The sequence below is a fragment of the Varanus komodoensis genome, unplaced genomic scaffold (genome assembly GCF_004798865.1).
Source record: "Varanus komodoensis strain SLA01 unplaced genomic scaffold, ASM479886v1 scaffold20_1, whole genome shotgun sequence".
NCBI classification, from domain to species: domain Eukaryota; kingdom Metazoa; phylum Chordata; class Lepidosauria; order Squamata; family Varanidae; genus Varanus; species Varanus komodoensis.
In genome coordinates this window covers 9,996,448-10,068,536 of record NW_025335587.1, presented here as the reverse complement: position 1 = coordinate 10,068,536, position 72,089 = coordinate 9,996,448, and the positions used below count along the sequence as shown (strand labels likewise).

At 43.6% G+C, this 72,089-nt stretch overlaps 1 protein-coding gene across 1 annotated transcript; it reads right to left on the bottom strand.

Annotated features, from left to right (window-relative positions):
• Positions 1 to 19,859: 19,859 nt before the first annotated feature.
• PGM1 (phosphoglucomutase 1) lies at positions 19,860 to 62,150 on the bottom strand. The gene is made up of 11 exons (XM_044430259.1): positions 61,838 to 62,150; positions 36,878 to 37,040; positions 35,843 to 35,989; positions 33,426 to 33,551; positions 32,712 to 32,902; positions 30,666 to 30,820; positions 26,750 to 26,865; positions 25,880 to 26,015; positions 23,321 to 23,504; positions 21,135 to 21,269; positions 19,860 to 20,516 (listed from the first exon to the last, which is right to left on the bottom strand). Exons 1-11 carry the CDS (start codon positions 62,081 to 62,083, stop codon positions 20,427 to 20,429), a joined length of 1,689 nt encoding a protein of 562 aa, XP_044286194.1. The 5' UTR covers positions 62,084 to 62,150; the 3' UTR covers positions 19,860 to 20,426.
• Positions 62,151 to 72,089: the final 9,939 nt, after the last annotated feature.

Sequence of the window (72,089 nt, the reverse complement as noted above, 5' to 3'; positions counted from 1 at the left end):
TTGACCTTTCTGGCTGCACTCTCATCACAATTCAGGCCATATTCCTCACTTGAAAAAAATGTAGGATAAATATCCCTGCTCCATTTAGTTTCCCACCAGTTACATTTGTGGCAAAAAAGAAACTCATCAGGAAAAGTTTGCTGATACATACATTTTGCCTCCTGAAAAAGGCACCAGAAACACCCGTGTAAATGCAAGCATCAAGCACTTGGATCATTTTTTAAAGCTATCTAAAAGTTTTGATTTTTTGACCTGTGCAAGTGATATCCTACCTGTGGAAAAGCCAGGGCCAGCCCAAGATGTTTTGCGGCCTGAGCTGAAAGGCAGGTGGCAACCTTCTTGTTTTATCTACAGCTGAATCTTGCTCTGACATTTGTGATAGGATATGGTGTACAGCACTCACCATCCAGGCAACCAGCAGGCTCCTGGAGCACACTGCTCATCTTGGGGAGCAAAAGGAGGCACTGACCTGCCTCATTGTCTCAAAAGGTTTGAAACCTTTTGCTCAAGGATTCAACATGAGTGGCTAGAGAGAAGCAGCCCTAGTTTTTCATTCATTCATTCATTCATTCATTCATTCATTCATACACACCATTTAAAAAGGAAGGGAAAGTTTATTCATAAAAAAGTAGGCACAAGCTTTTGCCTCAAAGTTGCCTAGACAGCAAGAATTCCTATTGCATCCCAAATGTACTCTATATTTTTAAAGACTTTGTACTTCCTTCTTAACAAAGAGAGAGGCTAAAAGAGAGAGCAGGGCACAGGGTCCATTACCTGTCCTGCAGCATAGATTCTCATCAGCAATATTCTGTATGGGCAGAAAAGAAGCAAGGCATTCACAGGCTGGGTGGAGCAGGCTGGGGGCAGGCCCATGTTCAGAGCATACCTTTGCTTGAGTTCAGAGCTTGCATGTTCAGAGCTAATATACTGAGTGCTTAAGTGTGTCTCTTTTCTATTTATCTCTGTACATGTGAGAGAAAGCGAGAAAGAGCTTCCTACCTAACAAACAGAAAGACTAACAGAAATGGGGTTGGTCCATTACCAGTCTCGCAGCAGTAGAGCTTGTGTGTCCAGAACTCTTGGAGGGGAGAGAGGAAGCCCTTTCTAATGCCCTGATACCTATGCCATTTCTCTCTGCACATGTGAGTTGTCTGGATTAAGTTTCAATTTATTAGCCCTCATCCAATCCATGATAAAGGTCAGACCTTGATTCAGAACATCTACTACCACACCTGAGTCAGATGAAAAATAAAGGTAGAGCTAACAACATATGGTCGTTACAACAATAGGGGCTTAACGTGTCCACGTAGAAGAAGGATGGACAGATGGCTGACACCTGTCCCTCCTTCTGGTCCTGCCCCCAACCAGAGGGCGCCAGGTAGCCTTGTCAACCATCCCTCGGGTCTGATGGTACTGCTGCTCAATGCCAGGTCGGTCAATAATAAATCTTCCCTCATCCATGACTTGATTGTGGATGAGGGGGCCGACCTGGCTTGCGTAACGGAGACCTGGGCGGGAGAGGGAGGGGATGTTGCCCTCTCCCAATTGTGCCCACCCGGGTATCTGGTTCAACACTGTTCACGCCCAGAAGGGAGGGGAGGGGGAGTCGCGTTGGTTAACAGAGCCTCCATCTCTCTCACGGGTCTTCCGGTCCCTTTGAGACCAGGGCTGGAGTGCCTCTACTTGGTGTTGGGCGAACGAGACAGATTGGGGATTCTATTGGTGTACCGTGCACCTTTCTGCCCAGCAGTCTCCCTATCTGAGCTGACAGAGACCGTCTCGGACCTGGTGTTGAGGACCCCCAGGATGTTGGTCCTGGGGGACTTCAATCTCCATGCCGAGTCTGGACTGACCGGGGCGGCTCAGGACTTCATGGCCTCTATGACGGCCATGGGCCTGTCTCAACACGTCATCGGCCCGACCCATGAACGTGGACACACTCTGGACCTGGTATTCACGACGGGGCAGGAAGAGGATGACCTGAGGGTGAGGAACTTATGTTTGACTCCCCTGTCATGGTCAGATCACCTCCTGGTGAGGTTTGTGCTTGAGAGTGGCCTCTCCCTCTATAAGAGTGCAGACCCGATTGTATGGGCCCACCCCCGGAGCCGGATGGATCTGGTTGGATTCCTGAAGGCCCTGGGGGAGTTTCCGGCTGACAAGACTGGTGCTCCTGTCGAGGCTCTGGTAGAACTGTGGAACGGAGAGATGACCAGGGCTGTGGACACGAACGCTCCCAAGCGTCCTCTCCCACCGGGCAGAGTCCGCTCTTCCCCTTGGTATACACCTGAATTGTGGGCGATGAAGCGAGTTGGGAGACGGCTAGAGCGTAGGTGGAGGAAGTCACGGAATGAATCTGACCAAACACACTTGAGAGCCCACTATCGGGCCTATGCTGTGGCGGTGAAGGCGGCGAAAAAGAAGGTTTTTTCCGCTTCCATTGCCTCCTCACAATGCCGTCCGGCGGAGCTTTTTCGAGTGGTGCAAGGCCTGGTTCGCCCGGGTCCTAAGGAAGATCCGATGCCACCCTCAAAGGCCCGCTGTGACGACTTTGCCAGGCATTTCAGGGAGAAAATCGCTCAGATTCGTCACGAGCTGGGCTCCACTAATGAATCGGAGGTCTCTGAGGAGTCACCAATGCTACCGTCTGGTCCAAAATTATTGGAAGAATTTCAATTATTGCGGCCCGATGATGTGGACAAGGTGCTTGGACGAGTACGTCCCACCACTTGCCTATTGGATCCTTGCCCGTCTTGGTTAATAAATAACTCCAAGCACGGGATTGGGACCTGGATCTTGGAAGTGGTTAACACTTCTCTGAGGGAGGGTCGAGTGCCTGCCCCTTTAAAGGAGGCGGTAATACGACCGGTCCTGAAGAAAGCGTCACTGGATCCAGAGATGGCCACTAACTATAGACCTGTGGCCAACATCCCGTTTCTGGGCAAGGTGTTGGAGCGAGTGGTGGCGGGACAACTCCAAGCACTCTTGGATGAAACTAATTATCTGGATCCTTTTCAGTCCGGCTTCAGACCCGGGTACAGTACTGAATCTGCCTTGGTCGCCCTGTACGACGACCTGTGCAGGGAGAAGGACAGGGGGAGTACATCCCTGTTGGTTCTTCTGGACCTCTCGGCGGCTTTCGATACCATCGACCATGGTATCCTTCTGGATAGACTTGCGGGATTGGGGGTTGGAGGCACTGCTTTGCAGTGGTTCCGCTCCTATCTCGACGGTCGATTCCAGAAGGTAGTGCTGGGGGACCATGTCTCTACGTCATGGCAGCTATGCCATGGGGTACCACAGGGCTCCATTCTATCCCCTCTGCTATTTAACATCTATATGAAACCGCTGGGAGAGGTCATCAGGAGGTGTGGGCTGCGGAATCATCAATACGCTGATGATACCCAGCTTTACCTCTCGTTCTCCACTAATCCAGGTGAGGCAGTGGCTGTGCTGAACCGGTGCTTGGCCGAGGTAATGGAATGGATGAGGGCCAATAAACTGAAACTCAACCCAGACAAGACGGAGGTCCTGTTGGTTGGCGGATCAGGCTTCGGAGAGGGTGGATTTGACCTGGTCCTGAATGGTGCAACACTCCCTCTTAGGGACAAGGTCCGCAGCTTAGGAGTACTCCTCGACCCGGAGCTTTCTTTGGAAGCTCAGGTGACAGCGGTGGCGAGGAACGCCTTCCTTCAGCTTCGGCTGATTAATCAGCTGCGCCCCTACCTGGAGTACGACTGCCTGGTGACGGTGACACACGCGCTGGTGACTTCCCGCCTAGACTTCTGTAACGCGCTTTACGTGGGGCTTCCCCTGAAGACAGTCCGAACACTTCAATTGGTGCAAAATAGAGCTGCCAGGTTGCTGACGGGGACGGGGCGTTATGCTCACATAACTCCAGTCCTCTGTTAGCTTCACTGGCTTCCCATTGAAGCCCGGGCCCAATTCAAGGTGTTGATTATGACCTATAAAGCCCTAAACGGCTTGGGTCCTGGCTACCTGAACGAGCGCTTACGTCCGTATATGCCCGACCGCCCTTTGAGATCTGCGGGAGAGTCCCTTCTCCGGGAACCCTCCATGAAAGAAATTAGGAGAGTAAGTACTCGGAGGAGGGCTTTCTCTGTGGTGGCACCCAACCTATGGAATTCACTCCCCAAAGAGGTCCGCCTGGCACCGTCGTTACTGGTTTTTCGGCGCCAGGTAAAGACCTTTTTATTTAAACATCATCTGAATTGTTAAAACATATGATCTGGCCAGGGCAACTTCTTCTTCCTTCTCTTTCTCCTCCTATATTTTTATTTACTTAAGTTATACTGATAATTTTAATCTTATATTTGTAAACCAATGTATTTTTTGTATTTTGTATTTAATGGTAATTTATTATGTGCTATTGTATTTCATTGTATTTTATCGTGTTGTAAGCCGCCCCGAGGTTTCGGCAAGGGGCGGCATAGAAATGTTATAATAATAACAACAACAACAACAACAACAATAACAACAACTAAGAAGGGCAAGGGTTAAGCATACAGGTTATAGGCTGAACCAATCCAAGCACCTTGTCCATATCCTTAGGCCTCAACAACTGAAATTCATTCAGTAAACTCAGACCAGAGGGTGCATTGGACACCTCAGCCAAAGGAACCGCATCAACCATGGAGTCCAAATCTTGATGGATCCAAGCAATCTCACCCTCAAAGTGCTGTGCAAATTCCTCACAGCAGGCCACTGAGGGTTCCAACATTTCTTTCACCTGGGCCAGTTTGTAAAAGCCCCTGAACCAATCGGCACAGCTCTGCTGGATGGCACTTAGAGGTTTTGTGAATCATCAAGAACTTTGGCTATTATAATATGGACAGGTCTGCATGTGCACACACTTGCAGAGGTGGCTGCTCTAATAGTGTCCTATAATCAGATTTGGTGTAATGCCCATTCTGTAATGCAGTTCTGCCCCATAGGCTAGCCCCAGCTGTTCCAGTCATTCCCCTCCACCTCTTGCACTTGGTGACACATTGTTGCTGGTGGCTGTGCCCAATAATCAACAGTACAATCCTACTCGTGTTATTTTGAAGTAAGTTCCATTAGGTTCAGTGGATCTTACTTCCTAGGAAGAGAGTATTGGATCCATCCTAAATTGCCTGTTCTGTCAGCCACCAAAAGATTAAATACATGGGACCAAAGGCCATTCAACTATTGTAGGGACTACAGCGGCCTCTACAGGCCATGGGCCACATCTGCAGGCTACACTAAAAATGTTTTTTCTCACAGAAATATATAGGGGAAAGACGGGAATAAGAATCTTTTCATAAGAGCTGGAGTAATGGGAATGGTTCTTAAGTGAAATCTTACTGCCCTGACTTTGAAGCACTTCAGTCATGTGAAATGCATTTTGAATTTGAGATTCTGGACCCTAAAACAAATCTCTATCACCTACTGAAGACATGATGGCTTAACTGAATTCTATCTAGGTTTAAGTATGACATAAGATCTTAAATAAAGGCAATTTAGGGAAGCAAGGGATGTATTTGATAGATTGATAAGCTACCATATTTTGCTCTCATTAGAAAATGCTTAATGTCATCCAAATGTAATCAAAGAGAACCTGGGACTACAATCTAAGCCTGTTGACCCAGGAGTAAGTCTCACTAAACATTTGTGGGACCCCTTCCCCAAAGAACATACACAGATTGTCCTGCAAAATTTTGAAAAGATAGAACCCTGAGCATAGATGTTGGGAAGTGAGTCTTATTGAGTAATGTAGAACCTATCCGTATAGTAGTTCAGTTGAAGAGTTACAATCAAGCATTCAGACTGACATACTTCAATCAAGATCAGGCTTAACATGCTCATTAAAAAGGCATTCTTATGCTATACTGCATACTAGTTCTGGGCTTTAAAATGCTGTTCAGGTTAAAATGAACTATTTTTATCATTCACTATTGAAGTTTGAACCTGCGTGACTGAGTAAAAGTGAGTAACTACTTCTCCCCCTCAAGGACTCAATGTTTAGAATCTGTCATGTACAATTATGTTTTCAGCTTTCACGCTAAGATTAAGATCCTGGAAAGAAGACACCCACGAGGAATTTAAGAGGCTTCATTGTGACTTTCATCTTGATAATGGTGGGCATGTTGTGAGCGAACTGGCTGGAGCCGGGGGTCAGACTAGATGGCCGAGGAGACCCCTTCTGACTCACTCTGTTTCTATGTTTCTATAATGAGGTCTCTACTTATACCATGACTGGTGTGGCAAAAGTCACAGCAATGGCTTATACTGATGCCTCTTAACCCTTGTAGAAAAATAGTGCAGTGCAGTTGTTTGGTCTTCTGTTACTGGCAAACTGCAAGCTATTTGACCATACAGGCATTACAAGTCTTGAAAGGACTCAATCCAGTACCAGTATTCAGTAATTTCACTGACACACTGTTGATAAAGAAAAGGGGGGCAAGTAGCCCAGCTATAGCATAATGACCAGACACCCTCTAAACAAACCTAATTTAGTGACACTACTTCTTATGCCTGTAAATCAATAAATTCTGACACTTCTGTGTGTTTTGCACTTGTGTTCATCAAGAGCCTCAGTATAATTCATGCAAGGGACTGATAAAGATCTTTATTTAGTGAAGATATGTTGTCAAGGTAAGAATTATAAGGTCTAGTCTACAATCCTGTGTGTGGGCAGGTCCTGTACACACAAAGAGCCTAACAGGTAAAGTTTGGTGCTCTTAGTATAGTATGGTGCTGGCAGGAACAAGGCAAAGGAGGAGGGTAGCTGGTCAGATCAGCCCAAATTTTGTCCCAGGCTTTTGATAAAGGCAGGTTGCTCACCTGTAACTGTTGTTCTTTGAGTGGCCATCTGTGCATTCACACATATGGGTGCTGTGCCTGCGCAGTGCCTATGGCCGGAAAGATTCAAAGCTTAACGGTTTTGGTGGGAACTCCGCACCCCTCCCTCCCCCACGGTATAAAAAGGGCGGAGTGCCCGCCATTTCCTCAGTCTACTGAAGACCGATTGTTCACCCCCTCACAGGAGCGAGATATATTGCAGGGAACTGCCGAACCCAAGACAAAAATCACCAACGAAACTGTTATCGAGGAGAAACGGTATGTATAAACCCAATCACAGACACTGAATGAGGCCAGCGAGTGGGTTGTGTGAATGCACAGATGGCCACTCAAAGAACGACTGTTACAGGTGAGCAACCTGCCTTTCTTCATCATGGCTTCTGTGCATCACACATATGGGTGATTAGCAAGCTTACCAAACCCGGAGGCGGGCAGTGTCATCATTGAAGAACAGAAGAAAGGATTGCCCAGCCAAAGGAGCAATCGTGTCTGGCACGCACATCAAGGTGGTAATGCCTGGCAAAGGTGAAAGGAGTAGTCCAAGTGGCAGCCTTGCAAATATCCTGGATCGGAATGCCAGCGACAAAAGCCAAGGAAGCAGCAACCGCCCTCGTGGAATGCCCTCTGGGCGTGACAGGTAAGTCAAGCTTGGCGAGTTGATACACTAGCTCTATGGTCAGCACGTTCCATTTTGAAAGTCTCTGCGAACCAACAGGGCAAGTCTCTTGCCCTTATCATAGTCCATAATCTTATGGAAGGACTCCGTGCAAGACCTATAAAAGGCAAGACAGCAACAAACGTTCTATTGGTGTAAAGGGCATAGGGAAAAAGGCTGGTAACACAATGTCCTGGTTAATATGAAAAGGAGATACAACCTTGGGCAAGAACGCCAGATCAGTACGGAGAATGACTTTCTCCTTATGAAAGTTAAGGTAAGGAGGATCTATCCGAAGTGCAGAGTTCACTAGCCCTTCTGGCAGATGTGATTGCGACGAGAAAGGCAGTCTTCCAAGACAGGAGGCATAAATCAGTAGTTGCCAGGGGCTCAAAGGGATCTCGGGTGAGCGGCCTGAAGAACAACCGAAAGACTCCAAGTAGGGATAACTGGATGAAGTGGTGGTTGGAGGTTCTGTAAACCCTTGAGGAATCAACGTATGAGGGTATGAGAAAAAACCGAAGAACCCTGCACTTGTCTGTGGTAGTGGGAAATTGCAGCTATATAAACTTTAATGGATGATGGCTTAAGTTCTGATTGATGAAGCAACAAGAGGAATGGAAGGATATTTTCAACAGAGGCTGAAGAAGCGGAAAAATTATTGGATTCAGCAAAGGATGCAAAGCGCTTCCATTTGGCCGTATAAGATCGGTGAGTTGCAAGTCTTAGGGCAGACTGAAGAATGAATTGAATATGGAGAACACTTGGATCCGATGAGGAGTCTACCAGTATCGGGGAAGAAGAAACTGTATCGGGACGGTGGCGGACAAGTGTAGGAGTCCCCGAATCTGTCGGTACCAAAGGGGCCCCGTGGTTCATCGAATGAGCCAGGCTGTGAGGTTGAGTGAGGGAAGATCCGGGTGGCGAACAGCTCCGCACTGTTATTAGATGAAGTATGAAAGGCAGGTGGAGAAAGGTGCTGCCAGATAGACGGAGAAGAGTAGGGAACCATGGTTGATGGGGCCACCAGGGGGTGATCAGGATCCCTGAGGTGCCGTCGTAGACGATCTTGGCTAGGACCCTTGTTATGAGCGGGATCGGGGGAAACGCATATAAGAATGTGTTGGACCAAGGGATCATGAGCGCGTCCCCTGTCAATCCCGGGCCGATGCCGGCACGAGAGCAGAACACCTCGCACACCTTGTTCGAGTGAGTGGCGAACAGGTGTATGTCCGGAGAGCCCCAAGTCAGGAAGAGGCAATGGCAGGTCGTACGATCCAGTTCCCATTCGTGGCTTGTTGACATCTGCCTGCTGAGGGAGTTGGCCTCCTCGTTGTTGGTACTGGCTAGGTGAACCACGAGGAGGGTGATCTCCCTGGGGATGCACCAGTCCCACAGTTGCATTGCCAGGCAGGACAGGGGGGCGGACTTTGTCCCACCCTGTTTGTTTATATAGAATACAGCGACAATGTTGTCGGAGGCAATTTGCACAATGTGTCGCTGGAGAGTGTCCTCGAATGATCGAAGGGCGTTGAAGATCACCAGGAGTTTGAGGTAATTGATGTGTCTGGTGGTCTCCTGGTGATCCCAGGTGACCGGCACATAGGGCTCCCCACCCGTTCAGGGAGGCATCAGTAAACAGAGTCAAGGTCAGGTGGGGCGGACAAAATGGGAATGACCACGGACAGATTGTGCTGCATAGTCCACCACGATAGAGTCTGGAGGACGGAGGACGGAGGAGACAGTGAGGTATGGGGAACTGTGGAGACTGTAGAGGCCATGTGGCTGAGAAGTTTCTGTACCGATTGTGCTGGAACAGCTCTGTCCATGTGGATTCGACGGATCAATGAACACAGATTGTCTTGTTGACTTTGTGGAAGAAAGGCTCTCGTCAGTATGGAATCAAGACGGGCTCCAATGAAGTCGATGACCTGTGAAGAAGTAAGGCACAATTTCTCATGATTAATGCATAGTCCCAAATTGCCCAAGAAGGTACAAATAGTTTGAATTGATGACCGAAAGCCTTCCTTAGATTAAGTCACCCAGGTAGAGGTACACTTGAATGCCTTGGAGCCGAAGATGTGCACACCCCAGGGCCGTACATTTCGTAAAAAGCCGGGGGGCAGTAGCCAGTCCAAATGGAAGGACATTAAACTCAAACAGGTCGGAACCAACAGTGAATCGGAGAAGACGCTTGTGGGACGGGTGAATGGAAATGTGAAAATAGGCATCTTTCAAGTCCAGAGAAGTGAACCAATCCTCTCTCCTAAGCAATGGAAGGATATTTTGAAGGGTGGTCATCCGAAATTTTTTGGATTTGATGAACCTATTGATCCCATGTAGGTCCAGTATCGGAGAAAGATCGCCATCACGCTTAGGGACCATGAAATATCTTGAGTAGAAGCTGTGGAGCCCCTTGGAGCATGCAGGCTGTCGAATCGCTCCTTTACGAAGCTGCTGAACTTCGTCAATGAGAACTGATGAATGAGGTGTAAATCGGATCAGTCCCGGTGGGGGCACAGTATCGAACTCAATTCTGTATCCATGCTGTATGATGGATAAAACCCACTGATCAGATGTGATGGACTCCCAAATGGAGAGTCGACTTTGCAGTCGATCCCCAAAAGGAAGAGGGAAAGGTGGGTTGAGGAGGGGAGAGGTTTGCTCATCCCGTCAACGCTGACGTTTGTCGGAGTGACACAGGTTTTGCTGGAAGCGTTGTTGTTGTTGCTTCCAACGCTGTTGGCGGGGTTGGAACTGCTGAAGGGCATGTCTTCAATCTGGTGCTTTGTCTCATCCAGGAAGTTGCAATTCTGGAGCCAGGCATGGCGACGGAGGGCTATGGTGCTGACAAGAGCTCTGGAGTTGGAGTTGACATGGTGTCTTGCCATGGAAAGCTGCTGGACTGCTGAAAGCTGCATAGCTTCTTTAAAGAAGATTCTAGCCAGGTCTTTCTGCTGTTCTGGAAGTGAGACCGTAATATTTTCTAACTTTTGCATTAGAAAATATTGGTATCAAGCCAGCGTGGCCTCATAATTAGAAATACGGAGGCCAAGTCCTGTAGCGGCATAGATCCGGTGAGCCAACATGTCGATCTTACAGCCCTCTTTGTCACGGGGAGTAGTGTGTCCCCTTGACTCATGTCCTTGAGAGGACTCCACAACGATTGAGTTTGGTCTCGGGTGATGCAGGAGGAATGGAATATCCTGCTCATGGACTCAATACATGGACTTGTATTGCCGCGAAGTAGGCTGAGGCTGATTACGGTAGTTCCACGGTTCCATCATTGCCTGGCGAAGGGTAGTAATCAGCGGCAAAATGATGGCGGCAGACTGTTCACCCTTGACAATGTTGTAGAACTTGTCGGTATTCAGATCGAAGCAGTGCTGGGCCTCGATTTCAAGTGACCTTGTGAGCCTTGTCATTAGTTCCCCAAAGGTTACATAGGGTTCCTCCGGTGAGCTGGGACCCTGTGTAGAGATCACCGCGTCTGGTGAAGTAGATGCCACTTCGGAGTCCTCCGAGTCTGAATCGTAGTGAGACGGGGGACTAGAAGAAGAGTCAATAGGCGAAGTGGGACGCCTGGACTGAGCCGCTCTCAAAGTTGAAGGAGCATCTCTCGGTACCGGAGAGAGGGAACAATCATGCACCGATGAGTAGCAACCATAGGGCGGATAGTTATCCCATGGCTTGCGATGAGACGGCCTATGGGGCAGTTGCACCCATTCTTCTGAGGGGCAGACGGAGGTGCGCTGTTGATATCACACTTGCTGAGACGCAGCCCTTGGGGAAGGCTTGAGTGATGGTTGGGGAGTAGGTGAATGAGCCATTGGAGGAGAGTCCCGAATCTCTCCGTCGGAGATTGATCCCAGCAAGGGAACGTCCCAATGCTCAGGGGAGGACTGGACGGAAGGTACAACCCATCTTGGAGACCCAGGCGGGGTCACTTGCATGGCCAACTGGAGGGCTGGTCCAGTCGGTGTCAGTACCGAAGCAGCCATCGGAATCGACGGAGCAGACGAACCCGAGTCACAGTGCCTGGAGTGGTCGGGTTTCTTAGGCTTGCGAGCTGACTTATCCATCTTGTCCTTCTTATGGCCTGAGGACTTGTCCAATCCACTATGCTTCCTCTTCTCCTTTTGTTTATGCAGAGATGTAGAGGAGTGTTGGCCCTTCGGCAAAGGGGCACCATCAGTCGACAGATTGGGCGGAGGCGTGGTGAAAGAGGAAGACAGAGGAGCAGATTTGCCTGCCAGTTGGTCCGACTGGAGTAGGAGTTGGTCACACAAGTTTGCGCAGGTGGTTCTCCCGATTTTTCCTCGCCTGCTTAGTAAAGGCCTGACAACGGCCGCATTTATCAGTCCTGTGCCCTTCTCCAAGACAGAGAAGGCACAGATTGTGCGGATCAGTAGGTGACATTTTGGACCTGCACTGGGAGCATTTGCAGAAAGCCGCACGCTGTGCCATCGAGGAAGAAAGAGAAGATAGCAAGTAAGGAGAAAGAGGAACAATATTTTTTTGTTTGTTTTTGTTGTTTTTTTTAACAGGGAAAAGGGGGGGAAAGAGAAGAAAACTTCTAACAGGGAGAGAAAAACTTGGAATTGTAACATCTAAGAGAGATAATAGCAACTGGATAAACATGTACAAACTGAGAGATGAAAGGCTCGAGGCACAGCAAACGGCAGTCGCAAGAAGACTGAGGAAATGGCGGGCACTCCACCCTTTTTATACTGTGGGGGGGGAGGGGTATGAAGTTCCCGCCAACACTGTTAAGCTTTGAATCTTTCCGGCCATAGGCACTGCGCAGGCACAGCACCCATGTGTGTGATGCACAGAGGCCACGATGAAGAACAAAAGGAGCAACACTCACACATAGGAAGCAGCAGCTTCAGCTTTGAAAAGGAAAATGTCTGCAGATAAGCAGGTTGCTTACCTGTAACTGATGTTCTTCGAGTGGCCATCTGTGCATTCACACATATGGGTTGCTGCGCCTATGCAGTACCCAGGCCGGAAGATTAGAAAACTAACGGTTTTTGGCGGGAAAACTCCCCTCCCCTCCCCCTTCGTGGTATAAATAGAGTGGAGTGTCCGCCATTTTACTCAGTCTTGAAGACCGCAAGTTCGCCCTCTAGAGGTTAAGAATAATAGTAATGAGAAAACACAATTATATCCGAACAGTACTGATGTGAATTATAGTACGGTACCGAGAAAAACGAGATCCACTCACCAACACCGAGTGGGGCCGGAGGGTGGGTTGTGTGAATGCACAGATGGCCACTCGAAGAACATCAGTTACAGGTAAGCAACCTGCTTTTCTTCATCATGGCCTCTGTGCATCACACATATGGGTGATTCGCAAGCTTACCACAGTTGGAGGAGGGAGGTGTCATCAGCAAAAACGGATGAGAGAACAGCTCTACCAAAAGAGCAGTCTTGTCTGGCACGTACATCAAGCCGACAGTGCTTGGTGAAAGTACATGGACCAGCCCAGATCGCAGCTCTGCAGATGTCTTGCACTGAAACCCCTGCGGCAAAAGCGGACGAGGTCGCTACTGCTCATGTAGAGTGGCCACTTGGAAAGACAGATAAGTCTATTTTCGATAGCTGATAAGCCAGGACAATAGTCTGGACGATCCAATTAGAGAGTCTCTGAGATGATATTGGTGATCCCTTTTTACGCTTGGAGTATTTAACAAAAAGTCTATTAGTAGTACGAAAAGATTCAGTGCGGGATCTGTAAAAGGTCAAGCAATGGCGAACATCAAGTGTGTGTAGAGCACGTTCTTATCGGGGTCAACGGCGATGGAAAGAATGCCGGCAGAACGATGTCCTGATTCAGGTGGAACGGTGTGGCCACCTTGGGTAAAAATGAGAAATCCATCCGAAGGACGACTTTTTCCTTATGGAAGTTCAGAAATGGTGGGTCTATGTGGAGAGCACAAATTTCGCTAGCTCTCCGTGCTGATGTAGCTGCTACGAGAAAGGCAGTTTTCCATGACACCAGGCGTAAGTACACAGTTGCTAAAGGCTCGAACGGTGGTTTGGTAAGTGCTTGGAGCTCTACGGAAAGACTCCACGTTGGCATGGCAGGGCAAATAGACAGATGTAAATTTTGTAGTCCCTTACTGAAACGCCGAACCAGCGGTTGAGAGAAGACTGATAATCCGTGGATAGTGCCATGATAATGGGATATAGCGGCTGCATAAACTTTGATGGATGATGGTTTAAGTCCCTCATGAGGCAAATGCAAGAGAAATTGTAAAATATTGGTGACTGAAGCCGTTCCAGGGGAAAAGGAATGGCACTCTGCAAAAGAGGAGAATCTTCTCCATTTAGCCGTATAAGAACGACGAGTGGACGGTCTCAATGCAGATTTGAGAATCGCCTGAATTTCTCTGTCTGTAGGTATCGGTACCGTGGCAGTTGCTGTCGAATTCGAAGTCGGGGCCGCATATACCGTCTGTTGAGTAAGGTCACCCATAGGGTGAGGTGTCCCCGGTACCGACTCAGTGGCGTGAATCAGGTGATCTGCCATGCCGTCAGCTTCAGAGAGAGTATATCCGGATGACGGATTGCTCCTCCTTGTGTTAACACATGCGGAAGAGTTGGTAGATGAAGGAACGTTCTTCTGGACAGCAGCAAAAGAGTGGCAAACCATGGTTGTCTCGGCCACCACGGAGTCACTAGTATCCCCGTGGCATTGTCCTGGGCTATTTTCGCAACCACTCTTGTCAGGAGTGGGTTCAGGGGAAACACATAAAAAGTCATGTTGCTCCACAGGACCATAAGAGCATCCCCCATCGATCCCGGCCCAACGCCCACTCTGGAACAGTATAGGGTACACAGGCTGTTCTCTCGAGTGGTGAACAGGTCCACGTCCAGATAACCCCACAAGTGGAAGAGTTTCTCACAAATTTGTTTGTCCAACTCCCATTTGTGGATTGTTGACATCTGTCTGCTTAATGTATCTGCTTCGACATTGTCGGTTCCAGCCAGATGAACTGCCATAAGCACGATGTTCCTCGGTATGCACCAGTCCCAAATGTCCATCGATAGGCGTGCTAAGGCTGAGGATTTTGTGCCCCCCTGCTTGTTGATGAAGAAAACTGCCGCTATGTTGTCTGATGCAATTTGGACAACTTGACGGCATAACACAGTCTCAAAAGCCTTGAGGGCGTTGAAAATCGCCAGAAGTTGCGGAAAGTTGATGTTTCCTCGCCTCTCGTCGGTTCCAAGTACCTTGGACCCGAAGTCCCAAACATGCCGCACCCCATCCAAGGAGGGATGTGTTGGTGTACAGAGTTGTCGTTGGCCGAGGTGGTCGAAACAGAGCGCCGATCGACAGGTTGTCTGTGATAGTCCACCACGTTAAAGTGTGAAGGATTGCAGATGGAATCCGAATCAGCTTGGTGGCAGGATCTTGTTGCGGTTGAAAAGCAGCATTGAAAAACAGTTGTATGGGTCGCATACGTAGTCTGGCATACGGGACAATGGCAATTGCAGCAGCCATATGCCCCAGTAGTCTCTGAACGGATAAGGCTGGGACTGTTCCGTGTAGCCGAATCCCATGAATATGGCTACATAAGGCATTCTGACATTCCAGTGGGAGGAAGGCTTTTTCCTGCGTCGAATCGAGTCGTGCCCCGATGAAATCGATGACCTGCGTGGGAATAAGGGACCATTTGTCGCGGTTAATGCAGAGACCAAGAGCATCGAGTAGAGTGCAGGTCATTTGTATATCAGACAGGAGAGCTTGCTTGGATTGCGAGATGATTAGCCAGTCATCTAAGTATGGGTATATCTATATTCCCCATGTCCTCAAGTGTGCGCATACCGGCGCCATACACTTCGTAAAGACTCGAGGGGCTGTGGCCAAGCCAAAAGGTAGGACGTTAAACTCGAACAGGTCGGATCCAACAGTAAAATGTAGAAAGCGTCTGTGTGAAGGATGGATGGAAATATGAAAATAAGCATCCTTTAAATCCAGTGAGGTGAACCAATCCTCTCTTTTCAATAATGGAAGGTGGTCATCTGGAACTTCCTTGGTTTAATGTACTTATTAAGAGTTCGTAAGTCCAGGATCGGACGAAGACCACCGTCCCTTTTCGGGACCGTAATATATCTGGAATAGAATCCATGCAATCCTTCCGAGCAGGACAATTGTCGAATCGTTCCCTTGAGAAGTAGCTGGGAGACCTCATCATGTAGCACCAATGAAGAAGGTGTGAAGCAGATCGGGCTCGAAGGAGGGATAACATCGAATTCTATCCTATATCCAAACTGGATGATAGATAACACCCACCTATCAGATGTAATGGACTCCCAAATGGGGAGTTGGCCCTGGAGCCGGTTCCCAAAAGGGAGAAGGGAAGGTGGTGTTGGGAAAGATAAAAATGTTTTAATAAATAAATAAATAGAGGATGGTTCTCCCAAGCCATCAACGTGGGCATTTATCGGTATTGAACTGCCGACGGCCTTGGGAAAAACGCTGTTGTGTTTGCTGTCTCCAATGCTGCCATTTTTGATATTGCTGGCAAGGGTAGTTTTGCTGGCACGGATAGTATGGTTGGTTCCGGTAGGAAGACCGAGGCCACTGCCACTTACGTTTTTGCGGGAGCTCCATGTGGCGTGCAGTTAGGCGTGATTTGTGAATCACCTTTAATTTGCAGTCGGTCTTCTGGTGGAACAGACCGGTACCGTCAAATGGCATTTCCTCAATTCTGCGCTTCATCTCATTGGGGAAATTACAATTGCGCAGCCACGCATGTCGGTGTAATGAGATGGCATTGACGAGGGCCCTTGAATCGGTGTCTACATGATGACGAGCAGTAGACAACTGTTGCACCGCCACCTGCATCGCCTCCTTAATGAAAGCCCTGGCAAGGTCCGCTTGGTGGTCTGGAAGGGAGGAAGCAATGTTATCCAGCTTCTGCATGATAAAGTACTGGTAATGTGCCAGTGTCACTTCGTAGTTCGATATGCGCATGCCGAGTCCAGAGGCCGCATAGACTCGGCACGCAAGCATATCGATTTTCCTCCCTTCCTTGTCCCGAGGAGCAATATGTCCCCTGGACTCCCTGCCCTGGGAGGATTCAACCACAAGAGAGTTCGGTTTCGGGTGACGGAGCAGGAAGGGAATGTCATCGTCACGAACTCTATACATGGCCTCATATCTGCGGGAGATAGCTTGTGGTTGGGCCGGTTGGTCCCAGGGCTGGACCATAGCCTGACGGAGTGTAGTTATAAGCGGCAGAGCTATGGATGCGGACTGCTCTCCCCGAACGACATCATAAAACCGATCTGTGGAGGGGCCTGGCTGTTGATGAGCTTCGATTTCAAGCGAACGAACTAAGCGGGACATGAGCTCTGTGAAAGAGACATGCGGTTTGTTGGGTGAAGCAGGCCCTTGGTATGCGACAGCCACATCAGGGGATGTGGAGTCGACCTCTGAATCCTTGGAGTCTTCCACGTAACGTGGCCGGTTTTCGCTTGAGGAGGAGGTTTCAGGGGAGGTTGGGCGCCTTGTCTCCGTACGCCTGGAGGTGGATGGTATGCCCCTCGGGACCGATGGTGATCTATGATCCCGAGGAAAATAGGGATATGGTTGGTAACCACCCCAGCCGGGGGGAGCACCATATCCCGGGATCAACCAACTCTCATCTCGATGTTCGGATGAAAGGCTGCGACATCTGGGAGGTAATGGTGAGGCCACATGAGGTTCAGTCGGTGGCATAGGTGTTAGCGAGCAGTCCCTCAGCAGGGAGTCTCTGATCTCACCATCAGAGATGGACTCCCGAAGCGGCTCCTCCTGTTGCTGGGGATGCACGCTCTCAGGCCAAGTGGTTGGCCTGGGGGATCCTGGTGGAATCACCTGCATAACAAGTTGCAGGGCCGGTCCCAAGGGGGTCGGTACCATGGCGGCCGTCGGTACCAAAAAGCCCGATGAACCCGAGCCCCGGTGTTTTGGGCGATCAGGTTTCTTGCTCTTGCGAGTGGGCTTATCCACCTTTTCCTTCCTCAACTTCTTATGGGTGGTTTATCCAGACCGGTATGCTTGTGCTTCTCCCGTTTCTTAGCTGGGGGAGAAGGCAGTGACTGAGCCTCCATAGAAGCGGCACCTTCATCCGAAGGACGCTGTGGAGGATCGGCAGAGGTCGAGGAAGGACGCTTCGCCGGAGCACTCATGGTGGAGGAAGAGCGCTGAGGAGGCGTGGACGAAGAGGAACCAGGCCGTAGGAGCTGTTGGTCAGACTGCATTAATGCCTGATCCCATAGGAGCTTCCTGAGATTATTCTCCGTTTTTCCGCGCCTGCTTGGTAAACGCCAAGCAATGACCGCATTTGTCGGTCCTATGCCCCTCGCCGAGGCAGAGGAGGCATAGATCATGTGGATCAACTGGTGACATTTTAGATCCACATTCAATACATTTGCGGAATGCCGCCCGCTGCGCCATCGTGGAAAAATGAAGAAAAGAGGACAGTATAGAGTGTAAGATAATATTTTTGTTTGGGTTTTTTTTTTTTTTTGCTTTTTTATATAGAGAATTTAAGAAGAAAATGGACAGAATCGGGAAGAACAAACTTGGAGCAAGAGGAGTTTAAGGTTTTTGAGAAAAAAACAACGAAGAGGCACAGATCTATAGCGAGAGACGAATAGGCATGAGGCACAGTGAATGGCGGTCGCAAAGACTAAGTAAAATGGCGGACACTCCACTCTATTTATACCACGAAGGGGGAGGGGAGCGGAGTTTTCCCGCCAAAAACCGTTAGCTTTCTAATCTTCCAGCCCAGGCACTGCGCAGGCGCAGCAACCCATACATGTGATGCACAGAGGCCACGACGAAGAACAATTTTTGTTGCTCCTGTCTGACAAAATGGGAAACCTTGATAAAAGCTTTTCCACAATTTAGGTGAGGTATGCTGTATGGTGCAATGCATTCTAGTCTAAGTAAAACAGGAATATTCATAGGAAAGCTATTGCTATTGTTAAATGTTGCAAACCTGAATGCTTTAAAAATGTTGGCTATTTTTCTAAGAGGAAGAACTGTTTGAGCATGAGGTGGAGTATTTTGAATGAAGGCCACATTATACTCAGTCTGGTTCACTCTCACTTACACTGGGCTTCTTGTTTGCAGATAATAAAGTTTGCATGCAGCCTGATTTGATCAAGTTGCCTTAAGTCAGTAAGACTTATATCCCAAAGGATACAACTGTTCACATGCTAAAAGATGCTCCTTCCCTTCATGTTCTCTCTCAGTGCCTACATTCTTTACTCATTATCAGTCTTTTAATCCAGCTTCACAAGTTCTCTATTTTCATGTGACTTCAACTGCAGAACTATGAAGTTCCATCTTGACATTTTGAACAGCAGCAGGAGGAAGGGTCCAAGCAAGCAAATCATTTGTAAGTAGAGAGGGGAATGACCAGTAAAATTGTTCCCAACTCTGGAAACAGCAGTCCTATTTAAGGAAACTTGCAGGTAGTGCCATTTGAACAGTATGTTTTGCCTACAACTGTACCATAGTCATGCCCCAGGATTCCTCTTAGCTTGAGCAGGACAAAATCAGGTGACAAACAAGGACACATCTGTGAGAATCATGACATCTAGCAAACCACAGGGCCAAGATTTGTGCATGTTTCCCATCTAATGTTTGCACAGCACATGCAAACATGGGAACAGCCACTCCCAACATGGTGCTTCCAGTATTTTGACTACAATTTTCAACATTCGTGACTGTTGGCCATGCTTGCTGGAACGTATGGGAGCTATAGTAAAAAATAAATAAATTGCACATGGGTGATTAAGGTATATTAGAAGTATTATAAAAAGCCCCATCACCCCCATGCTCCCCATTTTGGATCCAAGCAATGGCACAGGCATCATTGTGGTGAGCTCTCCTGTCCTGCTCTTCCTGAAGCTCAAGTTGGGCTGGTGGTCTCCTGAGAGTTCACCCCAGCATGCTCTGCAACAGAAGAGATTCAGTTGGCTCAAGTACAAGAGGCTCAGTGCACTAATTCCAAGGACGAGGGGCTGAGTCACATGAGATGGTTTCTGGGTGGCAGAAAGAGGAGAGTAAGAGATGGGCTACCACCAAGAGTAGTGGCCATTGTGCTTGGGCTGTGGTCGGAGAAGAAGCTGTTCTTTTTCATTCAATTAATCCTAAAATCAACTATGGGACCTCATAATGGTTTACTCACTTGTTGAATGGTTAATTAAATATATTAATTGTAAATATAGTGTGAACACTTTAATTTATGAAATGGAAATATAATTTATTGGGCAGACCCTTGAAGCACAAGAAGTTGGACTGCCCTCCTTTATATGTAATTCATTAATTACAAACGAAGCCATTCTACAGTAATAGTGTTTCACTGCATTTTAATATCTTATAATGCTCATTCTTATGGTGAATTCTGAGAGGGAGTAGCTGTGTCTTCTACAAGAGATAATGGCACAAAATTCAGTTGACAGATTTTTTTGTATGCAAGAGCCCATGGGACTAGGGAAAGATGGTAATTCACAGTGATTGTACATTTAATGAGGAAAAGCTTAAAAGGAAGTCTACACATTGCCAAAACCTCTGAAACACCTTTTGTGCAGAGGCAACACAAAGGAACTCCAGAGAATAGTAGTAGTAGACCAGGATTTACTCCTTTTGCTTTGATATGGCCATCTGCTAAACCAAAAGGCAGCATTCTGCTTTGATATTATGCACAAATTAGAAAGGTAACAGATGACATTAAAAAGGCAATGCATATCAGTATACACATAGTGTAAACTTTTAAAATCACATCTATGCTTTTATCACTTCATAGTGCTTTTGAATACAGTGTTAGCATTTTTAAGAATAAATCTGACAACAGGAAGAAGGACCAGTTGATTCCAACTGATAGCAGCCAATCACTCTGCATGGCTTCAAGTTTTATGTTTATGTGATAACAGTGGGACCAGTGCGGCCAGTTCTCTCATGAAGCTGGGAAAGTTTCAGTGCAATGGAGATCAGAGGAGCCAACATGACCTGCAAAAAAGGGAAAGAGAAAAAGGAAAATGAAGAGAAAATCCTGGAAGAACAGAGTGTTTATTCCTACAACAGGTTCAGGGCTTGGTCATACAATCAGGGTTGTACCCAACTAGACTCACTGAAATAAATGGAACTTGGCATTGAGTAACACTGGGTACAGTCCAAGGAATCTAGAAGCCTGCAGAACCACCATTACTTTATGCAGTACAGGGATCTTTATTTTAGCATGACAAGATCTATGCAAGCATGGTTTTAACTGGAAAATAAGTTTCTAGTATTCCTCATTATAAGGTAAAACACACACACAACCTTGAAAGCCTGCAGGTAAGCATCTGTCTGAAGTGCTGCAGTCAGACAGCAGGATTTTCTTATTCTGCATGCCTCATAATAACCCCCTCCATAACTTATATTTAGAAGTGTGCATACATTCTATTTTCTCCCCTTCCCTACCAAAAACATGATATGCTTATCCTTTTCTTCCCAAAGTCTTCCTTTCAGATAAAGTAGATTCTTGGCTATCTGATGCTTATGGATCAAGCAGTCTCACTGCAAGGAATACGATGATTTAGGAAAAATAGGACAGAATGAGATGTACAGCTGAGCAATAAAAGCTACCTGTGGATCTTCATAGATTTTTGGTGCATCTTTTTCATAGCTATCAATATAGAGACGCACAGTTGCTCCAGCACTTCCTGTGCCACTTAGTCTAAAGATGATACGAGAACCATCAGCAAAGATGAGCCTCAAACCCTATAAAAAGCAAACATACAGCAAATGATTTTTTTGAAAGTCACTCTTCACTAAAGCTTCCAAATACAAAGTAGTTAAAAACTAGAGTTTTGTTGAGAGCTACCCAAGTATAATTGGCAATCCTGTAAATATTTCTGGCTGGAAAACATGAGTTCAAATTCTCTTTTTTCTGTGTGACACCACAGGTGCTCTACAATAGGCATGAATATTCTATCTTGATATTATATACCTTGCAGTCCACTTTTTCATAGCTGCTTTTCTATTCAGATAAACTTAGCTATGTTTACATGTTTTGTCCAGATATCTACAAGAAACTCAGGATTCTAACAATGATACTTATAATTAATCTTTGCACATTCTTTTGGGGAAAGGAAATCAAATTTATGCCTGACACTATTACAGCTTTAATCAAACTAAGAAATGTAGCTGGGTCACAGCAAAGACAATCCTGTACCACACATGACACAACACATGACCCAGAAGGATGTTGCCAGTTGTGTAACTTTCATTCTGTGAGTGTTTGTGGACTTCCCCTTAACGTGGCTCACTTTCTAAGACAGGGCCAAGCACAAGAGGAAGTTTGCAAATGCTAGAGGAACAGATTCTGCACAGCTTCATCACAGCCCTAGAAATGTTTTTGAGTAACAATGGATCCAAATGTTCAATTAGTGATTGCTATGACATGAGTGGAATAGCTGGGCCAAGGTTTGGAGAGCTACATTTGTTCAGAGCAGGGGAATTCAAAAAAGCAAATCTATATAGACAAACTTGAACAATATTAAGGGAAAGTTGGCTTGGAAGAGTGGGTAAGGGAAGAGGAAAGGAGAAGAAAAGAAATGGAGGGGGCATGGCTGAGTTGCAGGATATGTTCACCATATATGGTATAAGCACAAAGTTTGGTAACACCTTAAGCAAGTCTAGTAGTAGGCTCCCCTTTTAGAAGGGCTCCTTAGAAGCTGAAGCAAGCAAAAGAGTCCCACTTGACATTAAAATGAAAGCCAGCAAAGTAAAAGTTTTTATACTTCCCATGGAAGCAATCCATTTTCAATACAGTTCATTGAAACAAACCAGAACTATGTTAGGGTAGCTTCAAAACATATTTGATTAGAAGATGAATGCAACACAGATCATAGCATCCAGGTCACTCTTTCTGGCCAGTCTATATCAACTCCACAGAAGTCATGAATCTTTTCTGATGTTTCAAAGCTCAAGGGATGTATGTTCCCCTCCTTGCTCATATCATGTAGAAAGGGCCTTTGGAGCTATACCTTAACACAAGAGGATCTTATGAGACTTTTCCACAAAGAGTCCTATTACAGATAGTATGGCATTATGGAGATAATAGTTTGGCAGAATAGCCCCTTGTGGCCATGGAAAGTTCAAGAGAAGGCAGTCTTGTATAGTTCCCACTGGTTACCAGATAATGGGCTACAGTGGCATCGCATAATGCAGTCTTATTACAAAATGGAACTAAATACAAACATTAATACTAAAATATCTATTCATATATCTAAAGACATCTTCATTAAACTGACTTACAGAAGCAGGACAATGAAATCGAATAGCAAGTCCCCTCATTTTTCTATCTAGTTTAGGCATGGTGGCACAACTGCTTAATAACACTGGATGTGCTGACCAGGAATGGCTGACACTCTGGCAGGTCAAGCTCAGCACTGTGTGATAGAGCAAGCTCTCATCATTTGCCTCTAGCTCTTGTCCACTCCGTAGTTCGAAAGCATATAATACTGCAAGCAAATAAATGGGTACCGCACAGGTGGAAAAGCTAGCTGCATGAGAGTGGGCGCCATCGCTGGACTTGCTCAGACATGAGTCAAGCCACAATCAGTGGAAGAATCCCAGATGAGCCATCAAGCTGGTCTGCATATGTGTGGGGCTAGTTCTCCCCCTGTGGTGCACACTGGATAAGCATGTGAGCATGACAGAACAGACTAGAAATTGCAGGCAGCCAACATCTACTCTGTACTAGCATTGTAGACTTCTGACTAATTGTTCCATCATCATAAGCTAAATAAATAAATAAATAAATCTACCTGGTTTCTTGAGATGCTTCCATCAACAGGATCACTGTATTCAAAATTATCAGCTTTCTCCACAGTGTATGATTTGTCCCCTGCTGACAGCTGCTTCCCCACAAAGGAACGGTCAAAAAAGAGTGTCTCTAGATCCTTCATCATCTTGTTAGCACCATCAGCATCCACCTCCTCATAGTCATATCTAGAAGAAATCGGGGAGACTTTGATGGGATACAAATGGTCTACAGGCACAAAGTGCCTTGCTCTGCAGGCTTTTGAAATTTCTGCTTATTTATTTATTTACATGAATTTATAGGGTGCCTATAATTGCTGAGGACTTCCTAGGTGGCTTACAATGCATAAAACATACTAACAGAGTAAAAACACATTAAAAACCAATTAAAACATGAATTAAACATCTATAAAAACTATTTAAAAAGAGCCACAGCATACAGGCTAAATGTTAAAAAAATTCCTAAAAAGATATGTCTTCACCTGGTGCCTAAAGGAAAACATAGATAGTGCCAGGAGAATTTCCCTATGGAGGAAAAGATAAGGAGGCCTCCACAAAGAAATTCAAGTCCCCAAGGACTAAGATCTTGGGGGACCTCAAAACCAGATCCAAGACCAACTCTGTCAGCTGAGGCAGGGAGACTGATACAAGTGCAGCAGGGTGGATGGTTAACAGAATCCCCAATCTGTCTTGGGAGCCCAACACACAGTACAAATCCTCTAGACCTTCACTCCAGGGGACAGGAAGCCTTGCAAGAGAGATCGAATCTTTAAAGATTATCACCACCACCCCCTCCCTGGCCCTCTGGGCGATACTGCTGCTGCACTGAATACCCTGAGGGGCATAATTGTGAAAGAGGGACCCCTCCCTCCTTTCCTGCCTGCCCAGGTTTCGATAATACACACTAGGTCGGTCTTCTCATCCACAATTAAATCAAGAATGATGGTACTTTTATTACAGACTGACCTGGAACTTAGACACCTCCAGAATGCTCTCAAAAGGGAAGCACACCTGACACCCACACTATTTTTTTCATGCAAAGCAAGTTTCTTTAGAGATTTGGAGGGCATGTGGCGGGGAGAAGACATGGAATTCCCATTCCACCAGTGTTATCTTTCCAAGGAAGAGCAGCCATTCTGGATTCAACTCCTATAGGAGACTATCCCAGGACCCTTAAGATATTGTAACTTCCCTACTCATCAGTGGAGGACCGTGAGTGAAAAGAAGGTATATTGCTCAAGGTCTCCTCATGGTGGTAGTAGTGGTACTATTCCTTTTCCCTTGTCAGTGCTTTGACAGCAGTATGGAGGATGGACTCCAACATCAGGATGGACTGAGGGAAGCCTTGGATTCAGGGGATCCTAAAGGACTTCTCTGCCCTAATATCACTCATGAAATGGCACCATCCTAGTAGCTAGCTTAACACATTCTTCCCACAACATGAAGGATTTTTTTTTTAAAGTGTTGCAACAGTAAAAAGGGCACAAAAGCCCTCCCATCACCTACCAGCCCTGGCCACAATGAAGCAGCCTACCAAAGGACTGTAAGGGAAGGGTACATGTTTACTAGGCACTGTAAGGAAGGAGTAGAATTCAGACTAAGTAAATGGAACCTGAAGTACATTGAAAATTTTAAATGTTGGGAATTTTAATCAAGTTTTAACTTCACAGTTGCTTTTTGGTTTTGGTTCTATTCTTAATTTTGTTTTGATTTTTCTTCATTTGTGAAATGTTATTGGTTTTATGTACATATTTAACTATTTATTTAATTATTGGTAATTTGTTGGATTGTTTGCTTTGATTTTTGTAAGTCGCCCTGAGACGCTTTTGCATATAGGGCAGGGTATAAATATTTTAAATAAATAAAAATAAATGTGAAAAATTACTCACTACTAACTTAGTTCCCATTTATTTCAGTAGAACCTAAGTTTTATTAACTTAATCTAGAATCAAGTCAGATTACATTGATCTTCCACACAAGCACAGTCTTCCAGACAAGGGAGAACAACAGTGCAAAGTGCATGCTAGAAACAGTGCCCATCAGTTTGCAACTGCTGACTGAAAATGTTGTGAAGTAGTTTCTGCTTTTCATATCTTCCTGCCATTCTGCTTTTGTAGCAATGAATTCTAGTAGGTCTTCTGTGCAGAACAATAGATGGATTCACAACTATTTTGTCCTTTATTATAAGGTGCAATTGGGGTAGTGTGTGATTTCTATAGAAGAAATATGGACCTATTAGACATGGGAACCCAAAAGATAAGTGTCCAGGGTGTTTTCATGGACTTCTCCATTCTGAATATAGTCTGGACTGCATACAATTATATTTCCTAGCCTTCATATGCTATTTGCAACATTTAACAGAATCCCATGAACTGCACAGGGGCAAAATATGTATTCAGTTTATTTACTGTGATTTGAAAAATTGTGTAGAATCTAGAACTCCAAACAATATCAGTCCTTGCATATTCATTTCTTTGACAGTGATGACAGGATTTCTTTTCAGTGTAATTAAGTAGAAAACATATGCAATTGCCATGAAGCTATTCTTTTGAAAATTTCCTTACCTTGTGAAGAAATTGCGCCCATATTTTTGCCAGTGATCTTTCAGGATCTCTTCCACACTCTGTTTGCGGACAGCTATGATTGACAGCCATGCCAAGACTGCCCAGAGTCCATCTTTTTCACGAATATGATCTGATCCTGCAAGACAATACAGAAATCATAGAAGCAGAACCACTAGCCCAGAACATCTCGAGGGGACCAGGATGGAGAAGGCTGATCTAAATTTGTTGGGGTATGGTGTCCCTGGATTCATAGACATGTACCTGCTTAGGTGGTCTACAAGAAACTGCTTCTTTGCCTTCAGCTCTCACTTGCCTCAAGCTGGATTTGATAACTTCTGCCTTCCCCAACCCAGTGCCCTCTAGATCTGCCAGACTAGAACTCCTATCATTGCCATCCATCAGTCATTCTGTCTGTGGAGCCTGGGAAATACAGTCCAACATATCTGGGCACCATGAGGTTAGGGAAGACTGGTTTAATGTTTGTCTCAGTATTTTGGTATACTGGCACTGGAATGGGAATACAACCATGTATATATTTGACCAAAGTATGTATTGTGTTTTATTATTATGTTTATTAAAATGCTGCTTTAGCAAGAATTTATCAATTTTCCATTAAGAGGTGGGGTTTTTTTGATTAATTGAACTGCTTTGCTCCTTCCTTAGGGAGTGAATTGAAATGTTCAATAATATAATTGCACTGCAGGATGTTTATTTTTGCTATATCCTTCATACTGTTTGGTTCTCATCTTTTAATATCATTCTATTTGATTTATTAAGTTATTGTTCGCTGCTCTGGTCGTCCTTGTGAAAGGAAAAATGGGGTACCGACATAGAAATTAGAATCATCAGCAGATATAGATGTTTGCTTACCAGTACCAAAACTCTCCTCTCCACACAAAGATAGCTTGCTTGCATCCATTAAGTTTCCAAAGAACTTCCAACCTGTTGGAGTTTCATATAGGGCAATCTTTGTAGCTTTGGCGACCCTTTGAAACAGCCAAAAGAGAGACTGTGTTCTTTATCCATGTTTTATTGCAGAAAAAGAGTAATTGCTATCAGCAATTGCCTCTTGATAAATGGGAAAACAACGCATTTCTGGAGTCAGCTAATCTTTATGGGGGCATATGGACCTTACTTGAACATTAGCTAGTAACAGAGTGGAAGTAAAGTAATCAGATTTCATAATGTTAGATAACACTGCCAAGCAAGGCCATGAAAATTGATTTGTGACATGAAAAGGACTCCTCGGGCTTTGGCTTTACTGTGAAGAAGCCAGACCATGTTGTAACACAAGCCACTTTTGAAACTGAAGAGAAAACTCAAAAGCAGTTTGTTCAGCAGGTTCTGTTATCTGAGAGACAGTTTTGACTAATGGGGTGGGATAGAAATTCAAAAAATTACTTGGCAAGTATCTTTAAGAAAATGCAGTGATTACTAGAAGGCAGTATGGATTTATCAAAAATAAATCCTGTCAGACTAATTTAATCTCATTTTTTGACTGAGTAACCTACCAAACGGACAGAGGGAACACTGTGGATATAATCTTCCTAGACCAGGAGTCGTCAAACTATGGCCCATGGGCCAGATACGGTCATTTATACGGCCCACCTCAGAGCTCTGAGCCAGCATCGGTGTACTCTTTCAGTTTCAGAGACTAGCAGAGAGCCGGCACACGCATCAAATTGTGGTAGCTCCCTTCAACTGCACGTGTGCCGGCTCTCTCTGCTAGCCAGTGTGAATTGCACAAGCACCAGCTCTTCCCCCTATTGCATGCATGTGTCAACCCTGAATACAGAAGAGAGGAGTGAATATGAAACTGGACATTGACCATCTCATTAGCCAAACGCAGGCCCATAATTCCCATTGAAATACTAACAAATTTATGTTGATTACAATTGTTCTTCATTTTAAATATTGTATTGATTTTTCCTGGGTTTTTTTGCACTACAAATAAGATATGTGGAGTGTGCAAAGGAATTTGTTCATATTTTTTTCAAACTATAGTCCAGCCCCCAATAGTCTGAGGGACAGTGAACTGGCCCCATTTAAAAGTTTGAGGACCACTGACCTAGACTTTAGCCACACTTTCAACATAGTGGCCCACAACATTCTGATAAACAATTTAGAAAAAAGTGGACTAGATAGAAAAACTATTAGGTGGATACAAAATTGGCTGCTAAATTGGACACAAAGAGTGCTAATCAGTGGCACCTTTTCAAACTGGACGGAGGTAACTGCAAGGTTCAGTGCCGGGCACAGTGCTCTTCAACATCTTTATTAATGATTTAGATGAGGAAGTAGAAAGAAAGTTAATAAAATCTGCAGATGATACAAAACTGGTTGAAAGGGGAAGTACCTTAGGATAGGAGTTCCCAACCCCAGGGCCAAGGACCAGTACTGGGATCGCACAGCAGGAAGTGAGTGGTGGGCAGGCAAGTAAAGCTTCATCTGTATTTGCAGCTGCTCCCCAGCACTAGCATCACTGCCTCTGAGGTGGACCTGAGGCAGTGAAGCAGGTGCTGGGGAGTGGCTGCAAATACAGGTTATCATTAGCAGAGAGGTTTGACTGCACAGAGACCATAATAAATCAATTGCATGGAGATGCATATCAAAACCCTATCAGTGAGTGGCAAGTGGCAATTAAGCTGCATCTGGTGGCAGGCTTTAAGTCAGAATCCGAAACTTATTTTAGTCTGCATGTGGCCCAACTATTATTTTATTTACCACTTCCATCCACACCTCTTTCTCATACTGTGCACTTGTCTCAGTCAGTTTTGGTAAGCCCACAAGCTAATTAAAAAACAAATGTTTCTGGAGAGCTTATTTGCAAAGGGGAAAAGACCCAATGATGAGACAGCAGAAGACTCTAAGACTATCAACAAATCATTCCACCACCACCCCGCCCCCAGTCTGTGGAAAAATTGTTTTCCATGAAATTGGTCCCTGATGCCAAAAAGTTTAAGATCCAGGGCGATCTTGATAAACCTGAATGCTGGGCTGAAAGCAACAACAGAATGAGATTCTATAGGGACAAGTGCCAAGTCCACCTAGGAAAAAGAAACCAAATGCATCAACAAGATGGAGAATATGGGGCTCAACAGAACTGAAAAAGAAAAAGACCTTGTTGACCTGTGGACAACAATGTGATGCAGTTGCAATAAGGGTAAATGCTATTTTGCAACAACCCAGAGTCAGGCTGGACATCAGAAAAAGCTTCCTCACTGTCAGAGCAATATGACAGTAGAACCAACTGCCTAGAGAAGTGATGAGCTCTCCCATACTAGAGACATACAAAGGAAGCTGGACAGTCATCTATGTGGGATAGTGTAAATTGTGTCTTGCAACAGCAGGGAGTTAGACTCAATGGCCTTCATGGCCCCTTCCAACTCTACTATTCTATGCGTTCCATAGAGAGTGGAAATCAATGAATGCCGAGACCAACCTGTTACATGTCTTGAAAATTCCTAAAAATTCTTCCTGAGGAAGAATGTAACCTAGAGGCATGAAACAAGCACCTTATCTCATGTAGGTATCAATGGTTACTATGGCTATATATAGTCACAATGGCTATATACTGCCTCTGATATCAGAAACAGTGAGCCTCTGAATAGCAGCTGTGGGAAACATGAGTGGGAAGGTACCATTGCATGAATGCCCCATTTGTGGTCTTCCCATACACGGTGAATTGGGCACTGTGGGAACTAGATAAGGCTTAATCTGAGCCAGCACAAAGAATTCAAGCATTTTTGCAAGTTTGAAACCCTTTATATATTCTGCCTGTCTTGTTCTTTTACAGTAATTGATTTTTTATTGCTGCAAGATGCTTCCCTCTGTTCAACAGCAAGATGCTGCACAATATGGCAACTGCAATTTTTCACCCACCCACAAACTGTGTCTTTCATAGACCCTTCAGGCACCACATCTCTGGCTTCTCACCCAATTGTGCAATTTAGGTAAAATAAGCCAGGTGTGGGTAGAAGGTGCAGCTCCAGATATTTGGGCTCTAGTATCTAGAAACCACCTACCAGCATGACTGAGGATCAGAAATGCTTGGGTTGAAGCCCAAAACAACTTGACTATTACTTTCCACCCACTCCTGGCATAAACAACAAGAGAAGATACACTGTGGAGTAAAAACCTTCAGCTGCTTGAAACCAATCCATTGTCCTTTAAACTCCCAACAAATCCTCAATACCATTTCTTAAGCCTTCTTCCCTCCACAAGAATCTTTACTATCTGTGCTCCCTCTTATGCACTTGCAAACTTGATCCTCCTCAGCTGCAGACAACAGTGATTCAGCTTCTATTATCTTCTAGAACAGCAGGTGCAAAGGTTAGTAACAACCACTGCCATTTAGAAACCATGGGGAAGGAATGCCTCTACAGCTTTCTGTGTGGCTTTTAGTAAAACACTCTTCGATAACCCTATCTAAATTATCCTTCTCAACTTTAGTGCCCTCCAGATGTTTTTAACTTCAGCTTGCATGAGCCGAAGCTAGCCCAGTAAATGGTCACTAATACTAACATTTTAGTCAAAAACATGTGGCAAGTATCAGGATGAGTGATCTAAACAAAGAACAACACCTGCCACTTAGGGATGAAGTAAACCAAGTCACTTCACTGAAAAGACATGATCTTCATTTCTGTTGTTCCATTACTGATTTCCTACAGCTGTTCTGAACGCACATCTAAGAAAAGGGAACATAAACACATACATTTCTGTTGCTTGCTCATAGTTGATCACCAATGGACAGAGAAGCAAATGCCTCCCACCTGTTAAGTCCTACCTGTCAATTGCTCCACTTGTAGGCATGCTTCGTGCAAATCCTCGAACTCCTGTTTGTTGAAAGTAAGGAATACTGAAAATATTTGCAGCAATAACAGCCACAGAGTCTGAGGGATTAACAAAGAATCCATGTTTTCCAAGTATCATGTTGCGATCCTGATAAAGACAGCAAAATTAATGCTGACAGCAAAATTAATTTACTCTTTTTCCAACCATTTTTCAGGGCAGCCATGCTAGTCTGTTGCAGCAAACACAAAGAGAGTCTTGCAACACCTTAAAGACTAAATGCTTTATTCTGTTATTTAATTCTGGAATAAGCGTATTAGTTTAAGGTGGCACAAAATGCTTTTATCTTGATGACACAGATGGCCAGATATACCCCAGGAACACTAAAAGAACATCAGGTTTAAAAAGATTAAGGATAGAAGTTGACCTTCCAGTAGACATTTATATGATTGTACTCAAATCTTTTAAATCAATTCTATTATATTTTTAGGGTGGTCAAAAGATACGGTTCCAGCACCTTGTTTAGAAGAGTGGATTTCAGTGGGTGTAGTTTGTCATGCAAATTATATGAGGTGAAATTCACTCTTTTCTTTTCTTTTCCATACAGCCATCTTACAGTATATAGGAACATTTTCTTGAAAATCTGAGCGTTCCCATCAAATTAAGTAGTAGATGTTTTGAAAGCCTTTATAACCAACATAGCTAACTATAATGCAATTTTTTCAATTAATTGCACACATTAATGGAAGTGGGAAAGATGAACAACTGTGCTGCCCAGCTCTCAGGAAATCTCCCATGAAAGTTTTGTTGCCAGCAGTGTAAAATCCAGACACAAAGTACCTAGCCCTTAGATGAATTTATTTATTTATTTAAAACCTTTATATGCCATTACCACATGCCTCGGCATCTCGAGATGGCTTACAATGTAGAATTAAAACAATAAAATGTTTATTGAATAAATGAAGTTAATAAAGGAAAACATACCATGTTTTATAACTTCTTGGTCATTTCTTATCCCTATTCGCTCATAAAATATATAAATTGTGACCCTATAAACACTGATGGTAACCTTTTAGAGACCGAGTGCCCAAACTGCAACCCAAACCCACTTATTTATCGCAAATTGCCAGCACTGCAATAAAACCTGAATACTGAGGTTTTAAGTTTAGAAAAAACAACTCATACATTAACATCTTTTGTCTTAAAAGAAAAATACAATGACAGAGCTTTCAATGATACAACAGCTTTTTATTGAAAGGTAAAAGTTTGCATTTGGCATGCTTTTGCCTGCTCTGAAAAAGGCATCTGAGTGCATTTCCTACCTTGTGCGGGCTTCTGCTAAAATCATAGCCAGTACAAGCAAATATATGTATCCTTGCTCTTGTTTTCATAAATTCTTCACAAACTACTAAATATGATGCTGCAGATTCAAATATGCCAGAGGGGCAGCACAACATTAAAAGAATCTCAGTCTCTTAATTAGAACATCTCTTTGCTAAATCTTAGATATTAAATTTCAATTCTTCATAAGAAAACTCAACGCTAAAATCTTGTGTTAAAAAACCCAAATGTATTAAAACTCACAGCCAGTCCAAGCTATCCTTGGCAGCGCACTGATCAGTCATGTGAAAGCTCGGATGAATCACGGCTAATGAGTTGCAACGTGTGACATCATCGCCTGGTGCTGCTACTCTTTTCCGAGCATGCGTATGGCCCGTGTGCGCTGTTATCTGGTGCTTGGCTGCTGGGGCAATGCTGGGGCGACTTGGCTCGCCTGCCAACAGAGAGGGCTCTGTGTGCCCGCTGCAGCATGCATGCCATAGGTTCGTCACCATTGCCCTATAGGTTAAAACAGTTTTCTAAAGAGACATTCAGCAGTGAACAAGTTTTCCTTACTACACAGGAGCCTAGGGATTTCAGAATGAGTTCTATTTGTTTCTACAATGGACAGGTATAGTCCAACCAAAATGCTTTGACTGATTTTGGGTGACAAATGATTTTGAGTGGCATGCACTCTCAGGAGAAAAAAGACTTTACTTACCCCATCACCATCAAAGGCAGCTCCAAAATCATATTCTCCAGTTTTCATGGTCTGGACTAGATCAGCGGCATAGGTTAAGTTTGGATCAGGATGATGGCCACCAAAGTCCTCAAGAGGTACACAGTTCACAGCAGAATTTGCTGGTGCTCCAAGTTCTTCACAGAGGATCTTTTTTACATAAGGGCCAACAACTGATTCGGCAATGCAGGGACAGATACAAACCAATTACTTAAAACACTTAAAAATAATCATATTCCTTTAAAAATGTTTCCGTAAAGTTTGGTTATTTAGGAATGTACATGGTTATATCAGTGGTATATGTTAGAGGATTTTTTGGTAGAAATTCACTAATTATTTATATATCTCCCACAAGCACATCAAAATGTAATATGTGCTGAAGTTGTTTTGGAACATGATGTTCAAGAGAACTGCACCTCACATTAGTGGGGAAAAAAGAAAGACAACTGAGAGCATAAGAATATTCTAACACAAGGTGAGAGTAAATGAAGATATACTGTTAACTCCACTGTCACTTTGACTCTGTTAGTGATGAAGGCTGGCAATAAAAAATGGACAATGGAGTAGATGTGTATGGGATTGCCAAAGTAACTCCCACCAAGTTCAATGAAATTTATTCCAAGGTAAAATTTAAAAATAGGACTGCAGTCTTTTTCTTCATCAAGGTACAATAGCTGTACTTGTTCTATTGCCTACCTCCATGCATAGCATCTATCCGAATCTTTAGATGGTTTTGACCCGAGAGTAGTTCTTTTAGTGCACTAAAATCAAAAATATTCCTCAACATGTTGGCATAAGCTTCTACAGAGTCCACAATTTCAACTGAAAAACAAAATCATGTAACATGAACAACCAGATAAAATTATTTAGAAGACGGTATTACTAGGTGCTTATTCTTGCATCTAACACTTAAGATATGGAGAAAATGGCAACACACACTGTTACTGTATTTGTCTACTCTTATTCAATTCTTACTACATTGACAAAGGCAAATGGTGCTAATTCAGTTCATGGAAACCTTCTTAATAGATTTTACTGTGGGAGTCGCTCATAAATAGGACTACAACTGAAGGACCAAGCAGAATACATAAAGCTAAACTGGTTTCACCCACTATTCCAGTTTAGCCTAACCTTATATTGCGGAAACACCCCACTAATGACATTTGAACAATTGATGTTTGTAACCAATTCCCTAGTCTAAGGCCTCACATCCAACATATACAGGGTATTAATTATGAAAGCAATGGGATGAAAAAATGTGGAAACACGACAAAGAAAAGTTTGAGGTAAAGAAAATAAATGAAATATGGATTTAAAACAATACTCTGCAGCATTGCCAAATATAAGGAGAAAATCCTTGAAGGTAGTAACAATGACTTCAATAATTTTACATCATCTGTATAAAATAACATCACAAAATAGCAAACTGTTGAAGGGGTATGTGCTATAAGATGTGATAGGCATATAGACATATATTTATATTACATTTACAGTGGTACCTCAGCTCATGAACACCTCAGTTCACAACCAAATTGGGTTGTGAACAGAAATTTCAGAAAAATTTTGCCTCAGGTCGTGAACTCCACATCAGATGATGATCAAGGTCGCGCTCGTGCAGGGAAGACAGGCGTGATCATGGTCATGCTTAAGGAGGGCAGAGATGGCCACAATCTTTGCTGTTCTTTGTCACTTTCAAATTTTTGTGATTAAGAAAATGGTTACAGAATGGATTAACCTTATTTACACTGAACCTTATAGGGAAATTTGATGGGTCACAACCAATTTGGGTCATGATCAGAGTCATGGAACGAATTAAGTTCGTGAGCCAAGGTACCACTGTATATGCCTTTTGTTAGAAACCCAAGGCTTACATATTTCTTCTCTACTCCATTTTATCCTTGCAACACCAACCCTGTAAGTCACATAAGGCTAAGAGTGAGTGACTCTTCCAGTCAGCTGCCAAGCTGGACTAGAATCTAGATCTCCTGCGTTCCTGTTCATCACGCTAACCACTGGCTCTCTTAACTTTTGAAAGGAGATTTGTCAAAAGTGTCATAATGTAACAGCTGGGGAGGCACACATGGTGTCTAAACTGGCACTTTTGTCTTTAGTGTCCCTAATGAGCATTTGCCGGACAAAGAAACGCTGACATTTATGGAGGTCAGATCCCATCAATTAATAGCAAAGTAGTGGAAATAATCCACAGGCATCTCAGTTGTGTGGTATAACTACTTTTGGAATACTGAAAGCTTAACCAGATACATAATGGCAGAGAGACAGCCAATAAACAAACAAACACTTTCCATTTAATTTGATACAAATATATTGCTTTTACTACCAATGACATTTCCCAGAGAAAACCACCAGCATGACATGGATAGACATGAAAGGCTATATTTAAGGCACAATCCTGTGTATGTTTAAGTAAGAAAAGAAGTCGGTTCCTAGCACTGCATAGGCAGCATGGCTGCCTGAAGAATGCTGAGAGTTGTTAGACTTTTTAATGTCTAAGTAAGAATTGTTCCCTTAGATCAGGCAAAGTTATCTGGATAATTATAACATCATTAATATAATTAGCCACTTGCAATTACAGCTAACTGTAATTTGATTCTGAGTTGTAAACAGATCCAGGTTCTAGTCCCCATCCAGCCTTGAGGCTCACTAGGCGATTCTGGGCTGGGCACTCACTCTCAGTTTAACCCACCTTACAGAGTTGTTGTGATGATAAAATGGAGCAGAAGAGGACTATGTAAGCCATCTTGGGTTCCTTCCAAGAGGAAAAAAAGGTGAGGTATAAATGGAGGATGATGCACATAATTTAAAACTCCATGGAAATAATATTTATTAAAAAGCAGACAGGGTTCCTGTATTTTTTCACAGTTGTATACTAGATGAAATTTCAGGAGGAACAATTTGATCTTCCTTACAGCTATTAACAGTATGGAATATCAAATTGTTTCTCCTGAAATTTCTTCTAGTTCACAACTGTTAAAGAATACAGGAACCCTGTCTGCTTTTTAACCCTTTCTCTTTTGCATCTGGTCATTCTATGGAAATGCAAGTGCAAGTAAGTTATTTATTAATGAAAGAGAGAACACACAGCTTTTACTTGCCTGTAAATGGTTTAAACTTGTTCTCCAAATCAAACTGCTGCTTTCCAATTGTATTGAGGTCTACATTTAGATCTGGACATATAGCATACTCTTCAATCGTCTTGCTAATTTGGAAAATTTTGTCAGTAATACCTTCAGGAGCAGGCCCTAGTAAGAAAAACAGATTGAAATGACTGGACATGTGATACAGGATAGCTTTAAAAGACAAAGGAATGAAAGCATGTTAAAAGAAGGGAGAAGTAATACAGGTGTTCATAAGCATAACAAAATACAATCTGCACTATTCCCAATATAACTGCAGAACAACATGATACAAATCCCATGATACAAAGGTGTGTGTGTAAAATTCATGAAGAAATTGCTAGTTATAGGACATGAAGAATTTAAGGATTAGGTGGCCAGATACAAAAGAGGACACAGCTCCTGTACTTTTATATACACAAGAGAATTTCAGCAGGCATCACTTGCTTGACAAGCTACACCTGCTGAAATCTCCTTCTACATAGCTAGTATGGGTGCAGGGACTCTGCATCTTCTTTTGCAAGTGGCCACACTATATAATGACAAGCTATGGAAAAACTAAAGATTCGCTTGTTTATGCAAATAAAAAGTTTTTGGGTAGACAACCAGTGAATGCAGCCTTATCAGAGGACTATCCACTGCTGAATGTGGATAGGGTCTGAACAAGAGAGAGACAGAGAGAACAAGACACACACACACAGAGAGAGAGGGAGAGGGAGAGGGAGAGGGAGAGGGAGAGCGCACACACAGTATAAGAACAGTCTCATTTCATTTATGTCCTCCTTTGTACCACCCTCCTCTCCCAGTCCTCTTTCCTCTTTTACTCCACCCAAGTGAAGTAAACTTGTGTATTTCATTCCAGTGTATTTCATGCTCTGGCAATTGTAAGTCGATTGTTCAGTTAAACATATTACTAACAGCAATGAACAGTGAGTAGACAGCATACGTGTATTAGCCAATAGCAAGAGAAATGTGTATAGATGAAGAGTGGAGTTGAGGATCGGAATTACTCACCTCCATTTGAAATATTGAACTTAATGCCAAAATCTCCATTAGGTCCGCCAGGGTTGTGACTTGCAGTCAAAATTATGCCACCAATTGCTTTTATTTTTCTAATAATGCAGGACACAGCTGGGGTAGAAAGAATTCCATTCTGTCCAATTACCAAACGGCCAATCTTTAAAAAGAAAAGAAAAGTCACAAGAGTGCTTAGAGACATAAAGCATATGGACATTCAAAATGTCACTCTAGGTTCTATCAACCCTTTCATAGACTTTTAGAAATTATGTTGGCTAGATGCAAAAGAGGTCAGGTCTCCTGAACCTTTAATAGTGATATGGAAGAGGGAATCTTATTTATATATTTATATCCTGCCTTTCCCCTTTCCATGGAAATCGGGGCAGCTTATATAATTCTCTTTCTCCTCTCAATTTCATCCTCACAACACCCTACACCCCATCCCCTGGAGGTAGGTTGGTCTGAGAGTCTGTGATGGGCTCAGTGTTCTCCATGGATGAGTGTGAACTAGAACCCAGGTCACCTGGGCATCCCTGTCCCTCACTCTATATCACAATGGTGCTTGTATCTCATGCAATCAATACCCACTGAAATTACCTCTGCATGCAGCTATTAAAAGAGCAGGAGTTTTATCCACTTTTGCAACTGGCCATCTGATTACAAATATTGTGGAACTAAAGGCACTGCCACTTTTGCATATCTTTGATAACAATCCTATGCATGTTTATCTGCTGGAGTACAAGAAATTTCTTTTCTTGAACTTCTAATATTTTTTCATAATTAGTATATTGTTATCAACCTCAAAATGACACTGATGTCACATCATCCTACAATTCACCTAGAGATGAATCCAATTTTAGGCATCATTCAACAATATGCTCAAAATACTCTTCATTGCCCTAAGGGCACCATCCAATGTGTAACCCTCTGAACTCAGAGGGCTGTTTAAGTGTTTTGCAAGGAGAAGAATCACTGCGATTCCTCATACCTTGTTCTTCTCTTCCCCACCCTCCCAGAATGCCCCCTCATTGCTGCTCTGAAGTCATACTTGCAGCTTTGGAGCAACAGCCAGCAGGGAATGAACCATGTGAACTGCAGCACTGGAGGGCGACCCTTCCAGCTTTGGAGCACCAACTCCAAATGTGTAGCTCCTTTTCAAGGTTGACACTGAGAAAGAAACTTTTCCTCTGGCCACTGACAGAACATTTAGCAACCACAGGACTATGCCCAAGTGTCTTCATGCTCTCAAAAGCTAATCTCATGGGAAGAGAATGTTATTAAAAAGCACTTCAAATATATTCTATTGGAAAATTCAGAATCAGAAATTCAGTTATATGAAATGCCAAGTTATTTGGAGTGATTAGAAACTCCCTAATTCTGTTCAAGAAAAATAAAAGGGACAAAAAGAGAGGTGAAGTCACATTATATGTAAGAGACACATATATCTGCACAGAAATACAAGAAGAGGAACTTTGTAGCTCCATTGAAAGTATCTGGCTAAATTTAAAGGGAGTGAAAACTAAGAAAAACATAGTTATTGTCATCAGAAAGAGGACAAGGATGCAAAAAGCAACTTGCCAGCATTTCCAAGAAGAATGATCTAGTCATCATAAGGGACTTCAATTTCCCTGATATCTTCTGGGAGACAAATTCTGCCAAGCACGGTCCCTCCAAGAGATTTCTGACATGGATTGCCAACAACTTCCTCCAGCAGAAGAAAGAAGAAGGAACAAGAGGATCAGCTATCCTTGATTTAATACTAACAGGAATGGCCTGGTGGACAAAATAACAGCCATGGGAACTTTGGGGGAAAGTGACCGTGCAATACTTGAATTCTCAATTATAAAGGAGACAAAGGGTAATTGGACTTCAAATTGGACTTCAAGAAAAATTGGACTTCAAGAAAGCCAACTTTAACGAACTCAGAAAAATGATAAGCAAAGTGCTACAGTAACACACCCTTAAGGGAAAAGGAGTCCAAGAGGGAAATCTTGAAAAAGAATATTCTCCAAACACAACTATGAACAACACCAAGAAGAAAAAGTGTAAATAACAGAGCAAGCCATGTAGCAGCTCCACAAAAAGTTAAGTGACAGCCTGAAAGAAAAAAAGAACATGTAGAAAAAGTGGAAGCAGGGTCAGACCACAAAGGAAGAATATAAACAAAAAGCAAGGACATACAGGGACAGCATCAGGAAGGCTAAAGCATGAAATGAACTGAGGATAGCAAAGAATGCTAAGAACAACAAGAAAGCCTTCTTCAGTTACATCCAGAACAAAAGGCATGAGAAAGAGAATGGTGCCATGCTACTTAAAGTGGATGGCAGAGTGACAAAGAAAAGGCAGAGGTGCTCAATTCCTTCTTCGCCTCAGTCTTCTCCCACAAGAAAATCTACAACCAAGAGGAAGCACAAGCTGAAAGTGACAGATGGCAGCCCAAGATTGACAGACAGATGGTCAAGGAATACCTAGATGGAATAAATACTTTTAAATCTCCAGGACCTGAGGAACTCCATCCTGGAGTCAAAAACGAGCTAACAGAGGAACATTCAGGACCACTTGCCATTATCTTTGATGAATCTTGAAAAACAGGACAGATGCCAGATGACTGGAGAACAGCTAACATTGCCCCATCTTCAAAACAGGGAAAAGAGATGAACCTCAGAGCTACAGACCAGTTAATCTGACATCAATCCCTGGAAAAACTGGGGAGAAAATTGTATAAAATCAGTCTGTAAGCAAAAATGCAGTGATTAATGAAAGCCAACATGGAATTATCAAAAATAAATCTGGTCAGACTAACATAATCACATTTTTAACTAAGTAACCTCAAAAAATGGACAGAGGGAACACCATGGACATAATCTACCTATACTTTAGCAATGCTTTCAACATAGTGGCCCATGACATTCTAACAAGCAATTTAGAAAAAAGTGGACTAGGTCGAAAAACTATTAGGTGGATTCAAAATTGGCTGCTAAATTGGACAAAAAGGGTGCTATCAGTGGCACTTTTTCAAACTGGAGGGAAGTAACTAGTGGGGTGCCACAGGGATAAGTCCTGGGCCCAGTGCTCTTCAACATCTTAATTAAAGATTTAGAGGAGGAAGTACAAGGAATGCTGATCAAATCTGCAGGTAAGACAAAACTGGGTAGAAGAGCAAATACCCTAGAAGACAGAATGAAGATTCAGGGCGATCTTGATAAACTTGAACACTAGGCTGAAACCAAAAGAATGAAAGTCAATAAGGACAAGTATTGAGTCCTCCACCTAGGAAAATGAAACCAAATGCATCAATACAAGATGGGAAATGTGTGGCTCAACAGAACTTAGCCAACTATGCAATGCAGCTGCAAAAAGGGCCAATGCTATTTTGGGATGAATTAGCAAAAGTATTACTTCCAAATCACAAGAAGTAGTACTTCCTCTATATTCCTCACTAGTCAGACCTCACCTGGAATACCATGTCCAGTTCTGGGCACCAAGATTTAAGAATGATGCAGGTAAATTAGAAAGGGTCCAGAGGAGGGCAACAAAGTTGATCCAGGGTTTGGAAACACTGCCCTATGAGGAGGGACTGAGAGAACTGGACATGTTCAGCCTGGAGAAGAGAAGACAGAGGGGGGACATGATATCCCTCCATAAGTACCTCAAAGGCTGTCACAAAGAGGAAGGTCAAGATCTCTTCTCTTGACCAGAGTGTAGGACAGGAGTCCTCAACCTTTTTAAACAGGGGGCTAGTTCACTCCCTCAGACTGTTGGGGGAGTGGACTATAGTCTCAAAAATATGTGAACAAATTCCTATGCACACCGCACATATCTTATTTGTAGTGCAAAAAACAGAAAAAAGCAATACAATGTTTAAAATGAAGAACAATTTGATCAACATAAACTTATTAGTATTTCAATGGAAAGTATGGGCCTGCTTTTGGCTAATGAGATGGTCAATGTCTGGTTCCATATTCGCTCCTCTCTTCTGTATTCAGAGCCGACGCATGCATGCAATAGGGGGAAGAGCTGGTGCATGCATAATTCACACTGGCAAGGCCAGTACAGCAGCAGGAGCTAGCCACGGCTAGCAGAAAGAGCCAGCACATGTGCAGTTGAAGGGAGCTATCACAATTTGGTGCATGCGCCGGCTTTCTGCTCGCCTCCGAAACGGAAAGAGTTTCAGAGTACACCTGTGCTGGCTCAGAACTTTCGGATCCGTTCAGAGATCTTCTCCAAATGAGTCTGAAAGCTCTGAGGTGGGCCAGATAAATGACCCTGCCGGTTCGTATCTGGCCTGTGGGCTGTAGTTTGAGGACCCCTGGTGTAGGACGTGATCAATTCAAGTTGTGACAACCCAGATTCAGGCAAAATATCAGGAAAAGCTTCCTCACTGTCAGAGCAATAAAACAGTGGAACCAGCTGCCTAGATAGGTGGTGGGCTCTTCCACACGAGAGACATTCAAAAAGAAATTGGACAGCCATCTGAGTGGAAAGTTGTAAACTGGTGTCCTGCAACAGCAGGGGATTGGACAGATAAGACTTCATGGTCCCTTCCATTCTACTATTCTACGATTTTATGATTCTATGATTTCAGATTGCTTCTTTATGTCCCCACTGTATTGCTTTTACTTGTCAGACATATATAAGGCAGACATTTGGACTTTCCTTGGGCCATTTCCAATTTGTGAGGTTGCAAAAAAGGGCATCACACTTTTTTTCATTTCCCACTAGGAAATTGAAAGGTTACGATTTATGTTTTCAGTCAGTGGCAAACTAAACTAGCAGATCAGAACTGCAAACTTAATGCTTTGCTCCAAGTGGCTCTAAGTTTAAGGATGTCATGTCAGTATTTTCCTCCTCTTTGCTTCCTTTATTATGTATTTTTGTACAGAAAACAGAGTATAATTTTAAAAGAAAAATCCCTAGATCACATGCCACAGAATTTTGCCTGCTCCCTATAAAATGCTGACCTGTTAGAAGTCCCTAGCCAATTTCCTTCCTCTCACCAAAGCGCAATAATTGTACAAAAGAGAAAAAGGAAAACATACATGGGGCCATCTGCCCCAAGTTTTAACCCTGGTTCCAGAGAAAGGCTGCTATAGATTCAAATCTAAAAATCCTCAACCTTCCTTAAAAGTCAGAAATCTTGGTGCCAGGTGGTTTTGGTTCCCAATCATATGACTAAGACTGTCCAAATGAAAAGGGGCTTAGAGGCCCAGAAACATTTATTGTGTCTATGTAAATGTAGGCAAGTTTTTAGATTATGCACTAACTTGCAGTCCTTGTGCTGATACAAGTCTCTAGCTCCAGTATCAAATACTGCATACATACCATAGATGGTAAGAATGTCTAGTATTTTACTACCCTAGTTTGACGATCAGTCTATGTTTCCTTGATGATCAGGCAGGGAGTCATATGGTCCTTCTAGACGGACAGTCCCAGGTTTTACACTAAGCAATGTTATTAAATTCATCAAAGTCAGCCAACTAGGAATCTTTAATCCCAAATTGGGCTCAACATTCAAAGTAACTTAGGGCTGATTTTTGCTCAGTCGGTTGTTCTGGTACTTTCTTATTAGAGGTTAAAAGAGCTTCCTGTCTCTTAGGGTGTGAGCTATGTGACCTTGTTTCAGCTAGCTACATGCAGGAGCAATATGTGAGGGGTATAGTGATAGCTTGTTGTGACTCTATGCAAGGTAACAGGAACCTCCTTAATTAGGTAGGGAAAGAAACAGAGGGTGGAAATTGGTGCAAGTCACTACTTGGACTTGAGACAAGCATATTGTAGTCTGGTTTCCTTCAGTTATCCAAACAGCTAGTATATGTATTTCCAAATAAATGATGTCTCTTAGTACAACACAATACGGAAATCATAAAATGACTAATCTGTCAAATAGCAAAGCTTAAACAAAAGGCATGAAATACTGTAGCAGACAAAAATCACTATCCAGATGATAGCATTCTATAAAATGAAGCATGAACAACAGGAGAGGTTTCTGTAGGCCAAGGAACACCGTTTAAGAAAAGCATATTTCATTTGTTGTATTTCCTGTAAAGGAAAGGAAGCAGATTATTTGGGATTCTAGTTCAAAATAGCTCTGTTGATATGACCTTTATGCATTTTGTCATTTAAAATTATATTGGATTATCTGATAAAATTCATAGCAAAGTACATTTCTCATTTTCCTTTTTCAACCATAATGTTGGCTCTTGGGACCTTAAATAGTAAGGATCAAATTCCCTATATTCAAGGTACTGCTGTCTGCTTTAGAGTATCTATCCAACAGGAAAGGAACCGGAACTATACATCAGCAATCTAAAAGTGGTTTCAACAGTCCTTTAGCCATGCTATAATTACAACTCTAAATATATCTAGGCATGCAAAGTCAGGGGGCTCCTTGGATATTAATTTTCCTTAAATTAAACAATCAGGTAAAAATGGAATATATATTACTTAACTGACCAGCCATTTGTGACAGTGTAGTCACATAAGAGTCAACAAAAACAGTGTAAAGAGATAATAAATCATTTCTCTAGTACATATGGTCTTATTTGGAAATCCGTCAGTTCATCATTCCTAAAATAGTAACTTTACCTGCCTCTTCATACCATAAAAGCAATATGTTCATCTCATAGTTTATGTTCACAGATTTCCTTGAAGGCATACCTAGTCTTAATCACAGCTGCCAATAATTGAAGACCATTAAAAATAAATTCTCAGGTGTTGTAAAACATACTTTACAGGAAGTACAAACTTTTAATAAAAGTGCATTTAAATAGCATCTATTAATAAAGAAAACTATCGAGATATTTGCAATGAAATAATAACATGCAACCCTTCTCTAAATACTAATCACCTAAAATGTTGCCTCATAGGCTTGCTAAATATAACCATTTTTGGAGTGTTCCAAAATTAAGGATGTAATCCTATGCACATTTAGAATGAAATAAGTCTTCAACTTACTCAGCTACTAGAGTAACAATTATATACCAAGTAACTGACAACAAATCTCCACCAGTTTCACTGGGTTCTATAGGTCATATGGTTTAGATGCCTGGTTTATGGTGTGGTAGAAAAATAGCACTTAAAAATAAATTCTATTAAGGGGGTATATTGCATGTTCAGAAGTCTTCAGTTGTTGCAGGTGAAGTTAAGCAAGTATAAGACGAACTAGTGATCTAGATAGAAGACTCTAGGAGCCCATGTAACCACCGAAGAGAGAGAAAGAGCATAATAATAGTTTAAATATCCCATGAAAATATTTTGCAGTAGAGCATTCCTTATTCCCTCCTGTACCTGTGTGTGGAGGGAGATGTTTTTCACCAACTCCCTTTTCCTTGCAGCCAAACCCAAATCTGTTCTATAAGAGTGTACAACTTGATGTAGAAGCCTAGAGGAAAAGGGAAAAGTGGACAAACATTGCTTCCTGCCTCCATTATCGGGAACCTTCTTTAGATCAAAGGCCCTTCTGTGAAGAAAAGGACCCTTTCTTTATATGGAATAGAAAAATGCAGCCCACTGTCCTGAGCTCTATGGTTTCATGAATGCAAACTACTTCTTCTCACATGTTCACAAACCAGTGCAAATTCCGGAAGTCATAGTTCTGTTTGCTGCACAAAACAAGCAAGAGTTTTTCTGTATGTTAACATAATTAGCAAGTATATACTGACTAGAGGCTACTACTTCATCAGATGTGTGAAATAGCCTAAGTAGGAAGGCAGGTATAACTCAAGTACAGAGGACAAATCATGAAGAGCTATTCAATTAATAATCATTCATATGCAGAACAAGAATGAATACAAAATCCAATCAAATGGATAGAAAATTCAGGCAGCAAAGCTGCGAGCCTTGCTAACTTCTGACTAGTACCTTTTGCAATGAATAGGCACAGTGAGATCAGATGAGTCAATGAACACACACACTAGCAAAGTTACATTCTTGGTTACCATTTCCAAGATTTCTGAGATAAAGTGGCAGCCTCTTGCTGTATTCTCTGTTTGAATCTTTTTTGTTGGGGCAGGGCAGTGACTTCAATGTTTGCTAAAGAACATTCTGGCAGAATTAAAGCTTGCCCACTATGTAGCTTTAAGTTACTATTTTAAAATATTTCTGTTTATATTCTTGCATTGAACCACTGTACTATAATGTTTAGAATGTTGGAAAGGGACTCAAGAGATCTGGGTTCCAGTCTCCAATCAGCCATGAAGTTCACTGGAAGACTTTGGGCTAGTCACTCTCAGTCTAGGCTATCTCACAGAGCCGTTGTGATTATAAGATGGAGAGGAAAAAGATTTAACCACCGTGGGTTGCTTGCAAGGGGGAAAAACAGATCATAAATGTAGTGTAATAATATTTTGTTTGTCCCATATGCTTGAGTGCTGATTGCTTTATTGATTTAATCAAGCTTAAGCAGGCTTAAGTCCATGTTTGATTGTGGCCTATATCACTACAACTTTTTATTCCCCTTCAGCAGCCTTATCAAAATATACAGAGAACACTCAATCTTCATTAAAAATTAATTGTGGATATTAGCTATCGAACACAACACAGATATACTAGAGCAGATGTTCTATAACGGGAAGGAAAAAGCACATCTCTACCACTTATTTACCTCGCCAAACTTGGTCTTAATCCAGGAACTCATTTGGATATCCTGATAAAACAAGGGCAACTTCACCAGTTTTGAGAAGATGCCTTTCTTGACTATATTTGTGCTACTTCTCACAGCATATATTTACACTATAAAGTCTGCTGCTCTATCATACAGTGGTGGGCACGAAGGCAGTGTGACAAATTCATGGAATAAAACTATCAATGGCTATATATTATTCCCAATATGCCTCTGAACATCAGTAGCTGGGAAACAACAGCGGGAAAGGACCATAGCCCTTATTTCCCAATTGTGGCCTCCTCTAGATGTGTTGCTGACCAATGTGGGAAGCAGGATATTAAACTAGGCTAAAACTTTGGTATGGTCCAGCAGAGTTATACTTATGTTCTTGTATCACCAACATACTCAAAAACCCACAAAATTTAGTTTTACTTATTAGGCAGCCAGTTATTATATCTGATGCCTCCCCTCTCTCCCCTCTCCTCAACATGGGCTGGAGCACTTTGAAGCAGAAACTGTACCAAAAAATCATTGATCTGAGAAACATTTTTCTTATGTACTGGGGAAGGGAAAGAGGGAAACTTTCTTTGTGCCAAGCTTTGGCACCATAATTATTAAACCATTATTAACCACAGTTTAGAATTTGGATAACATACTAAACTGTGGTTAATTGGAAGCAGTTGCAATTTTATTCATGTAATTATGTTGAAGAAAGCATAGGAATATGAAGCCAGGACTGGTTCTGTCTTATCACATTAACCATTTAATTTGCCATTTGAACATGACCACTGCCTTCAACAGATTATTCTGACCTCAAATGAACAGCTTTGGCTAATTCTTAACCTACCAACGGAAATTTAATATGAGAAACACAGAACCTTATACTGGTTAGAATATACAGTTGGCTTTTCTGTATTAAAAATATTTACACATGGCACAAACAACATACCAGAAGCTCAAATGCTGTTTTCAATAATACCTATTAAAACTTTACAATGTAAATACCTATACATGTGACAACCCTGTACTCAACAGTAGAAATAATTTCTAACATATGGAATCCAGTTAGAGTGGGAGATTCCCATGTAAAATAGATTTTGCATTACTCTAACCTATCTAACATCATGGTTTTCAAGCACTCGAGCAATTCTCATGACACAGCTATTTATATCCATTGAGAAACTGAAAACATGCTTTGTCAATTCATCTACTGAGTGCCTCAGACAGAAAATGAAAGCACTTTGACTCTTTCTAAGCAGAATAGAAAAAAAATGCAAAATCCATTCCTCAAGCACACTTGTATTTTCTAAATAACAAAAAAAAAATTGGGAAATATTAAATCTAGTGCCAAACTTTATACAACCATTCACTTGCCACAGACTACAAAGAAACAAGAAGTGAAATATTTCTATACCTGAAAACATTTCCTCCCAAGTTCAACTTCTTTTCAAAGCTACAGAAAAACATAGAATAATAAAAGTTTTCAATGCTACTAAGGCAGCTTTTTCCTGACATCTGTTTCTTACTATCTTTGCCAGTAGCAAAAATGTGTATTAGCACATTACAAAATTCAGAGAACTTTCAACATGCTAAGAATGAGCATATCAGACATCTGTTAAATATTAGTGGCTTAATCATAGTTATGTTATACCAACCCCATTGGCAGCAGCCATCTGAACTATGAGTTTTATTGCAAGCTTATTAAAATATCTCCCATCTCCTCCAACCACCATGGTAGATCCTTGTCGATCTCTTAGATCTATGGAAAAAAATATACTCTGGATGAAATTGTGCAGGTAGTTTAGCCTGGTCTGAAAAATGTATGTCTTCTTCCGTAATCCACTAGTTCCTGGTCTCTGGTCATAATAAGGTGCTGTTGGCAAGGTCAGTATTGGCAGTGGACTGTCTTCCATGATCCTTTTTTGTATAAATACATTAAAAAGAAGTTACAACAATGATGAATATAGATTATGTATTTGAATTCCGCCTTGATACTGGCAATAGCAGATCTCCTGGTTAGAGGTTCAGTGAAGTAGTTCTGTACCCTAAAATAGCTCCTTGAACCTTTAGCTCAATGTGGTTTCTGTAACTGAAGAACTTTACTTGCACTTGCTCTGGAAGATCACTGTCAGAGAGAATACATACAATTCCACACTGTAATCCCTCAGGAAAATGGGTGTTCTGGAGGTCTTTAAAGCTTTTTGATCACTACAGCAGCATTGTTCTGCAATTCCTGGTTTACCACAAACAGGATTCAACGATGGTGAACTCTGCACAGCCTTTTTTTTTTTGGGTGCAAGAGATGGGTACAGAGATCTGTAGGTTAGACTTGATGGTCGGAAGCAATGATGGATTTTCTACCAACAGGCTGAGTTCTTCAAACCAGTGTAAAGCTAGAATGGTTTTAGCTAGATAAGTAGGTTTATAAATGACTGCATGGTTTCCAGCACTGGCATCTACGTTAACAGAGTCCTCATCAGGAGGAGAATGCCAAAGAGGTAAGCCTTGTCAGAAGTATGGTAATGTAGCACTACAGATATTTTATGGCGTCTAGCAAATTAAAGGTCACTCTTAAAATGGAAGTCAGGACTTCTCAATTACCTACAGTTTACTTGTCCCTCTGTTATTTTAATAGCCAGAAAAATCTTTAGTGCCACAGTGTACTAACACCAACAGTCAGATAATAGAACAATTGGAAAAGTTAACCTGATGTTACCAAGTTCTGCTGTTAATTTTCAACCTCTTTTGGATATAGTGCCGTAAGACTCTTAGGATTTCAGACTGTTTATGTGAAATTCACTCATTAGAGCCAGGTAATTTTATTTTGCATCTGTATTAAAAATAAATGTTCATAAAATGTATTATAATTCATATGATGACAATTCTAAAAAGTCTCTACACTTGATAATTTATTTGAAGCAATTAAAGAGTTTGAGGTTTATCAGAATAATCTTTAACAGGTCTGGGATATGCAAAACTAACTCTTAATGGCTTTGCATTAACACTGCATTCAAAGAATTTTGCGCAAGGAATTAAGACAAAATTTTGAACTTAAAACTGAAATTCCTTCAGTAGTTTGCTGATATACCTTAAACATCTGTAAAGCTTTTTAAGAAGTTACTTTTGCCTATTGGAGCTGTTCAAAGATGATGCTCACAGATCTGGGCAATTGACATATAGCAGGGGTGGTCAGACTTGCTCAACAGAAGAGCCACATACAGTAAATGTCAGGTGTTTGAGAGCTGCAAGCAGGTGCCTGTGGACAGCAAGTGATGAGCTGCAAAATAAATTCAAAGAGCCACATGCTGCTTGCAAGCCTCAGTTTGGCCACCTGACATATTGTTTCTTGTCACTTTGCAGTGGAAGGCACCAACGCAACAAAACCATGGAAGATAAAGGAGCTGCTCCAAAACTGAAATGCTTAGATGAAATAACTACTTGAACTATTGCATTATAAATCCCGGGTTAGGTGAAGGCTAGCTTAACAGTAAATCCAATGTATGAGTAATACACAGTATGACTTAATGTCAGGAACAGGCCAGCTCCAGGGCTCCATCTGCTGGCCACAACCAGAACAGCTCCTTCAATATTTGCAGGATCCATCTCAGACCCTGCTTGAAGACCTGGAGGAAGAGCTACGTAATAGCAGGCTCTCACCTCCAGTGGCTGCCTCAGTAATACAGGTCTTCTTATTAGCCTGCTTCTCTGCATGTCATCTGGCCCTTGCAGTATCATCTAAGCAACACAGATCTTCCTGTCAGTGGTAGCATGTTCAGCTCCTGCATCTGGCCTGACCCTTGCTGGATCTGGTTGATATCTGTCCTTGTATGCGCCTTGCTATCCTGCCTTGTTTTTGTCTTGCCTTGCCCTGCTGCCTCATTACCTAGCCTTGCTTGCCACACCTGCTGCTGCTCCTGAATCCCACCTAATTATAGTGCATCAGGTACCTGCTCCTTGCTTTGTTTGTCTACTTGGTTTGGCTTGCTTATGATCATGCCCTAGCCTTCTTCTGATATACACTCCTGGTTCCTGATTTACGCCTGCTTCCTGATTCTGACTCTTCTTCCCACCCAACTACCAGGCTCTGAACAAATGTTTAAACCCTGCCCTGCTGTGGGTTCTGTTGCCCCAGTCCCAGTGCCTCTGTCATAACTTCTACCACCAATGCCCCAGCCCCTGACACTTAAATCTATGTCTATCCTAGTGCAAATTTACACTTGCTAAAGTATAAATGGGTGAGATGTGGATTTAGAAGGGATATGTATAGAAACCAATAATGGTATTTACAGGACAGCATTCTGCATATGGGATTATCTGTACCTTCACCTTTGAGAAGATGCATAGTATAGAAAATGATAAGCTGAAGGTAACAATATCCTTTTTAAAAATCCCATTTTTGTTAAAAATCTTGAAATAAATGCACTTTGCAACATGTTAAATTCATAGGTAGAGGCTTCCCTCTTGTGGCAAATAGCGCAAATGCACATCCCAAAGGAAAACCGGGAAGATTCCTTACATGCAAAAAGATCGCCTTTCTGGTTTCTTTAGACCAGGATTTACAAATAAAACTTATCTTCAGCTAAAGCCAAAACTTTAGAAAAAGTTTCCCATATGGCTATTAGCAGTGGGACACTAAATTTACAGTAAACGATTATATTTAGTGTTAAAGTTCAAAAAGTAAAGTGAGGCATGAATAACTGAAAAGAATGAGAACAGAAACCCTTAACTGGAGCCAGGAAACAGAAATGTTGTAGTCAGATGAGTTTCAGTAAAATAATTCTTCTTCCCAGGAACTCAACCTATTCAATTCTGTTACAAAGTAATGTTACTTCTACTGTCTCTGATAATGGCTGATGTAGACAGGGACTGTTTGGGGGCCTAACCCAAGCAAAATAGTGTAGACCTGAGATTCAGTAATACCTGTGATGACATGTCTTGTAGTCTGGATACATAGGCATGGATCTTTCACTGACTGAGAGAAATATCATTCATTTTTTATTTGGTTACATATTGCGTATCGTCCAGCAATCTAGGCGTGTTTTCTATTATCATTATCTCAGTTCTCATTCTCTTGCTTTATTGTAAACAGTTTGCTTCAGTCTAGGTTTGCTTATTCTGAGGGAGTAAATCAGCAGTGCTTGTTGCAATTCATTTCTCCCAGAACAGAGAAGCTCTTATCTCCTTAGTCCTTCCCATCAGCTTTTTGGAATCCTTCTGTATACAAAATACTTTTGTATTTCTTTTTCAGTTTGAAAATGATGAATTCCAATCAATTAAATAGCAAGAACTTAAATTTCAAAGGAATTATAAGTATGTCTTGTTTTAAAGAAAATAACCATAAGTTGAAGAAGAAGGAAATCAGTTGAAGGGATGGCCTACAGTTCCACAACAAATACTAAACTAGTTCTCAGATATTTAACTTGACTGGTTGGTGTCAGAAGAAAACAGTTAACCATTCACCAATTTATAACTTTTTGCTACCAATAAGGATTTTCCTATATGTTGAGTAAAGGCACCAGCTAACAATTATAAGAGGAAGGAGTAGTCTCTCAAAAAGCTGTGCTTTATAATCATTTATAAAGCAAACAGAAGCCAGTAAGCTGGTGTATTAATTCAATCTCCACCAGTGCTAGTCTTCTACCACAACTGATCAAACAGCCCAACTCATTTGTTTCAGGGGATTATGTTTGCTGGGAAAGGAGAAGAAATATACAGTGAATAAAAGCTTTTTTATTTAAACAAGTTTTTGGTTAATTTAATACTTTTATATTTTGTTATGGATTTTTATCTTAATTAATTTTGGTTAATTTGTTGGTTATATTTACTGGTGTGTGTGAGTATATTTCATTTGAGGTGCTCTCTTATTTTTTTGCTATCTGATTAATAACTGTTCAGTGTAATTTATGTATGTATTTATGTTCTAGCAATCTAAGCCACCCAGACAAACTTTGGGTTATGGGACAGTGTAGAAATGAAATTAAATAATTAATAAAAACCAAGATCAGTTCTAATGTCTTAAGTCCACAAATAGGATATATGATATAAATACCTTAACTGTGTGTAGTTCTGAATATTGGTACCAGCATTTTACCCCTTGGGGCCCTGAAAGTCATACAGGTGAGTTTAATGTTACTTTCTCATTGTCTTCTGATCAGTAACCCTAATCAACAGGACAAGGATGGATTTTCCGTGACAAGCAACAGGAAAATTTAGAAAGCCAATGCGGGCTCAGAACAAGTTGGGCAGATCAGTAATAAAAATAATTAAGTGGCCTTGGGCAAGTAATTTTCTTTGCCCAACCTACCCTGCCAAGTTCTTATGTGGATTAAATGGGATGTGAATCTGCTGGAAAAAGATTTCCAGCAGGTACCAAGCAAGCATCTTTGGGTACACACAGGGTGCAAGCACTGAAATTACCTTCATACCCCACCCAGTTTAGCTAGATACCTGGATATGGGTCTCAGATGATTTTATTTCCCACCACAGGAGCCAACTGTGGCAAGCTCCAAGCTCACAACTTTTTCACATTGAAACAAACACTGAAAGTACTTTCTGCCAGTTTAAAACTAAGGAAAGCTCCTCACTATATCCAAACTCAGGGAGCAGTGGCTTATTTCAAACTCTAGTGATGTCATGCAAATTCAAGTAACAGCTCCTGTGGGCCATTGCTCTTGAATCAAAAGAATATATCAGAAGAAACAAAAGCTGAAGAATGGCAAATATTATAGGCATTTGTATGTGCAAATGCCCACAATATGTTGGAATGTGGATGGCAGATCACCGCTGTAAAATACATCCAAGAAAGCAAAGGACACCAGATAAGATAACCAGAGGCATTAGTTGTGTAATTCAGGAAAGTTACTAAGAGATGAAGTGATGATTGCACAGTCTAGGTCTTAAATGTTTAAGTTAAGTTTAACACTGAAAATAGTACTGGGGAAATGCAGCAGAATGTTGAGGGAGAATGAATACAGAGAATCACATAGCATGCAGCATGTCCCTGTGAACTTAGCATTTTAATAGTGAGAACAAAAAGGATTAAAAGCCTTAATTTTATCTTGCTCTGGCCATCTAGAGGTAGCACAGACTGGCTATGAGTAATCCCACTGAACCCAGTGAAATTTACTAGCTCATTTATTATTTCACTTATTATATTTCTATATTGCCCAACAGTCAAAGCTGTCTAGGAAGGTTACAAAGATCAAAACCTTAAAATGCCTTATAAAAATCACATAAACACGGAAACAGACCCAGATACACATATCTAAAACAATTTAAATCCAGAACCTGATTAGGACCTCGCCATATGCCACCAACTGCCTGACAATGAAAACTATGCTGCCACTACTAAGCTGTTTTTCACTTTTTTGTGCTAGGGCTGTCTTCTATATAGTTTCATTGGTCTCAGTTCTGGTGTATCCTGGGGACAGTATGAGCTCTACTCTGGAGAGGGTACTCAAGAGCAATCTGGTCAACTTCCTCAGTCATTTTAGCATTCCACATACCAACCAAGATGTTAACAGGTGTGCCAGCCACAACAGCAAGAAAACTCCCCAGGATCTTCTGGAAATCATCTGACTCCATTAATCTACAGGAACAGAGCATCTTAATAAACTCCTTACACTTGTAAAGAAGGTGAAGTTGCCCTAAATCTAAAGTGGAGCAGACTGTGAGATCATCATGTCCATGTCCCTCTCCACTTAAGAAAACCTGCTCAGGAGTATGCCCTGCTACATATACTGGGCTGATAAGCTGCATCAATACCATGGTTCCTATGGAGATCACAAAGTCCTGAGCTGCTTCAGACACGATGCCTCATAATGAATACTGACACCCATCCGAACCAAGAGTCTGGGAAATCTTAACAGCACATCAAAGACCATCTCTAATAGTTCAAATAGGGAATCTGTTGAGTAGTGCGTGAATATTACACCAACAGAATCCTCAATCTGTCCCACTGATTGAACACAAGGTACAAACACTCTAGACCAGTAATCAAAGAGACAGAAAAACCTGCAGAGAGATGAATTTCTGTGGACCAAATCTGTATGTCATCCAAAGTACACCTAAGTAATGTTCAACACACTAAAATAGGCAAACAGTCCCTTGTGATTAATTACAAGCTGCCTGCATGTACTGAACTAATAAAACATATTTCTTAGTTTGTAGGATAGAGCACCAATCAACTAATTTGCAATTTGGGGAGCAGAGTTGGGGGCTGGAGGCCCTCTTCAAGCAGAACACAAATATTTTTGGATATGTTAAAGAAGAATCTTTTTCCTAAATCCAGAGATAGCTTTACCTCAAATTCAGAAATGTACAGCGTGATCTTATGCATATTTTCTCAGAACTAACTCCTGCTCTGCAGCTTATTCCCATGTTGCAACATTTAGATTGCAGCTGAAATATTAAAGGCACAGTTCCAGTACAAAATTAAAGAAACAGAAGACTAGGATTTTTAGTGACCCAATTTGTTAATCATCTTTCACTTTTTAGCATTGCTGAGATGCAAGCAGTGCAGCTCAGTCTGCTGGAAAGATGCTATGTTCCATTAAGATTCTTTCCATACACTTCCAAGATCTAGACAACCAGTTTTTCTATTTAGCTGAAGCCAGGCTTAAGGACTGCCCATTTTTGCAGTCCTTGAAGACAGGAAACAATCAGTATAGATGTTTATCCCTGTTCTGAAAAAGAAAACTTAGTTAGGATTGTACATATTTTTCTAAAAGATTTTGTCTTCCTTTCCATTGGTGAAAAAAAAACCCCTTGATTCTACAAACTGTATGCTGGTAGACCTCTATGGTTAAAAGAAAAGCCATTTTCCGGTAAGAACAATGGCTGATGAAATAGCCATATACAAATGATAGGCATTTAATTTTTACTTTGTTACTGCTTAAGTGAATGAACTTTTATTAACTGTGAAAAGGGTTCTTAAACTGTAGACCATGGTCAACTGGAACAGGCCTAACTGTGAAGCAGTTTTGACTGCAGCTGGATTATCCAACAAGGCTGTGTGACTGTGGGCCCTTTTCATATTATAGTGCTTGTGCAATCAGCTTATTTTCCCCTTAAATTTTACAAGTTGCAGCTGCCATCTCAGCACCCTAACCTTGTTCTGTTGAGCCAGGGAGCATATTTCCAACTCTGACAACACACTTCTATTTATCAAGCTCTTTGTGATTAGTCTGTTGAGGCCAGGATAATCTGGAAGAACTTACTTTATGAGTTGCTGAAACAGCCCATGCTTTCAGTCAGTCAGTCAGTCCCCTCCTCTCAATCTTATCCTCACCATGTAAGAGACTGAGAGCTGACCCAAAGTCACCCAGTGAACTCCAAAGTCACCCAGTGACTGAGACACCTGAGTCTCAGTCCCACACATTTAACACTACTCCATGCTGGCTCTTTAGTTAGTGATAATTTGGGTTCTTCAGGTGTAGATCTTGCATGGTGGCTATTCATAGTCGCACAATAGCAAACATATCTGTTAAATGTATGTTACATTTCATTAGTATATACATATTCCATAAAACAGGGCCATTTTACTTCCTGTGAAGTTGTATATATGAAAGACGGTAAATAAATGATTAAACAAAGTAGAATACAGCCAAGGTTTGTCACAAATTACTCTATCAACAGGACAATTATGTAGACCATACAGCTGAGCTTAGCAATAATTCCAAGCTTTCAAATTTTATACTTAAAACTTCCTAGAGAAAGACTTTAAAATGTACTGTGTAGTGTTGCCCATATACTACAGGCTGGCAGTACGTTATTCTGAAACCAAGCATTTCATGATTTCTTTGAACAAATCAATAGTTAAAGAGATAATGATATTGTCATGGGCCAGAACATGAACAGCAGGAAACAAGACAGAAGCACTGGGACCAGGACAACAGTACATGAGACAGGACAGAGTCCAAGGCCCAAAGCAAGGTTTAATGCAAAGTCCAGGCCATAGTCAAAGAGCAGGCCAGTGTCAAGAGCCAGAAGTATGTATCAGGATAGAACAAGGATGTAGTCAAGAACCGGAAGGAAAGCACAGGTGCAAGTACCTTGAAGCAGGATATGCATCCCAGATCAGGCAAGATGCAAGAGCTGAACCACAGCTGGCACGCAACTCTGCATCACTTGAGGAAGCACAACTAGGCACTATACATGGCAAGACAGGAACCAAATGAGGCAAGGATGAGGCAAGATAACTGGGCAGAATATATGCAGAGCAAGATGCATGACACACAGTAAAGGTCAGGCAAGAAGCAGGTGCAATGGGAGAACCTGTGTTGCTAAGGCCAGTTCTGGAGGGAAGAGCTTGCTCTTATATAGCTCTTCTACCAGAACTCCTAGTCGGTGCTCATCAGTAGGCTGAGAACTCCAGTAGGGCCTGGGGCTGATCCTACAAATATGGCAGTAGTTGTTCTGGCTACCAAAGCAGCCCAGATCCTGATATTTATAAATAATGTTGAACTTTAAAAAGAGAAAACTATGTCGATAAACAGAAACATCCTGTACATGTATCCCCAAGGAGTTAAATGGGCCTTACTCTTAGGTATATATACAGTGGTACCTCAGCTCACGAACGCCTCCGTTCACAACCGAATTGGGTCACAAACAGAAATTTCAAAAAAAAAAAAAATTCCTCAGTTCGTGAACTCCACATTGGATGATGACCACGATCACGGCCATGTTGCCGTGCGATCGTGTCCATCTTCCCTGCATGAGTACGATGGGCCCATCTCTCCCCCCACCCCCGAGCATGATCACGATCGCACCCATCTTCCCTGCATGAGCAGTATTGCGGCCACCCCTGCCCAGCACGATCTCTATCACATGATTATTGTTTAGACTCTCCCTCGTATATGTAGACCTGTTTTCTTCAGATGATTGCAACCTAAGAGATTGAGCTACAAATGAGGAAGTCTCCAGTTTGAATCTAGCTAGGTGGCTTTAAGCAAACCTCTCTTATCTACACTTCTCACATGCAATATGGGGGGGGGAGGGAATAAAATTATGTGCCTTACAGGATTGTTACACTGGGCCTGGGGGAAAAAAACAAAGGGCTGCTAAAACCTGAAGACCATAATAGGGCAGTATCTTAAGGTCTAAGATCACAGGCTGAGCAGGGGAGGTCTCAGCAGATAGTACTGTGTCCATATATCAATATCCCCAGCATCACGCCGCTCCCGGGCAAGCGAATGCAGGCAGACGCACGCGGCTGCGACCTCGACGGCAGCCAGCTCCACCGGCCAGCGCGGCCGCACGCGGCGCCGGAGAGCGCCGCCCGCCAGCCCAGGTGATCGGGCGCGCGCGGTGTGCGACGGGGCGGGTCTCGGAGGCGCCCTGCGGAGTCAAAGCCGCGGCAACGGCCGGGGCCGGCGGACTCGGGCCGGCGGCCGAAGGGCGGCGACCAAAGGGGTCGCCGCCGTTTGGGGTGCTGTTCGGGGGGACGAGAGGGGGGCTGGGCTGACCATGGACTCTTGTTGAAATAGGCTTGCCTACTGCTGATTCTCAGGGAAGAGGAAGGATCCCCTTTTTTCTTTTTTTTTTCTTTTTATCGTTCTTTTTCTCCTCCTCCGACCTACTTTATAATCTTACCCTGCTTTAATTAGTGCTTTGAGTCATTCCTGGCCATGTCGACGTTTATATATCCTGGGGAACCCACGGGGGCTGCTATTGGCGTGGTCACGGGCAATGGTCGTTACAACAATAGGGGCTTAACGTGTCCACGTAGAAGAAGGATGGACAGATGGCTGACACCTGTCCCTCCTTCTGATCCTGCCCCCAACCAGAGGGCGCCAGGTAGCCTTGTCAACCACCCCTCGGGTCTGACGGTGCTGCTGCTCAATGCCAGGTCGATCAATAATAAATCTTCCCTCATCCATGACTTGATTGTGGATGAGGGGGCCGACCTGGCTTGCATAACGGAGACCTGGGCGGGAGAGGGAGGGGATGTTGCCCTCTCCCAGTTGTGCCCGCCCGGGTATCTGGTTCAACACTGTTCACGCCCAGAAGGGAGGGGAGGGGGAGTCGCGTTGGTTTACAGAGCCTCCATCTCTCTCACGGGTCTTCCGGTCCCTTTGAGACCAGGGCTGGAGTGCCTCTACTTGGTGTTGGGCGAACGAGACAGATTGGGGATTCTATTGGTGTACCGTGCACCTTTCTGCCCAGCAGTCTCCCTATCTGAGCTGACAGAGACCGTCTCGGACCTGGTGTTGAGGACCCCCAGGATGTTGGTCCTGGGGGATTTCAATCTCCATGCCGAGTCTGGACTGACCGGGGCGGCTCAGGACTTCATGGCCTCTTTGACGGCCATGGGCCTGTCTCAACACGTCACTGGCCCTACCCATGAACGTGGACACACTCTGGACCTGGTATTCACGACGGGGCAGGTAGAGGATGACCTGAGGGTGAAGAACTTATGTTTGACTCCCCTGTCATGGTCAGATCACCTCCTGGTGAGGTTTGTGCTCGAGAGCGGCCTCTCCCTCTATAAGAGTGCGGACCCGGTTGTATGGGCCCGCCCCCGGAGCCGGATGGATCCGGATGGATTCCTGGGGGCCCTGGGGGAATTTCCGGCTGACAAGACTGGTGCTCCTGTCGAGGCTCTGGTCGAACTGTGGAACGGAGAGATGACCAGGGCTGTGGACACAATCGCTCCTAAGCGTCCTCTCCCACCGGGCAGAGTCCGCTCTTCCCCTTGGTATACACCTGAATTACGGGCGATGAAGCGAGTTGGGAGACGGCTAGAGCGTAGGTGGAGGAAATCACGGGATGAATCTGACCGAACACACTTGAGAGCCCACTATCGGGCCTATGCTGTGGCGGTGAAGGCGGCGAAAAAGAAGTTTTTTTCTGCTTCCATTGCCTCCTCACAATGCCGTCCAGCGGAGCTTTTTCGAGTGGTGCAAGGCCTGGTTCGCCTGGGTCCTAAGGAAGATCCGATGCCACCCTCAAAGGCCCGCTGTGACGACTTTGCCAGGCATTTCAGGGAGAAAATCGCTCAGATTCGTCACGAGCTGGACTCCACTAATGAATCAGAGGTCTCTGAGGAGTCGCCAATGCCACCGTCTGGTCCAAAATTACTGGAGGAATTTCAATTATTGCGGCCCAATGATGTGGACAAGGTGCTTGGAAGAGTACGTCCCACCACGTGCCTATTGGATCCTTGCCCGTCTTGGTTAATAAATAACTCCAAGCACGGGATTGGGACCTGGATTTTGGAAGTGGTTAACGCTTCTCTGAGGGAGGGTCGAGTGCCTGCCCCTTTAAAGGAGGCGGTAATACGACCGGTCCTGAAGAAAGCGTCACTGGATCCAGAGATGGCCACTAACTATAGACCTGTGGCCAACATCCCGTTTCTGGGCAAGGTGCTGGAGCGAGTGGTGGCGGGACAACTCCAAGCACTCTTGGAGGAAACTGATTATCTGGATCCTTTTCAGTCCGGCTTCAGACCCGGGTACAGTACTGAATCTGCCTTGGTCGCCCTGTACGACGACCTGTGCAGGGAGAAGGACAGGGGGAGTACATCCCTGTTGGTTCTTCTGGACCTCTCGGCGGCTTTCGATACCATCGACCATGGTATCCTTCTGGATAGACTTGCGGGATTGGGGGTTGGAGGCACTGCTTTGCAGTGGTTCCGCTCCTATCTCGACGGTCGATTCCAGAAGGTAGTGCTGGGGGACCATGTCTCTACGTCATGGCAGCTATGCCATGGGGTACCACAGGGCTCCATTCTATCCCCTCTGCTATTTAACATCTATATGAAACCGCTGGGAGAGGTCATCAGGAGGTGTGGGCTGCGGAATCATCAATACGCTGATGATACCCAGCTTTACCTCTCATTCTCCACTAATCCAGGTGAGGCAGTGGCTGTGCTGAACCGGTGCTTGGCCGAGGTAAGGGAATGGATGAGGGCCAATAAACTGAAACTCAACCCAGACAAGACGGAGGTCCTGTTGGTTGGCGGATCGGGTTTCGGAGAGGGTGGATATGACCTGGTCCTGAATGGTGCAACACTCCCTCTTAGGGATAAGGTCCGCAGCTTAGGTGTACTCCTCGACCCGGAGCTTTCTTTGGAAGCTCAGGTGACAGCGGTGGCGAGGAGCGCCTTCCTTCAGCTTCGGCTGATTAATCAGCTGCGCCCCTACCTGGAATACGACTGCCTGGCGACGGTGACACACGCGCTGGTGACTTCCCGCCTAGACTTCTGTAACGCGCTTTACGTGGGGCTTCCCCTGAAGACAGTCCGAACACTTCAATTGGTGCAAAATAGAGCTGCCAGGTTGCTGACGGGGACGGGGCGTTATGCTCACATGACTCCAGTCCTCCATCAGCTTCACTGGCTTCCCATTGAAGCCCGGGCCCAATTCAAGGTGTTGATTATGACCTACAAAGCCCTAAACGGCTTGGGTCCTGGCTACCTGCACGAGCGCTTACGTCCGTATATGCCCGACCGCCCTTTGAGATCTGCGGGAGAGTCCCTTCTCCGAGAACCCTCCATGAAAGAAATTAGGAGAGTAAGTACCCGGAGGAGGGCTTTCTCTGCGGTGGCGCCCAACCTATGGAATTCACTCCCCAAAGAGGTCCGCCTGGCACCGTCGTTACTGGTTTTTCGGCGCCAGGTAAAGACCTTTTTATTTAAACATCATTTCAATTGTTAAAACATATGATCTGGCCTGGGCAACTTCTTCTTCCTTCTCTTTCTCCTCCTATATTTTTATTTTATACTGATAATTTTAATTTTGTATTTGTAAATCAATGTATTTTTTGTATTGTTATATTTAATGGTAATTTATTATGTACTATTGTATTTCAATGTATTTTATCATGTTGTAAGCCGCCCCGAGGTTTCGGCAAGGGGCGGCATAGAAATGTTATAATAATAATAATAATAATAATAATAATAATAATATCTCTCAAGCCTTATCCCCCTCCCCTGAAAAGTCACAAATTTACTTTTAAGTTTTAGAAACTCTGTACACTTTGCTTAAAAGAGCAGCAAAATATCATCATGCCCTTGCATGACAACTTATTTGATTTACTGTTAATCATTATTTTAGTTCCTAGCTGACAAGAGTTCAGTGATTCTTGTCAGAGAAGCTCCATTTGTTACAATTCTGGAAACAGGCCTAGCACTGAAATTGGCACCAAGGGTGGGAAGGCAAAAATCAGGTTTGCTCTGCTTTTATTGGCAAAACAATTGCAAGATTTCCCACAATCGAAATCTGTGCAAAAAGTTCTATTTGTGTAAGCATGTGCAAATATCAGTAAAAAGGTGTTCTTCCTAAGAGAGAGAAAGAGATATAGCCTACGTTTCAAACTTTCAAAAGCCCTGTTTAATCTGAAAATAAGAGTAACCTTTGGGCCAGCTCAGTAGGAGGTGCATACATCCCTCCAGCAAAGCAAGAGAAACCATATCTCAGGCTATAACCATAGCCTGAAAGGTTAACTTAAATGTCAGAGATTGCAGAGCCTTTTGCAGTAAGCAAGAGGAGAACCATCACCTTCCAATGGCAATGAATCTGTGTGTAAAAATAATCAAGCTACCTAAGTGGTACCTCAATCCCATCTCACCCTAATGTTACCTGTGTTTGCATTCTCTACTGAGTAAGCATTTTCCTAAAAGGTGCCAAGAATGGTAAACTTCGAGAAGGCAAGGCAAAGTTGGAGAGAACCAAATACCTATTCTTGGCGACGTAGCTTCTTCCTCAGATCTACAGATGCAAGATAAGGGTTTGCACTTGAGGTGGTTCGTTTTTTAAAAAAAAACAATCCGGTTATGGAATCAATATGTTTTATTTCTCCTCCCAAGTTAGAGAAGGATCTTAAAACTCCAAGATCCTTCTCTACATACATACAAAACATACAAACTCCAATGAGTATGTATGTTTATTGAGTTCGACGCCATTCAATCGTATGCGCAAGAGGACAAATGTATGAGAGGGAAAACAGAAACACACATAAAACAGAGAAGTAACCTTGTCCTTCCCAGCCTGGGGGTGTTCGCAGACTACGAGCAGGCTCAAATACAGACAAGAAGGATGAATCATGCCTTTGATTCCTAATCTTAGGCCCTGCTTTTTCTCGGAAGCAAGCTGTCCCCCCGAGCCCCCCTTTCCTCAAGCAAAGAACTGCTCCCTGCAACCGCCTCAAACGCTCGTGCTGCTCGATCCTGTCTAAGCAAGAGAGCCAGAAGGCTCATGCAGTCCAACGGGCACGCGGCACACCACGAGTTAATGCACGGCGCAGAGCAGTTCCTACAACGTGTTTGCAAACACGCATACAGCAGCTGGGAGTGTGCGAAAGGGGAAGAGACAAACGGAGCTTCCCCGCGCGCGCAGTCACGCCGGCCTACTCACCCCGTTGGCGGCGGCGATGCGGAGGATCAGCTGGATAGCCTCCCTCATGTAGAAGCGGCCATCTCCCCCAACCACCAAGGTGGCCTCCTGCCTCTGCGCCGGGTCGATGGTGGAGATAATACTCTGGATGAAATTCTCGGCATAGTGGGCGTTGTCCTGGAAAACCTTGACCCGCTTGCGAAGGCCGCTGGTGCCGGGCTTTTGGTCGAAGTAGGCTTTGGTTTTGACGGTCACGATCTTCACCATGGTGGCTGGGCGAGGGGGCTCCGGCGGCGGCTAGCGGGTGTGCTGGAGAAGCTGGGCTGGCTGCAGGACGCCTCTTCCGCCGCTTCTACTTGGTAGCGTCTGGGACGGGCTTACGGCTGTCACCAGATCCTCCCTCTTAAAGCCACAAGGCTGGCCTAGCAGTAAGAGGCGTCTTTGCCGCTTCTGCGGGAGAGTGGGGAAGTGCAAACCAAGAAAACGGGCGGCTGTGCTCGCTACACCTCCTCTCCCCGTAGTGCCGCGTGAAGGCTGAGAGATTTCTGGGATTCAGTGTCCATCATCAGCCCTAGACGGCATGACTAGTGGTCAGGAGTGCATGGAGAACCTCGCCATCAAATGGCTGCTGCTCCTGCACTTCTGTGTACTCGAGCTGCCAGGAAACGCGAGGTGGGCTATTGCACTCGTGTCCTACTCAATGGCCTGCTAGAGGCAGCTGGTGGGCAACTATGTTAGTAGACTGCAGGACTAAGATGGATCCCCGGTCTGATTCAGTATAACTCCTCTTCGGTTCTTAAGTCTGGAATCTGCAGCCCAAAACGTCTGGAGGGCAGCAGACTGGGTGGGGAAAATTGGCATAGAGGGTTGCGCGCTTAAGGCGTAGCTACCTCATCCTCCCCCTCACCTGCACTTTCCCTTTGCATGTAGCGGTGGGGATTGAGCTGAACTAGCCCAGTCCTCTGCAGCGACTGTGAGATGGAGTGGGAGAACAGGCGGAAACACAGCCGCATCTCCGAGGAACAGCTACTCACTCATCGATGGTTAATCTCAGTTCTTCCTGCTGCATCACCCAAGTATGGGACGCACAAGCACAGCGAGGGGGACGAGGGCAGGTACTAATCGGGGGGAGTGGACTCGATTATTGGGTGGTAGTACTGCAAAACATGTCGGACCAGCTACTGCAATGCTGGGTGGGTGAACCTTCTTGGGGAGAGTGCCCCGCTGGCCGAGTGGCACGAGCGGGCACAGCTGGTGGTGAATGGAGAAGCGGCTGCCCCAAGGCACGTACGCTCTTCACTTGGTAAAGCACTTTATACAGGAGTGGTACTGGAGAAAGCATTCCTTCTTTATAATAGTGATTTTCTTCAGAGACAGGTAGGAAGCTTAGAACAAATAGAGATTTCTAATCTCTATTAGAAAGACTAATAGGCTAATCCAGGCTAATCCTTCCCTGCCTGTGTGATAATTGGTGCAGTTGAGCCATGATGTGTGGGGGAGACTCTGCTGGTGGCAGTAGAAGCTTTTTTCCAACTTATTTGCCACACTGGCTAGGGGCAATTTTCAGTTGGTCACAACCAGGCAGGAAGGATTCCCCGTGACACCCTGCTGGGATACCCACCCCCAAACAACAATGGCAATTAAGGTTTCTTTTTTAACCTGCACTGGCATTTTTTGCCTTTAAACTTTTTTTGTCTGGAGATTGCAAAAGCCATCTAGAAAGCCAGCTTTCACAATCTCTGTTTTGGCTGCAGCAAGAATGAAGCATGACTCAGCAGCATATGAGAGGGGCTGCCTGTGGTTGTCAACCATTTAAAAATCCAAATATTTGCAACAATTATTTTAATTTTTATCTATACTTAGAAACATTGAAACAGAATGAGTCAGAATTGGTTGTGCAGGTGCATAAACAGGGAGCATTCGGTGTGCCATGTGCAGGTGGGGCTGCTGACAAATTCCAGCAGGTAACCACACTGCAATTGCCCACTCAGAAATAAGGTAAGGTTTTCCCCCTATTTGTTTACATCTGACAGCTGCCAAATGCAACCAAAAGAAAAGGTGATCTTTGTTCACAAAAAGAAGGTAGCAATGTGTTTAGTCCCTTTGCAGCATGTGGGTTTTTCAAGAGGAGGTAATATGTGTCAAGAATACCTTTACTTTTTGCACTTGTTCTTGAGATTCTAGCACTGTGGGAAGAGGCAAAAGTCCAAGCCACCCCATTTATAGAAGTATTTTACTAGGACTGGTGTCAAAAGTAAAGCTCCATTTTCAAAGTAGAATTTAGAAAGGGTTACCAATTTTTATTTTTATTTTTTGGTAGGAAACTATACTGGTAGCAACTTAGGAACACCACCAAAATGAGGGCACACTTGAATGAATCACCAGTCCTTTTTCGTTAGCTAAAGTCACTTGTGCTTTGGTTATATCTGACAGCTATCAAATGTATCCAGTTGGAAGGGGAAAAATACTGGCAGCTTCTGAGGGGCAATGCCAGGGAGGATAGCAACCCAGAGAGAAGAGACGCTGGGCATTTCTTTCTTTTTGTTTCTATATGAATGAAAGCCTACTTTCTTGCAAGGATATTAAAATACCCTTGCAGGGCTGCAGTGCTCAAAGTGCATAGTGCCACTGTTGAGAAAAAAAACTATTCTTCTACAGCAGGGATGGGCAACTTGTAGGCCAAAACACCTGCAGAACTACAACTCCCATCATCTCTCGTCACTGAGTATGCTAGCTACAACTGGTGCGCATTGCAGAGCAAAATGCCTGGAGGGCCCCAACTTGCCCATTCCTACAGCAGCACAGATTACCTCGACCTTGTTGGAAACAGAATGCTGGGCCAAGCAGACCTTAGAGAAATCTGACCTAGCAGGGCCAAAAACTGTCACCTAAGCAGCTTTTCTGCTAAAACCTGCACTCCTGCTGTTGCTTTTCCTTGCAGTGGATAAAATATAGTTGGACAAATAAAAGCATCTAGCTTGTACCTCTGAGGAGAAAGCAGAATTTCCTTGTGAACATGATTGTAGCATAAAACACAAAACAGGGAATAGGGTTAGGAAGTGTTCCTATCCACCCCTACTCACCTGCTGCAGCTCTGCAGGTGCATTTTATCAACAAAGAAAACATGCACAACTTGTATAATTTGGTCCAACCACAGGGATGCAGCTATAGATTAATTAATTTATTAACATTGTATTTATTTACTTTTTTGAGTTATATCCTGCCTTTTCTTTAAGAACTCAAAGCAGCTTACATCATGCTCCTCCTCCTGCTCTTATCTTATCCTCACAACAACAACCCTTTGAGGTAGGTTGGGCTGAGTGTCTGTGACTGGCCCACAGTCACCCAACTGACTCCATGGCTGAGCAGGAACTAGAGCCCAGATCTCCTGAGTCCCCATACCACGCACTTAACCACTACACCACACTGGCTCACTTATTATTCTTGCACTGCATTTATACCTGCCCTTTTCTGCTTGTGAGGAAATCAAGTCAGCTTACATGGCTTCATTTTAAGATCAGTCCTGTGAGAAGTTGGGCTGAGAGTTAATGACTGGCCCAGAGTCACCCAAGGCTCACTGAAGCCTAGAACTAGAACATGGATCTCCCACATCCCCAGTTCAGCACTCTAACCACTGCACCACACTGGCTCTTCTACTGACTTTTATTGAATGCTGTTTTAAATAATTGTGTTGTAACAATTTCTTAGTTTAAATTTGCATTGTTTGATTTCTCATATAACTTTTGCTAGTATAAAGGTATAAACAGTATATTAAAATGTAAGTGTAAAGGTATAAACAACTTCTCAGATATAACATCAGCTGATAAGAGGTCAATTAGCACTCCCCCTGCCATACAAGGCATCCGTTGATGCAATATAGCATGAGTATGGACTTTTCTCCCACTGATTTGAGGAATGAATAAAGTTTACCACAACTCTTTTGTAATGGTGTTGTTTCTTTGGCCCTATATTTCAAGAATCTAAGGGGTTTTCTGGATCAGAAAAACTGCATATTCCCTCTTTCTTTGACATGGTTTGGATGAAAGTGAAAACACAATCAGGGAAGACAGATTCATTTTGTCCACTTTCAATTAATTGTTCTGTATTATTGTTGCAATGTGAACTGGCTCCGTGGGCCCCAGGGAATAAGGGAAAGGTAAACTATGAAACAAATTAAATGTGGTAAATCTTCGTGCTAGCACAGCAGGAATCTGGCCCAAGATCTAGGGAGGCATCCTCCTCCCTTTGTGATGTATTTTGGGAGTTATCAAAAATTATGGCCTGAAGAATGCCAGAGATAACAGCAATAACTGGTTAACAACCGGCACCTGGAATTAATGGTTGGCTCCAAGGATTGGGAGATGGTCCATTACCCCATGGGTCAGCTGACCAGCTTGTAGGGGTGGGATAAAGGCCTGTGAGGAAAGAGGGTATTCATTCCAGTTTGGAAGGTTCCAGTCTGCTGTCTTCACTGTGCTGAAGAATGCAGAAAAACCCAGTGCATCTTGACCCTGCAGAAGGTAGAACTTTAGAATATGACTAAGGATAGAGTTAGCTTTGCTAGTCTGGGTGGACCAACAAAGTCCTGGGTGTTGGGGTTTTTTGGTTGGCCGTGAATTGTAGTGTTGCTGCTGTCAAACTTTCCCTTGGTTTTATCCCTTTTAGAGTCTATGTTCTAGTATCCTCCACCCTTATATTTTATCTTTTTGTCCCCCAGGCTTAGGCTGCTGTGTGTTGAATCCAGTGACTGGTCCTGGAGTGAAGGACCAAGGAAATACTGGGTGGGATTTTGCTCAATTGGCTGGAGTAAAGGGGAATCCCTGATGGCTTTCCATTACATGGAGGTAGTGATTGGTTTTTGACACATGATTTATCCCAAGGGCAGTGGAGGCTTTTTTAGGGATGGTCTTCTTGGTGCACTCAGACCAGTTTGCTTTGTTGTTGGGGCTATTATGGTAGGTGTAGAAGAGAAAAGGAGCAGGGAGCAATGGAGTTCGCACATGGCATCAGCAGACAAAGGGATGCCAGAGTTGGTGTGGGAATTGGGTCACCCTGCACAATGGGAAACCTTCAGGCTGCCCCACAAGAAGTCACTGTTGGCCCACGAGGGCAGAAAGAAGGACAAGAGATGAAGCAGTGGAGGAACCCAGAGGGGGATGCCATTAAGAAGCTGGAGATACAGCCACAGTGAACTTCGTCAATTCCTCAAACTACTTGCTGTTTCTACTGCCAGGAGTTGGGCCATCAGAAGTGTGACTTTCCAAAGCTGCTAAAGAAAACTTTGGCTGGGGCTGCACCAAAAGTGGGGAGACTGGCTCATCCCAATGTGCTTCAGCCAGTTGTCCAGTTGTCACTTCAGACTGGCGTGATGACAGTTCACTGGATGACTGCAGTCTGGATGGTTCAATGACTCATGGAAGCAGCTTGACTTGATGTTGATGACATGCATCACCAGCAGCAGTGCTAGTAAGCTTCTGCAGGGAGGCAAGAGATACTCTTTCTGCAACTCCAGAGGGACCACCCAAGAAAAAATGAAGTTTAAAATCAATTTGGGAAATGGATGTAGGTGAGATAAAAGATAAGGATTGGAAGAATATTTGGAATAGAAGAGTATATAAGAATATGTCAGTTAGAATTAAAGAGCATGGATACAAGGTGATATGGAGATGGTATTTAACACCAGTTAAGTTAAATAAAATTGATAAATACTCTAATATATGTTGGAGATGTGGTAAAGAGATCAGAACTTATAAACATATGTGGTGGGATTGTGAAAATATACAAAAAATTTGGATTATGGTATTTAAGGAAACTGGAGAAATTTTAGATATAGATTTAGAAATGTCACCGAGAATGGTGTTATTACTGTTGATAGAAAAACAAGATATAAATGAAGCTAAGAAAGAAGATTGTAAGTATGATAATGGCAGTTAGGCTAGTGATAGTTAAATATTGGAAAAAATTGGGTTTTGCAAAGGCGTGAATGGTATAATGAAATATGGACTATGGTAATTAATGATAAACTGATGACAGAAATAAAAATTTAAAAAGAGTTAATGAAAGCAAATAAATGTAATGAACTTTGGGAAGTTTTTGTAAAAGCAGTACTGATAGAAGGCAAAGGCTGTAAACCCAATCAAGATTATATGAATTTCTGGAGGGGATATGGGTATAATTGAAGTATACTATATATTATTAATTGCTATAATATGTGAATGGTGGTACTATTGGTCTCTGGGGTGGTGGGTGCACTCTATCATTTATTATTTTCTTCATTATTCTGGTTATGTTTTGTTGTTGTTGTGAAGTTTTGTATTTATGGTTTTTTTTCTGTCAAAAAAAAGGTGGGGGGGGGAGACTGGAGCAATGAGAGTTCACTGGATGACAGCAGTCTGGGTGGCTCAATGACTCATGGAAGCAGTTTGACTTGATGTTGGTGGCGTGCATCACCAGCAGCAGTGCTAGTAAGTTTTGTGGGGAGGAAGAGATATTCCCTCTGCAGCTCCAGGAGGACCACCCAAGAAAAAATGGGGTCAATCTAATATGGGGGAAGAGGATGGAAGTTTTGACCCAGTCCCTGCCAACAGTAGATGTGTACTGCCAAGGGAGCAGATTCAATGGCGCCAACTGCAATGCTGTGAGTTAATTAAAATCAGTGGGCAGTGGTGTAAGGGCTATAAAGACTCAGGTGCAGACATTAGTTTGATCATAGCGCCCTTAAGCCAGGAGGGTCAGGTCCTCAATGGGAGAGCCATGCAGGTGTTGCCTTAGGGATTTATTTTTATTTTATTTATTTATTAAAACATTTTTATGCCGCCCCATTCGCCGAATTCTCGGGGCGGCTTACAACACTAATTGCCTCCTATGGCTGTTTAGCTGGGCCTGGTTTCCAGCTGGATACCAAGGGTGGGAGGGAGAATTGGATCAATTTCTCCTGTGAGCACTTTCGAGATTATTATTGGCAACAATGTGGCTTTTAAAAGTGTCTGCCAATGGAAGGAAGTGCTGGCTGTCCTTTCCCATCAGAAGGCTAATACCAATCTACTTCCCAGTAAAATTGGGAAAGTGGAGGGCCAATCGAGGAAAGCAGACACAGGGAGAGGAAGCACACTGAGTGAAGTTTCCTCCCCTATATTGTCAGAGCAGTGGTCCAAATTGGGAGAGGGGAGGGCCGCCTCACCGAGGACGTGGACCCAGTTTGGACGACTCCCCGACACCTCTGTCAACAACTGGTGCATGCAGGCATGCCACCTCTGATAAAGGAGGTAGCACATATCCAGCAAGGCTAGAAGCCACTGAAAGCCCCTCCTCCTTGGATCTGTCCAATCCTTTTTAAAAGCCATCCAGTTTGGTGGCCATCACCTCTTCCAGTTGCAGCACATTCCATAGCCTGATCATACAGTGTGTGAAAAAGTACTTCCCAAACCTCCACTTCATGTGATGACCTTGGGTTCAAGTGTTATGACAGGAGGAGATAAATTTCTCCCTTTCTACTTCCTTCATACCATGTAATATTTTAATCACCTTTATCATGTCTCCCCTTGCTTTTTTCTAAGCTGAAAAGTTCCAGTTGTTGTAATGCTTTGCATAGGGCAGCAGCTCCAGTCCCCTGATCATTTTTGTTGCCCTTTTCTGTACGTTTTCGAACTCAGTAACATCCTTTTTCAGGTAAGGCAACCAGAACTGAACTCAATATTCCAAGTGCAGTTGTACCAAAGATTTGTATAAGGGGAGTGAGATTTTGACAGTTCCATTTGCTATTTTGCCTCCAATTATGCCTAGCATGGATTTTGCCTTTTTCACAGCAGCTGAGCACTGGGCCAACATTTTCATCTAGCTGTTCACCACTATCCCAAGATATCTTCCTTGCTCTGCTAGTTCATATCCATCTCTGCTAGTTCATATCCATCAGTATATACTTAGAGTTGGGATTTTTTGTTCCAATATGCATTAAACTACACTTGCTTATACTGAACTGCATTTACCATTTTAATGCCCATTCTTCCTGCTTAGAGATTCCTTTGGAGTTCCTTACAATCCCTTCTGGTTTTAACCACTCTAAAAATTTAGGGTCATCAGCAAACTTGGCCACTTTGCTACTTTCTCCTAATTCCAGATCATTTATATATAGGTTGAAAAGCATTGGTTTTAATATAGAATCCTGTGGGACTCCAATGGTGCCATCTCTCCATTGGGAGAAATTGCCATTTATTCCTGCACCCTGTCTTCTATTCTTTAGTGATCCATAAGAGGACACCCCCTCCCCCACTTTCATTTCATGGCTGCTTAGCTGCTCAGGAGCATTTGGGGAGGGACTTTGTCTTTTGAAAGTCCAAGAAGCAATGTCTGCTGGATCTCCCTGTCTACGTGCTTATTGACATTCTTAAAGAATGCCAATAGGTTAGTGCATGGGTCCTCAAACTAAGGCCCGAAGGCCAGATGTGGCCCACCAAGGTCATTTACCCAGCCCGCCTCAGAGGTTTTGGACTCGCTCAGAGGAAACGATCTCTGAGCGAGTCCAAAAGCTCTGAGCCGGTGCAGGCGTACTCAGTGGGAAGATGGCCGTGATCGCGGTTGCACTCCTGCAAGGAAGATGGTCGCACTTGTGTGTGTGTGTGGGGGTGGGGGCGGAGGAGACGGCCGCAATCACGCCCACCTTCCCTGCATGATCGTGCTGGTTGGGAGAAGATGGCCGCAGTCGCACTCATGCAGGGAAGACGGGCACGATCGCACTCGGGTGGGGGGTGGAGGTAGCCACAATCGCGCCCACCTCTCCCCCACCGACATACGGACATTGCAGCTATATCCCTTGAATATGGACTTGCTCTTCCCTATGTCATCTTGGGCTTCTGCTGCAGCCCAAGCGAGTGGAGCAAACCTTTTAAATTATTTTTAATATTTTAATTAATTTTTAATTTAATTTTAATTAATGTTTAATGTGCAGTGTGCATAGGAATGTGTTCATATTTTTTCAAACTATAGTGAACTGGCCCCCTGTTTAAAAAGTTTAAGGACCCCTGGGTTAGTGAGAAAAGGCTTCTCCTTGTGAAAGCCATGCTGATTTGTTTTTATTGTTGTTGTTGTTTTAAATAGGGCTTGTCACTCTATGTGCTTACTGATTCTATCTTTAATAGTGCTTTCAAGAAATTTACCCAGAACAGAGATAAAGCTAACTGGCCTGTAATTTCCTGGATCCACCCCCCACCCCTTTTTAAAATTGGTGTTACATTGCAAGTGAAAATTATTTTGCAATTGTTATAGACCGCTCCTATCTCAACGGCCGATTCCAGAAGGTAGTGCTGGGGGACTATGGCTCTGCACCATGGCAGCTATGCCATGGAGTACCACAGGGCTCCATTTTGTCCCCTTTGCTGTTCAACATCTACATGAAACCGCTGGGAGAGGTCATCAGGAGGTGTGGGCTACAGAATCATCAATATGCTGATGATACCCAGCTCTACCTCTCATTTTCCACTAATCCAGGTGAGGCAGTGGCTGTGCTGAACTGGTGCTTGACCGAGGTAATGGGCTGGATGAGAGCCAATAAACTGAAGCTCAATCCAGACAAGACGGAGGTCCTGTTGGTTGGTGGATCGGGCTTCGGAGAGGGTGGATTTGACCTGGCCCTGAATGGGGTTGCACTCCCACTTAGGGACAAGGTCCGCAGCTTAGGAGTACTCCTCGACCCAGAGCTTTCATTGGAAGCTCAGGTGACAGCGATGGCGAGGAGCGCTTTCCTTCAGCTTCGGCTGATTAATCAGCTGCGCCCCTACCTGGAGTACGACTGCCTGGCGACGGTGACACACGCGCTGGTGACTTCCCGCCTTGACTTCTGTAACGCACTTTACGTGGGGCTTCCCTTGAAGACGGTCCAGATACTTCAGTTGGTTCAAAATAGAGCTGCCAGGTTGCTGATGGGGACGGGGCGTTATGTTCACATGACTCCAGTCCTCCGACAGCTTCACTGGCTTCCCATTGAAGTCCGGGCCCAATTCAAGGTGTTGGTTATGACCTATAAAGCCCTAAACAGCTTGGGACCTGGTAACCTGAAGGAGCGCTTACATCCATATATGCCCAACCACCCCTTGAGATCTGCGGGAGAGGCCCTTCTCCGGGAACCCTCCGTGAAAGAAATTAGGAGGGTAGGTACTCGGAGGAAGGCTTTCTCTGTGGTGGCGCCCAATCTATGGAATATGCTCCCCAGAGAGGTCCGCCTGGCGCCGTCGTTATTTGTTTTTCGGCGCCAGGTGAAGACCTTTTTATTTAAACATCA

Excerpts from the sequence above, each read along its gene's own strand:
- PGM1 (XM_044430259.1), bottom strand. The coding sequence starts at position 62,083 with ATGGTGAAGATCGTGACCGTCAAAACCAAAGCCTACTTCGACCAAAAG. Across the intron at positions 35,990-36,877 it reads GTTCAATATTTCAAATGGAG|GGCCTGCTCCTGAAGGTATT; the intron begins GTGAGTAATTCC and ends TTTTCTTACTAG. Across the intron at positions 20,517-21,134 it reads AAATCTATGAAGATCCACAG|GTCATGTTGGCTCCTCTGAT; the intron begins GTAGCTTTTATT and ends CCTTTTTTGCAG.